Source organism: Dendrobates tinctorius, unplaced genomic scaffold (genome assembly GCF_039654945.1).
Source record: "Dendrobates tinctorius isolate UK_male_01 unplaced genomic scaffold, ASM3965494v1 ptg000128l, whole genome shotgun sequence".
Taxonomy (NCBI): domain Eukaryota; kingdom Metazoa; phylum Chordata; class Amphibia; order Anura; family Dendrobatidae; genus Dendrobates; species Dendrobates tinctorius.
Window position 1 is genome coordinate 18,042,833 of NW_027361796.1, and position 72,089 is coordinate 18,114,921.

The following is a 72,089-nucleotide window of genomic DNA, read 5'->3' on the forward strand; positions in this document are numbered from 1 at the left end:
GCTGAAAAGTACATTTTCAGAATAACATTGACAGTAGGATAAGCCCAGTATTGCCAAAGGAATACGTTCAACCAACAGAGTCGAACCAATAGTTACAACAAAAATACAACGAATTCAACAGTGATAAACACCATGCATTGGGGTAGAGAGGTAACATGTGAGAAGAGTGAATGTCATATAAGTAGAAGATCAAAGGATTCATGTGAGACATTAATGTTGTTGATAGGAGATATAAAATGTGAAGGTAAGTATTATCCACAAGCTGAAGGGTATAGCCCTGTTGTGGGGATGTCACTTATGTGAAGAGAAGGCCGGAAGGACCCTGAGGACTGAAAGACTATGTAGGGGGAATAACAAATATTTTAATAGTGCCCTCACAGAGAATGAGGCTTGCTATTGCCAGTCCAGTTAAATATTTCTCCCACAGACCATGAGGCACAGTACTCCCGCAGAATCAACTCACGAATTTCACCCACAGAGCATGAGGCACAGTACCCTTAAATTAGCAGCTTACAAATTTCACCCACAGAGAGTGGGGCAGAGTACCTTACAGAAGCATCTTACAAATTTCACCCTCAGAGCAAAACTTTTAGGCCAGGGTCACACTTGCAACTGCAATGCGAGAAAGTTGCACGAGTCTCTCGCATCAATACCCATCACTGCCGCTGGCACTTGGGACCGGAGAGTTCAGCTGCATAGAAATACATGCAGCCGCACACTCTGGTCCCGTGTGCTGGCGGCAGTGCCGGATATTGATACAAGAGACTCACGTGAGTTTCTCGTATTGCAGTTGCAAGTGTGACCCCTGCCTTTTCTTGACTAGTGTACAGTAGAGAAGCCACAGATAAAAGGTCGTAGTTTGATTCTGGGTACAGCTGGCGGTCTGCCACGAATCTTGTTACCGTCATACCCCCAGTCCCAGCCACTTTGCCTTGGGACACCTCCCCAAAACTGTTGCCTTAGAGTCCCGGGGGCCCAAAGTGTTTCCCTTGAAAAATTTAGTTTTCGAAGCAGGTAACCATGCCTGAATACTTCAGCTATGGATAATTAATTGCATTCCGTTTCTATTTTTTTGTTTGTTCGAACTTGGGCCATGATTAAAAGGGTATCCGGTGGAACACATAGTATAAGAACTAGAAGCACTCTTAATCATCTAATCTCAAACCATGCACAGGTGGGGTTGCAGAGTACACACATGTAATGAAGAATTAGAGTTTTATTCCGGAGAAGCAACCTGATAAACATGTTCAACATCCAAGGAAGGCAGAAGTCAAGCAAATTAACCTCTTTTCAACTGAGTCAGCAGTATGTAGTGAGACAGAATAGCCGTCCATGACAACTTAGAGGCTCTGTAATTGGAGTGAGTAGTTAAATCCTTTAATGAGCTTTAAGTCTGACCACAAAGGTAGAATAAAATTATTTTTTATGCACATTACTCGTACAGACATGGCTGCAGAGTACAAAGAGGCTTTTGGGCACAGTTCCTCACAGTAGCTAATAACAAATTTCAGCCACAGAGCATGTTTCCACATTTCCCTCACAGAAATTGATATAATATTTCACCCACCGAGCATGTTTTCACATTTCCCCAAGAAAGCTGATTAAAAATGTCACACCCATACAATAGGGCACAGTACCCCCACAGGCAGGGTTGCAGAGTACACACAGTGGCTAAAAGGCACAGTACTTCCACAGCTATTGATTAAGGAATGCACACAGCAGCTTTTGGCAACGCACTCCCACAGATATGGGTTAAAAAATACACACAGCAACTTTTGGCACAGTACTATCCCAGACATGGCTGCATAACAGAAGAAAAATATGTTTACACGAAGATCACTCCCAGTGACACAGTTGAAAATTATAAAAACTTTTGGTTACACATGGTACTATCACAAACACGGGTGAAGAGTACACATAAAGAGTGTTTTTTGAAAACTGCACACACGCAAATCCTAATACTGTCCCTCACTACAGCTGCATCTTGTCCCTACACTAAGAAGACCAGAAATAAAAAATAAGAATCTTGAACGTGGATGAGGAGGTGGACATAGCGGTATAGGTGGAAGAGGCAGGGCATCATGCTGGTTCAGTGGTCAGCACTGCGGCTTTCCAGCATTGGAGTCTTGGGTTTTAATCCAACAAAGGACAACATCTGTAAGGAGTTAGTATCTTCTCATTGTGTTTACGTGGGTTTCCTCCGGGCACTCCGGTTTCCTCCTACACTGCAAAGACATACTGATAGGGAAATAAGATTGTGAGCCCCAATGGGGCTCAGTGCTGATAATGTCTGTGAAGCATTGTGGAATTAATGGCGCTATATAACTGAGTAAAATAAATAAATAAATAATAGAGCACTGTTTTTTTTTCTATTTTAATACTTTTTTCTTTTTTTGTTTTTGTTATGAAACTGACTTAAAACAACCTACAATTTACAAAACTAAACTAGCTATCTAGAAGCATGAGGCATAGGTCCAAGTGGAGGAAGAGGTGGATGTTGCAGTATGAGTGGAAGAGGCAAAGAAGGAGTAATCCAACAGTATTTCTTTCTTTTTTAGGGAACTGACTTCAAAAGAACATGAAGTGAACCAAAAATAAACTAACAAGCTACAATCAGGGGCAGAGGTCCAAATGGAGGAGGTTGGACATGGCAGGTAGGTGGAAAAGGCGAAGAAGGTAGCCAGGTAGCCAACACAATTTTTGGGGTTTTTTATTTGGGGAAGAGGCAGGGGCGGACACTGACAGCTTGGGGCCCCTGTGCAAGAAATGTGTCTGGGCCCCTCTCCTTCTATAGTGACAAAGCTACATATATATATATCCACACACACGCAAATGTATATATATTACATAGTCTCCTTTATTATGTATATTGCCACCCCATATTATACAGTGCCCTCTCTTGTTATGTACAGCACTGTCCCTTACATATTGGATTATATAGAGCCCTATTGTTTTATTACATACCATCCTGTCTTGTTAGCTGTAGAATGCAATGATGGCTGATGGAGCATGGGAAAGCTTCTTTTCTAATGGAGGAGCTGATGGACTGGTAGTCTGGTCATCGGCTCCTCTATCAGCAGTCATTTTATATCTAACAAGAGAGGGGACTATGTAATAAAAGAAGGCGCTGTGAATAACAAAAACAAGAATACACTATGTGAAAGACAGCACTATACATAACAGCAGAGGAAGCTATATAATAAGAGATGGAATCATAAAAAGTGACTTCACTATATACTGAGGGATGGCGCTATACATAATAAGCGGGTACACTATATACTGAGGGACTGTGTTAGACATAATAAGCGATAATAACGTCTTCCCTCATCTCCCCCTGCTCCTAAATCCATTATAAATCCCCCTTCCTCCCATCCTAATCCCCCACACCCCTCATTGTCCTCCTCCCCCCCGCATCCCATTATTGTCCTCTCCCCCACCCCAATCATTGCCCTCTTCACCACCTCCATCATTGCTTTCTCCCTCACACCTCCATCATTGCCTTCTCCCCCACCACCCCATCATTGCCCATTCCACCACCTCCATTATTTCTTCCTCCCCCACCACCCTAATAATTGCCCTTTCCACCAACATTGTTCTTTTAACTACCACCCCATCATTGCCCTTTGCACCACCTCCATTATTGCCCTTTCCACTGCAGCGATGGCTGGGGGACCACCACAATGCAGGGAGACTACAGTACACAAGATGAGGTGCAAACAACAAAGGGTTAATTTATTTACAGGCAAGGAATGCAGTGATAGGAAAGTGTAAACAGGGGTATGCAATGACATAAAACAATTTACAAAAGTGATATTCTCTAGCTGGGCCGTACAAATGGCACAGTGCACCAACTATTACAGATCAGTGTATTCTTTCAAAAGGCAAACAATGCAATAAAGTGCAGTATGCTGCTACTCTAACTATAGCCTGACTGGCTGCTGCTACTTCGGCCGCACGGCTACCGTGCTCTGTCTATTGCAGCCTATCCTAAGCCCTAAACATGTGCGCACATGGGGTTAACATTCATGGTGAAGTTGGTGTCTCAGCTCCTTCCTGGGGGCCCCTGCAGTTCTCTGCAAGATGATGCGATGTCCTCCCTGGCAGCCTTGTGCAACGTGGTCCTGTCCTTGTGTGAAGATTCCAAGCCTGTTCCTAGAAACGGTGAACTCCCTCTTCTGAATTCCTTCCTTGTAGGTCTTCGTGGTTCCTTGCAGTATCACAGGAAAACCACCTTCATTATCCCCAGAAGGGTATACACAATCCACAAGTTCAGTCAGTTCTAAGCTGCACGTTTTTCTCCTCATGTCAGACTCCTTCAGACTCCTAGCTCCAAACACTGTCTGGGAAAACAGCCCATCCCATCTCAATAGCTGGAAGAACAAACCAAAGCAGACTTTTGAAGGGTAGAATAGAATGTACCATCGCATCAGCCAAGGGGGTGCTGTCTCTTAAAGGGGCAGCATGTCTCTGCCGTCCATAGCAATGTCAGCCCCTTACATGCCTCCCTACTTAAAGATGGTCATCCTCGGCCATCACAGCATCAAGGTTGCAGTGAAATGAAGAAACTTGCAAAGCGGGAACAGCACCTATAGAGGAGGCAACAAAATCTGTAAAACGGACAGAGAACACTGTTCTACGTATCGGACTGGTGGATCCCCTACAGTAGACCTCTGGGATCTTTGGAGCTCTTGACTATCTTCCAGAGGAACACTTGCTGCAGGAGTTGTAGTAGGTTCTTTTCGGGATTCGTCATCATATGGCGGTAGTGGTACATCCAGAAGATTACCTTCTCTGTGCGCCTTAGGACCCCCATGGTGTCAGGGCCGGTCCACCATTCATCATTGATTTCATTAGCAGGTAAGACAGGTTCAGGAAGTGGGGCAGCGCCTTCAGGCGGCAATGGTACAGAACGGGCCTCAGACCGTCATGGCCGCAGCATATTTCTGTGGAGCACTCAAGGGGCGGACTCCACATTCTCAACTCAACCTGCACCTTGTAGACCGGACTGTCAGCATATACTCGCTCGATGACTTTGTAAGGCTGTACTTCCCATCTCTCACTTAGTGTACCCTTGGGGCGTTTCTCACTGACTAATACTCGGTCCCCAGGCTGGAGCGTTATATCTTGAATCGGTTTACGGCCCATATGTTCTTTGTCCTGTAGCTGCTGACTCACCAACCGCTGAATTGTTTGCAGTCGTTTCAGATGTTCTTTCACCCATGAAGTGACACTTTGCTCCATCAGCTCCTCTGGCTGTTCCAACTTCAATTCAATGATCTCTCGTCCAGCTCTTCCAAACAGCAGCAGATAGTGGGTGTAACCCATGGTGGAATGGACCCGATTGTTGTAGGTCCAGACCAACTCTGGCAGGAAATCTGGCCAGTATGCCTTCTTGTCCTCTTCCAACATCCTCAGCATTTGAAGTAAGGTTTGGTTGAAGCGTTCACATGCTCCGTTGCCTGGAGGATGGTAAGGGGTGGTCCTGGACCGCTCGATGCTGTACAAATTATTCAGTTCTTCCATCACCTTGCCTTGGAAACATGCACCTTGGTCAGAGTGTATGCGCTTTTGGGCACCCATACACTCTGATGAAGTCTTGACAGATGGCCCGTACCGCTGACTAGGCAGTCTGATCTCTAGTGGGGTGACTACCGCGAACTTAGAGAAATGGTCGGTCATTACCAAACAGTACTGTGAACCCCGGGCTGAGTGTCCCACGTGGAGATAGTCGATCATCAAGAGTTCTAGCGGTTCCTTAGTATGTATGGTCTGGATGGGTGCCCTTTGTTCAGTACTCTTAATGAGGTTGCATACCCGACATTGCCGGCAAACCTCTTCTACCACGGACTCCAACCGGGGGCAGTACACGTGCTGCTGTAACCACTGGTAGGTCTTTGTGGACCCGAAGTGGGCTCCGAATTCATGGGCATCTTTAGCTACTTCTTTGGCCATTCCTCCTGGGATGACCACCTGCCACCTTACTTCAGTATCTTTCGGCTGTTGCCTCTTACGATATAGCACCGATTCTCGCACCTCCAGCCTATCCCACTGGTGTAAGACACTCTTCATCTCATTGTCCAGACTATCTCTCTCTTGTTTGCCTGACTTCTGCTTCTGCGCTACCCAGCATTTCATCTGTCTCAGTAATGTCTTCACCTCTTGGTACATCTTGGGTGGGATTTGCCAGTATCGTTCTCAAATTGGATGAGCATCCCCGGTCGGTATCTCGTGTGTGATCGCTTCGTTACAGCCAAAATCTTCGGCGTGACGGGCGAATGCAGCCTGATTTTCCCACAGCATAGCTTCTATCGCCCGCACACACGCAGGGCCAAGAGCCTTCACATCCACTTCCATTTGGTCAAGGATGATCCACCCATTCCACTCTGGGGATGGCTTCTCTTTGGGCCCTGCAGCGACTGCCAGGGTCCACCCCACACCTTCGATCAGCAATAAAGACATCTCCTTCTGACTCACCACTTCGCCCTTGTGTAGGTACACCCGAGCCAGATCTGTCTCCCTGGGCAAGGTGACTTCCCCGGGGCCCACGTTCAAAGCTGTTATGGGGACGTGTCCTCTCTGGACCACAGCTATTGTACGAGCTATCATGACTTCTTGGTCTGCTCCTCTGCCTACCATAGACTGAACTATCACCTCCAGCCTGTCAAGGTTGCGATGAGTCCCCACTGGAAGGTGTAATATACTTTCTCACTTGGGAGGCAGGATTACAGATTCCTTCCCAGGGGCCCTGATGACCCCTACCGTCTGATAAGACGGCACATTCTTCTGCGTCCCACAGACACGGATCAATTGCTGAAGGGCTTCTTGAGTAGGCTTGTGTGTGGCAGCCTTCTTCCAATAACTGGGTCACCGTTTGGTGAACATTATCTGATCGTGTTCTCGTAGGATATTCATTCCCAGTACTACAGGCACATCTTCCTTGATGGGCTCAGGGACTAGCAGGATCCCTTTCTTTCCTACTTCTTGCCCACAGATTCGAATATTCATCCACACGACCCCTGCGACCGGGATTGGCTGTTGATTGGCAGCAAACATCCAGATCAATGTCTCCTTCTCTGGCTTGGCCAGGGCTTGAAAATGCTGTTTGAAATATGATTCTGGCATCGTTGTCACTTGTGACCCGGTATCTGTCAAGCAATCCACTGGAACGCCCTCAAATTCAGCACACAGGATGGGACTCCCAGCAATCAGGTGTTCATTATGATAAGGAGTGGCCTCTCTTCTTGCTTCCCCCACAGAGTGCTGCGTTACTGCGCGGGTTGGTAGCTTAACGGCGGCTGTTGCTGGCTTTGAGCATAATTCCAGCAGTTCCTGGCAAGGTGCCCTTGTCTTCCACATTCCCAGCATTGCTTGCCTCCTCTTCGCCAAGGGGCACCCCGAGCCTGTCTTCATGCTTCTGATGCCTGACGGGGGGGGAGCTTGCACCCACTGACCCCTTAAAGGTCGGGCCGAAGGATGGTTATATGAGTGCGTTGAGACAGACTGTTGTTCTCCGATTCTTTGCTCCATCTGGGTTAATTTATCTTGCATACTGACAAGAGACTGCTGCAAGTCGTGCACTACCTGGACCAGCGCCTCCTGATGATTTAGGTCTCCTCTGGTATTGGCACCCTGGACACGCATCACACCAGATGCGCAACTATCTTCCTTGCTTCGGGCCTCTGCTTCTGCCAGGATTTGACGGAATGAAAGAGTCGGATCTACACGGACCCGTTCTGACAGTACTCTCCTCAAGGATGTGTTGTGCAGTCCCAGAATGAATTGTTCCCGGAGTATCCGGTCATTGGAGCCAATGCCACCGAGCCCATCCGTCTCTTTCCTTTGCACTTCTGCCAACACTTCCTGCAGTGCTGTCGCATACTGAGAGATCCCTTCTTCTTCCTGCTGCAGTCTAGAGAAAAATAGATCGCTTCCAGGAATTTCATTAGCTCCTTCAGGGTACTACGGGTGAGTTCTGGCTGTAGGCAGACGTTTTTACGGGCCTCTCCCTCCAAGGCAGTCAAAGCAATGTCCGCTTCAAGAACTGTGCTGATGTTATAAATCTTCAGGGTGCTTTGCAGCCGGGACACCCAATCAGACAGGGGCATATTATTGCCATCAAACTTTGGATGCACACTAAATATGTTGCCCATAGGGAGTGGCCTTGCAGGGGTTCCACCAATGTCCACAGCATCCCCACTAACACTAGCATTCTCGCCTTTGCTGCCTTCTGCCTGCATCTTGGTGATAGTCACCCTGCTCGCAGCACCACTTTGTAACGGGCGCCCGGGTGTCAGCTGTGGCGAGGGGCTTTAACTCTTCCACACCCGGACGCTCCATAACTACAAAGATAGGGTGTTCGTCTTGTGATGTGTTATGTATGTGCGGTGCTGCACCCACCTGCTGATCAGGGATACTCTCAGACTGCAGCACCTCAGTCCTTTGTAGGCACACATAAACATGCTCAGCGCCTGGTACTTTTCCAAATAAACTTTACTGGGTTCAGGTTTCTTCAGGATAATTACAGTCCATCCATTTTCTTTATACATCAGTATCTCATCTCCTATACTCTCCCTGGTCTGTCCCATCTGCTTCTTTTTCTGCATCCTGGTATCCAAGCCCAAAGCTTCCCGAATCCTCTGACTAACTATCTTCAAGTGCTCCCCGTTCATATTCCTCATCCTGAGCGAATATCCAGTTGCCGCTTACAACTATTGTATGGACCGTAGGTCCACCTTGCTCATCAAATATCAGCCGGTGAACAGTGAGGCAGCAGGATGAGAACAACTAATGCACACACTGCCCTCACTTTCAGCAGCAGCTCCAACATATGTGGGTAGTTTTTCAGGAAGCTCTGCGTCACCAAGTTTAGCATATGCGTCGGGTAAGGGTTACTTGTCAAACTGGCTAGTCTCAGAGCTGCTACGAGGATTCTCCTATTATCGCACACCACCAGACCAGGCTTGAGGTTCACCAGCACCAACCACTCATCTGTCTGCTGTTTGATGCTCCTGCACATTGTAGGATTTGTCCCCCAAACAGAGGAGTTTAAGAACAGTCTGTTGTCTTTTTTACACATCTATGGTCAAGATGGTGGTGCAGGTCTTCCTGTGACTGTATGAGGATCTGGTGGAGGAAGCAGAGTAGGAGGACTAGGCAACTTGGACTGATAAAGCTCCAGCAATACTAGGTGGTGGACATGAGCTAAGACACCATGCACAAATGCTTGTATTTTACAGTCCGTCTATCAATAAAATCTCCTCTTTCTCTTGAGGATTTGGGGGACGGAAAGCTGAACACTTTCATGAGATGTTGTGGAGATTCTCAGTGACACTGGTGGTGGCGGCAGTGATGCTGTTTCATTCTCTCATTGTGGGGAGGCAGGTGGCCATGTTGATCATGAGGAAGAGGCCAAGACCACAGGAGGAGGCTCAGGTCTGTCATGCTTTTTAAGGTGTGTACTCCACTGCACCTCGTGCTGGGAATTCAGATGCCTTGTCATACAGGTGGTACTCAGGTTAAGAACATTTATGCCTCACTTGAGGGTCTGACGGCACAGAGTGCAAACTGCCTGTCAGCAACACATTTCCTGAAGAAATACCACACCAGGGACCTCTTTTGAGCTGTCTTTGGTGTACTTATTTCAGCAACACTGTGGGCAGTAGCGGCCGAAGTACTGGCTAGAGGTCACCCACTGTGCCTTTGCACCCTGCTCCCTCTTTTGCTGTGCTGCTGTTGCAGCGTGGCTACATCCTCTTTCTCTGAACTGCGTACGTCACTCTCCCTTCATTAGCTACACCACCACCATGAGCAGCTACAACAGATCCACCAAGGCCACGTACATGGCCCCGATTTGATGCACTCCTCATTTTTGGAAGTGCTTTTGCACACTGCACACTGATCACAAAGAGATGATGGAAGAGAAGATTTATTCATTTGCAACAGTACTAGAAAGCACACAGCAGTCCTGAAAAAATTATCACTTTGTCGTAGAAATGGTATCTAGACAGCTGATGCCAAATATTGTTTTCCTGAACTACTAAAACACACACACCAGTGTACAAAAATTGCTCTGAGCGACACGGCTCCACCTGCACCTCCACGCCCTCCAAAGGTATCAGGGCCCAATATTTTTGGGCATAGAAATGGCAACAAGACGACTGATGTGATATATTTATTTGCTAAACTATTAGAAGACCCACTGTGGTCCTGAAAATTTATTTTTTGGCATAGAAATGGCAACTAGACAAGTATTTATTTCCCAGACTATTGAAAAACACACAGCAGTCCTGAAATATTTTCTTTGACCTAGTAATGACAGTGAGACAGCTAATGCCAATTATTTATTTCTTAGACTACTAGAAAACAGGTGGCTTAAAGGAACAGTACTCCCACAGTCAGGTGTATCAAAAAACCAACCAACCAACCAACCATAAGACCTGTTAACCAAAGAAAACCAGACAAGGTGTACTTAATTAATAATCTTTATTATGCAGGTGGTTACATAAAAAACAAATAAAAGCAAAGTGCACGTATAGGAACGATTTTACAAAAATGTAAGATAAAATTGGACCCAATTACATATAATTCATATTCTAATATGCATACCTCATATATTATAAAGTGAAAATTTTTTTTCAAAAATAGTATAATGTGCAATGAAAAAGTGCAAGTGCATGCAAAAATAAATAAAGCACAACCATTTAATAAATCACTGCCATGAGAAGTGCAGTGTGCAATGTGCAAAAAACACAAAGTGTTGTTATATCATAATCACAAAAAGAAAAAAGAGTGAAAAACCACTGGTATAAATTGCTGCTGAAAAAAGAGCAATGTGCATATACATAAAAACAACCATATATTGTATATCATAAAATTTATATAAGTGACTGAAAATAATCACTGCCATATAAAGTGCAGTGTGCATGTGCAAACTTTAACCATGCGCATTTATATAGAACAACACAGTGACTCTTTGTAAAGTGCAAGAAAATATATAGAGAGGATTGCAAAATGGATCCTATACCTTTAAGGGTCGCCACGTCCCTGTAACGCGCTCCCCGACGTGCATTCCGTAATCCTTCCTTCATCGGGGTGGCTACATGATGGATCCGGGGGGGTTATATGAGGGCTACATAATAGCGCTGATCTATGTAATGGCGCTGATCAACATAATGGCGGTGATAGCGGTGCTGCGGGTGTGGAGATGGCGCCTGCGCAGTCTGGAGGTGCCATAGTCCCAAGCGCCGGACCACTTGACCGGAACACACAGGAGCTAAGCCCAGCATTACCAAGGTCACGAGGATGCAGCAAGTCAGGACATCGGGACACGGAGCACGCATGCGCTCCACCAGGAGCACAGTATCCAAAACAATAGAGTGGAAATCATCACAATAAATCCATTATATATGTCTGATTGTCACTATAGATATTATGAATATTAGTATACAGATCATACATAAAGAAAATAATATTTCAATAAGAAATTAATTGTAAAAAGAAGAAATTATAATAATTATGGACAACAAATAATAAAAATACATAATAAATAGATTATACGTTCATTAAATTAGATAATAAATAAATAAAAAATAATAAATAAATATAAATAATAAATAAAGACAAAATAAAGTAAAAAAATAAATAAATAATAAATATAAATAAATATAAATTATTAAGAAAATTATTAAATAATAAATATGAATAATTTAATGAAACTATTAAATAATAAATTCATAACTTAAATAATAATAATAAATTATAATTAATAATATATAAATACAAAATTAAATATGTAAAAATAATAAAAATAAAAAATAATAAAAAATAATATAAATAAAAATAATAATGAAAAATAGTAATAAATAATACCAATAATAAAAAATAATAAATAAATATAATGATGAAAATAATATAAAAAATTATAATAATAAATAATCACAATTAACATAAAAAATAATAAGTAAAAATATAATGAAAATAATATAAAATGACAAAAAATAATAAATCATAATAAAAAAATATAGGTAATTATAAATGTATAATCCAATAGTCTTCATAGATGATAAGTCCAACTGTCCATCAAATGTCAGCCTCCATGACGACTTCTCAATTCCACACAATTTCATGGATCCAGGAATATAAAAATCAAATAATGCAGCCTGAATAATATATGGCCGCATACAGGATACAATATAATCTAAAAAATATATATAATATAAAATTAATAAAAACAATAATTACAGTAGCACAACGAAACAACTTAAAATTGGTTTAAAATTGGCAGTTGGTTTACAAAAAAGGAGTAAAGCTCAAATTCTCATTTAGGCCATTAGTAGACACCGTGTCTAATGTCTTGATCCATCTAGTTTCTTTCTTGGCCAAAAGGTTCCCTATTTTACCCCCTCTTTCATTTGGTTGAACCATGTCTATCCCTATCGCTTTTAGTAATGAAGCATCACAGTTATGATGGACCTTAAAATGTCTCGGGATGATTTTTAATAATATGTCATCAATTTCTTTTGCGGCTATTATCCCTGATGCGTGTTCTCTAACACGAATTTTCAATTGACGTACAGTCATTCCAACGTAGATCAAAGGGCAAGGACACGTTGCATAGTAAATAACTGCTCTCGTTGTACAGGTTATTGAATGTTTAATCCCATAAGTCACTGTGTCCTTAGAATTAGAAAATTCTTGATCCCTATTAATATTTGGACATGCCACACACTTTCGAACCCAATCGTATTTTCGCATTTGACAAAAAATTGACAGGAGAGGGGCTTGATACATAATGACTTTTTACCAAGTAGTCTCTTATGTTCTTTGATCTTTTAAATGTAATACTTGGTATATCCCCTATATAATTAGACAATATCGGATCCGTCTTTAAAATTCCCCAAGATTTAGTCAAAAGTTGTCTCATTAGATCCGTTTGGCCATGATATTGTGTAATATATCTTATCCATTGGTTTGTTTCTGCGATTTTATTGCCATAGAGTTCTTGATGTTGGGTAGTATTTTTTGCCCGATTGTAAGCCTTTTTGATGGAACGATGGCTGTACCTGCGTTTCAAGAATCTTTGCTTCAAATCTAAAGCTTGTTTTTCAAATTCCTCATCTTTTGAGCAGATTCTTCTCAGTCTTAGGAATTGCCCTATTGGGATAGATCGTATCATAGACGGTGGATGTGATGAATTTGCATGCATAAGTGAGTTAACTGATGTTGATTTCCGAAAATTATCGGTATATAAACAGTCATCCTCACCTCTCCTAATGCTAACATCCAAAAATTCCATTTTATTTTGATCAAACTGGTATGTCAAATGTATATTGTAGAAGTTATTATTCAAACATCTCATGAATTCATGAAGGGATTCCACCGATCCATCCCATATCAAAAAAATATCATCAATGAAACGTACCCACATTAGGATACGCTCCATTGATGGTACCAATCCAGAAAGAAAGAGGTCCCTCACCCACAGCCCCAGAAATAACTTTGTGTAAGCCGGCGCAAAAGAAGCGCCCATTGCAGTACCCTGGAGCTGCTGGAAGAAGGACTCCTTAAATAAGAAAAAATTGTGCGATAGGGCGAATTCCAAAAGTTCCACTATAAATTGGCGCATTGAATATTGTGTGGTTGATGAATGCAAAAAATATTCCACAGCTTGAATGCCATCATTATGGCGAATATTCGTATAAAGAGATTCCACATCACATGACACTAGTAAGGTGTCACTGCCAGTGTGGAGCCCATCCACCTTTTTAAGAAATTCATTTGTATCTTTAATGAATGAAGGCAATTCCTCCACTAATGGTTGCAGTCTAGAGTCCACAAACCTGTTCACATTCTCCAAATAATTTCCACACCCAGATATGATGGGTCTCCCGGGTGGAGTTGATTGATTTTTGTGGACTTTTGGCAGCAAATAGAGTGCTGGTATCGTTGGTTCAGATATCTGTAATGCCACAAATAACTCCCTGGAAATAGTACCCATCTCTAATGCCTCCTTCAAAATGCCCATCAATTTAGTTTGAAAATTGTCAGATGGATTATAACGTTAATTTTTTATAGCATGATTCATCCTTTAACTGTCTAAAGGCCTCTCTTTCATAGAGTTGTTTAGGCCAGACAACCAAGTTACCCCCATTGTCAGCTGGCTTATATACTACATCCGGTATTTCCTGTAATCGTTTTAGAATAATTTTTTCTTCCTTAGTAAAATTTTCAGTATGAGGAAACCTTGGATTTTTATCAAATTCTCTACTTACAACTTTCACAAATGTCTCAATCACTGGATAGGCTGACAAGGGGGGGGGAACTTCGGTGACTTAGGGTGTATCGATTCTGGAATCTTACCTCCCTCTGGTTCATTATGTTCTTGTGCCAATTCGTCCAGGGTGACTAGTGCCTCCTCTTCCGCCTCTGTTGGAGTTGATTGCAATATTTTTCATTGTGAAAATGTTTTTAAAAAATAAGTTTTCTCGCAAACAAGTGTAAATCTTTAATTGCAGAGAATTTATCAAATTGAGCTGTGGGACAAAACATAAGAACTTTATTCAAAATTTCAATTTCAGTGTCAGAGAAATTATGTGAACTTAAATTAATCACCTTCACTGTGTTGTTCTATATAAATGCGCATGGTTAAAGTTTGCACATGCACACTGCACTTTATATGGCAGTGATTATTTTGAGTCACTTAAATAATTTTTATGATATACAATATATGGTTGTTTTATGTATATGCACATTGCTCTTTTTTCAGCAGCAATTTATTAAGTTACCAGTGGTCTTTCACTCTTTTTTCTTTTTGTGAATATGATATAACAACACTTTGTGTTTTTTTGCACATTGCACACTGCACTTCTCATGGCAGTGATTTATTAAATGGTTGTGCTTTATTTATTTTTGCATGCACTTGCACTTTTTCATTGCACATTATACTATTTTTGAAATTTTTTTTTCACTTTATAATATATGAGGTATGCATATTAGAATTTGAATTATATGTAATTGGGTCCAATTTTATCTTACATTTTTGTAAAATCGTTCCTATACGTGCACTTTGTTTTTATTTCGTTTTTATGTAACCACCTGTATAATAAAGATTATTAATTAAGTACACCTTGTCTGGTTTTCTTTGGTTAACAGGTCTTATGGTTGGTTGGTTGTTTTTTTTTTATCTTAAAATTAGTGTGTAATCACTATTTTCACTGGACACTGGTGGTGGAAATTAATATATCTATCAATATTAATTGTTGCATTATTCTATATATCGAGATATATACTATATCCAGTGTCGGTGGGTGCTTTTCTTTTTTTTTTTTCCACAGTCAGGTGTGAAGAGTACAGATGTAAAGGTTTCAGCTTACTTGCTTCTCCATTCTCTGCGCCATCAGGGTTCTTCCTTTGCTCTCTAAGGTCACCTTTGGCCGTTTGTGGAATAACAGGAACACAGTCCAGTTGTAACTCAAAACGCAAAACTTTACTCTCATATCTTCACAGCACATCCAGGTTCAATACAGCATCTACAGCAGGTTCCACATTACACATCACTCCAGCATTCTCTTCACTTCTCTCCCTGTCACACAGCTCGAGGTCGGGTCGTAACATGTTGTACGTTTTCTCGGCATCCTCCCTGTCCAGACTCACTAATAAATACTAACTAACCAATAAATATATACATATATAGACATTTTGTACACTCTACACCGGGACATGCTTAGGGGTCCAGGACGGCTACCGTGACCCTTACACAGACAGAGGCTTTTAGCACAGTAGTAGCACAGTACTACCACAGATATGGGTTGCAGAGTACACACAGCATTTTTCTTTTTTTTTTCTTAAGAGTCCACAGTCAGAATCTGCCCTTCACTCCAGCTGCATCCTATTAAAAGAGCACAATGATGGCAGCACTCATGATCCGGCCTTTATACAGGTGCCAGCCAATCACAGCCATGCTTGCCATGACCAAAACCTGGCATGGCAGTATTAACTCAGGAAGTGTCCACATGCATGTTGATTGGCTGTGCTGCAGCCTTTCAAAAGCTTTATTAGACTGGCAAACCCAAACCAGAAACCGGACGTACAGTAAAAAGTTCATGTTTGGAGTTCGGAACTTGACATTTGATAAATATGGAGTGACAGATTTGAAGTGAGTGTAGTGCAAATTGCACAAGTTTTGATAAAAATACACAGCCTTGCAAGAGTCTGGGATGGGCTGATAATGGTGCAGTCAGACAACTGTATTCCGCGGACAACGATCACATTGCAATGCTCAGATTGCCCGATGGCGCTCCTGACCCGAGAGTGAAAACACGTATTTCTATGCAGCTGTCACTCTCGGGTCAGGAGAGCCAAAGGCCAGTCCGTGCACTACAATGCGATCGTAGTCCATGTTATACTGCTGTCTGACTAGGCTCAAACTGAAAGAAGTAATGTTTTCTTGTAATTGCAGTTATACTGAGTATATAACATTAAGATTAAAGCTTTGAAACTTTTATTACTGGGACAGTAGTGGAGGACAGTAAACACACCTACAGTGCCCATTTCAATGGCAACAACATCAATTCTTATTACTTAAGCTTGTCAACCTTAATTTACTATATAATAATAGTAACTCATTGAAAACTGGGGGTTATTTGGCTAAAGTTGTGGGGGGGGGTACAGCCCAGTTAGGGAGGTGGAAAAACTGGCATATGTTGAGGTGTAGGCTGGATGTTCAGCAGCTGCAAATGGAGGGATTGGAGAAGTCGGAGAAAGAGGAGGACAAAGCGAGCCATTCTGCTGGCAACCAATGTGTCATCAGGGGAAGGTGGTACAAAATCCTTTGAAACCCAGGCATGGTTCATTTTAATGAAGGTGAGATCACCTACAGTTTGGGTCGACAGCCGGGTCCTTCTTTCTGTCAGGATGGATCCAGCAGCACTGAAGCAGCAGCACTGAAGACTCTTTCTGAAAGCACACTACCAGCAGAGCAAGCGAGCTCCTGTAAGGCATATTGTGCCAATTCAGGCCAGGTGTCCAGTTTACAGGCCCAGTAGTCAAAGGGGAATGAACTGTGAGGGAGAACATCGATAGGGGAGGAGAGGTAATTTTGAACCATAGTTGACAACTGCTGTCTCCTGTCTGTTGCAATCGATTCAGTATTACAGTCGTGTGAGCGGTAGTTGAGAAATCAGTCCACAACATGGTCATGAAACCCCTGTCTCCAACGCCACTTCGGCTGTGTGCACCACGAACACCTCTTCCATGTTGCCCAGTACGGCTCGTGGTAGAACCATCACTGCTGCTGTGTGCTGGGAATGCCTCTAAAAAAAAAGGTTTACCAGAGATGCTTGTTTGTTCGCCAATATTAGCTCTAGGTTCTCCGGTGGCATGATGTTCTGTAATTCGCCTTTATAGCGTGAATCGAGGATGCTGGCCAACCATTAGTCGTCATCCTTCATAATTTTGGCAATGCGGGGGTCCCTTTTTAGGATCTGCAAGAGATAATCACACATGTGGGCCAATGTTCCAGGTGTCAATGATGCACTGCCAGTGGTGGGTGGAGGAGCACTTTCTGCCAAATCCACATCCCTCCAGTCATGCACAATCCCTGTACCTGACCTTGGCAAGCCAACATTTTCTCTTGCCCCCTGAGAAGCATCTTCTTCCCCAAAATAATCACCCCCCTCATCCTCCTCCTCTTCCTCTTCTTCCTCCACCTCGTCCAGGACAGTTCCCTGAGCAGACAATGCTTGACTGTCATCAAGGCTTCCCTCCTCCTCCTCCACTGCAGACGCCTGATCCTTAATGTGCGTCAGAGTTTGCATGAGCAGATGCATAAGTGGTATGCTCATGCTTATGATGGCGTTGTCTGCGCTTACCAGCCATGTGCATTCCTTAAAACACTGAAGGACTTTACAGAGGTCTTTCAGCTTTGACCATTGCACACCCGACAACTTGATGTCTGCCCTCAAACTGCCTGCCCGTGTATCCTCCCAAAAATGCATTACAGCCTGCCTCTGTTCACACAGCCTCTCAGCCATGTGCATGGTGGAGTTCCACCTTGTTGCAACGTCTATGATTAGGCAGTGCTTGGGGAGGTGGAGGGATCGCTGCAGCCTCTGCATACGACTGGAGTCTACGGGCAAGCGATGGATGTGCGAGCACAGTCTTTTCACCTTATGGAGCAGGGCTGGTAACGCTGGATAATTATTTATGAAGCACTGCACCACCAGGTTCAAGGTGTGAGCCAGGCAAGGTATGTGTCTTAGTTTTGCCAAGGCTATGGCCACCACAAAATTACGTACGTTATCACTGACTACCTTGCCTGGCTCAAGATGTAGACTGCCCAGTCATGACTCATTTTCTCGCTGCAAGTAGTCTGCCAGTACCTCCGCGGTGTGTCTGTTGTCGCCCAAAGACATCTTTAAAACAGCCTGCTGACGCTTACCGCTACCTGTTTGACAGTCGGACACCTCGTGTGCAAGACTGGCAGCTGCAGATGGAGTGCTCGTGCGACTGCGCTGTCGACGAGCTTTCGCTTCTGGAGGAGGAGGGTCTAACGCCTACAGCAAACTTGCCTATACCGTGGGCTAGGCAGCACTGTCCCACCGCCACTGTCCCCTGTGGACCCTGCATCCACCACATTCACCCAGTGCGCAGTGATGGACACGTAATGGCCCTGGCCATGCCTATTGGCCCATGTGTTATGAATGAGTCACCATAGGAGGCAAAAGCAGAAATACAAGCTAAGTCCAGAAAACCAGAGAAGTTGGCAACTATCAGATTGCAGACCCCTGAACCTATCAACACAACTAGCAGTAGCCGTGGGGGGTTCCTACGAAGCCCTAGACCCCTCGATCACAGCCGGAGAATTACATAGGCCTAAAGAAAGAAAGGGGAAATCTAAACTGCCCCAGAGCAGACCCCAAAGCAATAGGCAGCCCCCAACATATAATGACGGTGAAGCAAGATGAAAATACTAACACAGACAGAAAGATAGACTGAGCAAAGACGGGGCCAGCAACTATCTAGATAGGAAAGGACAGGAAGGCTGCTGTCTGCAATCTGCCAAAACCCTATCAAAGACATAAGCCAACAAGCTGATATGAAAAAGGCCCTGAAGCAGCTAGGCTTCAAAAACTAAATCAGCACTCAGGTATTTTCAGAAGACAGAGCTAAATGAATTCAGCACACCCCAGCAGGGAATGGCAGAAATCCAGAAAAACAAAGTCAAAGCACAAAAGCAAAAGGCCGAGCAGCAAACTTAGCTTTAGAGGAGCAGGAATTCAGACAGGTCTCCAAGGATCCCACAGAGAAATCACCCGCAGGGCAGAAGGGCGTCGGCAGCCTTATATCCAGTCCGTAACTCCACTCAGCCAGTCATCATCATCAGCCTCAGGTGTTTGATAATCAGGCTCACTACCTTTCTTTACCAGAAGAGGGAGTTCCTCGGGCCTCAGTAATGAAGGGGAAAATGAACTCACAACAGTACCTCCCCCTTGAGGAGGGGTCACCGAACCCTCAACTACGCCACCAGGGTGATCAGGGTGAGCCCGATGAAAGGCACGCACCAATCTTTTGGCATGAATATCAGAGGCAGAGACCCAGGAATTATCCTCCTGACCATAACCCTTCCACTTAACCAAATACTGGAGTCTCCGTCTAGCCAGACGGGAATCCAGTACTTTCTCTACCTCATATTCCATGTTACCTTCAACCAATACAGGGTCTGGAGGTGCCACCCACGGAACAACAGGTTCAACAAACCTCTTCAACAAAGATTTATGGAACACATTATGGATTTTAAATGTGACAGGAAGAGCCAAACGAAAAGAGACCGGATTAATAATCTCCACAATCTTGTAAGGTCCAATAAATCTAGGCTTAAACTTAGGAGAAGCCACCTTCATAGCAATATTTTTTGATGATAACCACACCATATCACCAACCTTAAACTGGGGACCAATGGTCCTATGTCGGTTGGATAACCGCTGGGCCTTTTCCTGGGAGAGAGATAACTTATCCACCACTTGGTCCCAGATCTGGTGCATTCTCTCCACCACAGTGTCAACACCTGGGCAGGCAGAGGGCTCCACCTGCCCTGAAGAAAATCGAGGATGAAACCCAAAGTTACAAAAAAAAGGTGACATCAAAGTGGCAGAACTAGCTCTATTATTTAAAGCAAATTCGGCCAAGGGCAAAAATGAAACCCAATCATCCTGATCAGCAGAAATAAAACATCTCAAATATGACTCCAAGGTCTGGTTTGTTCTCTCTGTCTGCCCATTGGTCTGAGGGTGAAAAGCAGAAGAGAAGGACAACTGAATTTCCAGCCTGGAACAGAAAGTTCTCCAAAATCTAGACACAAACTGGACTCCTCTGTCAGATACAATGTTCTCAGGAATCCCGTGCAAACGAACCACCTGTTGTAAAAACAGGGGCACCAACTCAGAGGAAGACGGCAACTTAGGGAGTGGTACAAGATGAACCATCTTAGAGAACCTATCACAAATCACCCAAATAACAGTCATCCTTTGAGAGACAGGCATATCAGAGATGAAATCCATTGAAATATGGGTCCATGGCCTCTTGGGGACAGGCAAAGGCATCAACAACCCACTAGAGCGAGAACACGATTTAGACCGGGAACACGTCCCACAGGACTGCACAAAATTCCTGACATCACGAGACAAGGAGGGCCACCAAAAAAACCGACTCACCAGATCTCTAGTACCAAAAATACTTGGATGACCAGCCAAAGCAGAGCAATGAACTTCAGACATCACACTCTTCTTCCACTGGTCAGGAACATACAACTTTCCACTGGGACAATGCTCAGGTTTGTCCTCCTGGAACTCTTCCAGAGCACGTCTCAAATCGGGCGAGATGGCAGAAAGAACTACCCCTTCGCCTAAGATGGTAGCAGGCTTGGTCACCACAGGAGAATCAGCAAAGAAGCTCCTAGAGAGGGCATCTGCCTTGACATTCTTTGTTCCAGGAAGAAAAGAAACCACAAAATCAAAACGTGTAAAAAAACAAGGCCCACCTAGCCTGTCTGGGGTTCAAGCGCTTAGCCGACTCTAGGTAAATCAAATTCTTGTGGTCAGTGAGGACCACGACTTGATGCTTAGCTCCCTCCAACCAATGTCTCCACTCCTCAAATGCCCATTTCATGGCCAACAGTTCCCTATTCCCCACATCATAGTTACGTTCAGATGGAGAGAACTTTCGGGAAAAGAAAGCACAGGGATTCATTTTAGATGTTACAGGATCCTTTTGGGACAAAACAGCTCCTGCACCAATCTCAGAAGCATCCACCTCTACCTGGAATGGAAGTGAGACATCAGGTTGCCGCAAAACTGGGGCGGAGGTGAATCCTTGCTTCAGCTCCTGAAAGGAAGAAACAGCCTCCGGAGACCAATTTAACACATCAGCACCCTTTTTAGTCAAATCAGTCAATGGCTTGGCAATACTAGAAAATTTTGCTATAAATTTCCGATAAAAATTAGCAAAACCCCAAAACTTCTGGAGGGCCTTCAAAGAAGTGGGCTGAACCCAATCGTGAATGGCCTGTACCTTGGCCGGGTCCATTTCAATAGTTGACGGGGACAAAATAAATCCCAAAAAAGAAATCCTCTGTACTCCAAAAAGGCATTTAGATCCTTTGACATACAGGGAATTCTCCCTCAAGATCCGGAACACAGTCCGAATATGTTCCACATGAGAATCCCAATCCTTGGAGAAAATCAAAATATCATCCAGATAGATAATCAAAAATTTATCGACAAAATCTCGGAAAATATCGTTCATGAAGCACTGGAAGACAGAAGGGGCATTAGTGAGCCCAAAAGGCATCACCAGGTACTCAAAATGTCCCTCCGGAGTATTAAACGCCATCTTCCATTCATCCCCATGCTTAATGCGAATAAGATTATACGCCCCCCCTGAGGTCAAGCTTGGTAAACCAGCAAGCACCTTTAACTCTGGAGAATAGATCAGAAATCAGGGGTAACGGATACTGATATTTAACAGTAATTTTGTTGAGGGCACGATAATCAATACAAGGTCTTAATGATCCATCCTTTTTGGCTACAAAAAAAAAACGGCACCTAAGGGTGACGAGGATGGTCTAATATGACCCTTCTCCAACGCCTCCTTAATATAGGATTGCATAGCCTCGTGCTCGGGTACAGATAAATTGAAGAGCCGACCCTTGGGAAATTTACACCCCGGGCTCAGTTCAATTGCACAGTCATAACTCCTATGAGGAGGCAGAGACGCAGACTCATTCTCACTAAATACATCATAAAAGTCCGCCAAATAAACAGGAACATCATGCAACTGAGGAGAGGTGGAAAACACCGGAGCCTCACTAAAGGCACACTGACAACCCCAACTCACCACAGACACAGATTTCCAATCCAAAACTGGATTATGAATCTGTAACCAGGGAAACCCCAGAACAATAGTATCATGCAGATTATGCAACACCAAAAATCTGCAATTTTCTTGATGGTCTGGGGCGACCCGCATTACCACCTGGGTCCAAAACTGGGGTTTATTTTTAGCCAAAGGAGTAGCATCAATCCCCCTCAAAGGGATAGGCGTCTGCAGAGGTGTCATCGGAAATCCACAACGTTTAGCAAAATCCAAGTCCATTAGGTTTAGGGCTGCTCCCGAATCCACAAAAGCCTTGGCGGAAAATGTGGACAGGGAGCAGATCAGAGTAATAGCCAGAAGAAACTTAGGTTGAACACCCCCAACAGAAAACGTGTGTGCAAAGCGTTTCTCTCGTTTATGACAGACAGAAATAATATGCGAGGCATCTCCACAGAAAAAACACAACTTATTACGCCTTCTGAACTCCTGACGCTGCTCTCTGGAAAAAACTCTATCACATTGCATAGGTTCAGACATTTGTTCAACAGGTGGCAACACCTTTCGTGCAGCTTTGCGTTTGCGCAAACGCCGATCAACCTGAATGGCTAGTGACATAGAATCGTCAAGACCAGAGGGAACAGGAAATCCCACCATAGTATCTTTTACAGCTTCTGACAACCCCTTCCGAAAGAGAGCAGCCAAGGCATTATCATTCCAGGTAGTAAGTACTGCCCACTTTCGGAATTTTTGACAGTACAATTCAGCAGAATCACGACCCTGGCTCAATGCCAGCAGGGTCTTTTCAGCCTGATCAATGGCATTAGGTTCGTCATACAACAACCCCAAAGCTTGAAAGAATGCATTCACATTAGTCAGAATAGGATCATCTGGTTTCAAAGAAAACGCCCAATCCTGGGGATCGCCACGCAGCAAAGAGATGACAATTTTAACCTGCTGCGCGGAGCTCCCTGACGAGTTAGGCTTCAAGGCAAAAAATAATTTACAATTATTTTTGAAATTCAAAAATTTAGACCGATCCCCAAAAAATACATCAGGTGTAGGAATCTTTGGTTCAGCAGCATGTGAATGAGCAAGGTAGGCGGAAATTCCCCGCACTTCCGCAGCGAGCTGCTCCACACGATCAGACAATTGCTTTATCTCCATTGAGAGAAAAAAAAATTCCCCCTACGGCCTCAGAGATATAGAGGAAAAAATACACACTTTTTTTTTTTTTTTTTTTTTACAATTCTTTCCTGCTATTGAGTACCCTAGAATCTGCGGTAGGGCGGGTGATTCTGTTATGAATGAGTCACCGTAGGAGGCAAAAGCAGAAATACAAGCTAAGTCCAGAAAACCAGAGAAGTTGGCAACTATCAGATTGCAGACCCCTGAACCTATCAACACAACTAGCCGTAGCCGTGGGGGGTTCCTACGAAGCCCTAGACCCCTCGATCACAGCCGGAGAATTACATAGGCCTAAAGAAAGAAAGGGGAAATCTAAACTGCCCCAGAGCAGACCCCAAAGCAATAGGCAGCCCCCAACATATAATGACGGTGAAGCAAGATGAAAATACTAACACAGACAGAAAGATAGACTGAGCAAAGACGGGGCCCGCAACTATCTAGATAGGAAAGGACAGGAAGGCTGCTGTCTGCAATCTGCCAAAACCCTATCAAAGACATAAGCCAACAAGCTGATATGAAAAAGGCCCTGAAGCAGCTAGGCTTCAAAAACTAAATCAGCACTCAGGTATTTTCAGAAGACAGAGCTAAATGAATTCAGCACACCCCAGCAGGGAATGGCAGAAATCCAGAAAAACAAAGTCAAAGCACAAAAGCAAAAGGCCGAGCAGCAAACTTAGCTTTAGAGGAGCAGGAATTCAGACTGGTCTCCAAGGATCCCACAGAGAAATCACCTGCAGGGCAGAAGGGCGTTGGCAGCCTTATATCCAGTCCGTAACTCCACTCAGCCAGTCATCATCATCAGCCTCAGGTGTTTGATAATCAGGCTCACTACCTTTCTTTACCAGAAGAGGGAGTTCCTCGGGCCTCAGTAATGAAGGGGAAAATGAACTCACAACACCCATGCATCTGTTGTGAGGTGCACCTTTCCACTCACTGATTGTTTGAGTTCATGGACAATGCGGTCTTTCACATGCAGGTGGAGGGCAGGGATGGATTTTCCAGAAAAGAAGTGCCAACTGGGTCGGTCATAGCATGGGACAGTGTATGCCATGAGCTCTCAGAATGCTGCGCTTTCAACCAAACGGAAGGGCATCATCTCTAATGAGATCAGTTTGGCAATGTAGGCATTCAAAGCCAGTGTACGCGGATGAGAGGATGAGTACTTTCTTCTCCTACTCAGAGTCTCTGCTAGGGTGAGCTGGACTTGAGAGCTGCATATGGTGGAACTAGCGGTGGACATGGCTGACTGAGAGGGGGTTGGTGATGGTGGTGGTGGTGATGGCCTAGATGCTGTCTTTCATTGGGAAAACATTGTGATTCCCTGACTGCTTTGGCCTTGCGACGACACCTCAACATTTCTTGCTGGTGGTGTGCTAACCGGTGGGCTTACAGTGGGGGAAGCAATGTAGCGTTGCTGGCTACCTTCAGTCGGAGCAGGTGCACGTGTGCTACCTGAGGTTTTGTAGTCCGCCCACGCTTGCAAGTGCATGGTATTTACATGTCTAAGTATGCAACTGGTATTCAAATTTCGGAGATTTTTCCCTCGGAAAAAGGTCCTTCCGCACTTCTTACAGATAACCTTTGCCTCATCAATATTATTTTGGTCAAAAAAGTGCCACACTGCACTCTTCCTACTATGGGAAAAATCTTCAGGGCTTGCACGCTGTGCTAATTTGACAATCTGGCCAAGCTGTCCTGCAACTCTTTTTGTTTTTTAACACGTTTTTGGACTGCTACGGGCCTGCCAGATAACCGCAGCTGCGATGTCGATGCCTGCTGCGGATCCTCCTCCTCTTCTGAGCTATTGCCAGCGGCACCCTCTTCCTCCAATGGATGCCAATCCAGGTCAACAACTGGGTCATCCATCACCTCCTCTTCAGTTTCATCTGCACCTTCCTCTGTGTCACCATGTAAGGTGGTATAGTATGCGGGAAGGGGCACCTGAGTTTCATTAGGGTCAGAATCTGGCTCACTAGACTGCGAGGGCAATGCAGTGCTCTGGGTGAATGTACCAGCAGAATCATAACGCACTGGCTGTGCATCAGTGCACTCCATGTCATATTCATCTTGGACTGGGGAATTCAGGATTTCACTTGATAACTTAGGCATGGTATGTGAAAAGAGCTCCAGGGAGTAATCTGAAGTGTGGCCAGCCGCATCCTTCACTTTTGGTGGGGGTGAAGGACAGAAGGAAAGGTGTTGTTCCTGACCAGGAGCCTTCACTGACAACTCAGTGCTTGCAGTTTTTGAAACTTCAGAAGAGGAAGCGATAGAGCTGGAGGCTGTTTTGGCAATATAAGCCAAAACCTGTTCCTGATGCTCCGGCTTTAAAAGCGGTTTACCTACTCCCAGAAAAGGGAGCCTTCCAGGCCTTCTGGAGCCAGATGATGACGCAGGCTCAACACCTCCTGCCTTAGGTGCTATTGTGCTTTTGGCACTATCAGCAGATGCACCTCCACCACCATCAGTACAAGCTGGACCCCCCCGCTCACGTCCGCTGCCTCTTCCACCATACTTCCTCATGTTTGGGAAAATGTACCAAAAATACCAACAGATTTATGATACTGTATGAGGAGCGTACAGCTGTATACGGTGTAGGGGAAAATTTAAATCTGCGTATTTATTTCCAGAGTCACACACAGAGTCAGCATGTATTTGTCTGTGATACCAGCCGGTACACGGTAGTGTGTGAGGAGCGTATAGCTCTAAACGGTGTGGGAAAAAAATGAACGGTTGGTAACTGTGCAGAAAAAAATAAAAGTATTAGTGCTGTGTAAAAAGCAGTCTGCACAGCAGTGTACACACAGCAATGCAGCTATTAGGCAGCCTATTAACCAGCGCTGCTGCACACAAGAATATCCTCCCCTGTCACTGCACACTAATTGTACAGCACAATTGCTATCAGCACAAGCACATAAGAACTTCTTATATCTTTACAGCCCTAACTCTCTCCCTACTGATAAACAGCAACCTCTCCCTACTGTTAAGATCACTACAAAAGAAAAACAAGGGAGGGGGCTTTCCCTGGTATAAATCAATGAAAATGAAAGAAGTACTCTGAAGTACTCACCCTTTGTGGGTTGTGTTCAGACACAACCACTCACAACATTTTTTGCAGTTGTATAGCTGCTGCAGAGCTCGTGCAGGTGGAAACATCCACTAAGAATCACCAATTGAGGATCAAGAAAAGCACTTCTGAGCAACCGCGCTGCTACACGAATTCTTCAGAAATCCATATAAATATTTCAAGTTCTTTATTAAATGTACTCAAAAACTACGCGTTTCGAGGAGACAAACCGCACCTCTTCTTCAGGTTACAGTACAGAGTTGTAATCGGTCTATAACAAGTGATAGCTTTATATGCTGTGTGGACATGGCCCCCCGTCGTAAGAAAAGGGCGTCAACCCACACATGTTGCACATAAAGATATTTGAGAAGAAAAACAAAAACAGGCAAAATAACATATATATCAAAAAACATATATTCCAGATAGTGATAGTATTGTGTATCCCATTCAGACAATCAATATGATAACATAGACTTCTATAATAAAATAAAAAGAAATATAAAAAAAAAAGCACAAAAGAGGTTTATTTATGATGGATTATTATTTATTCTTAAGAACAACTATTTTACTTTTTTAAAAAACACCTACCACCAAGAGAAGGGAATGGCAATGGGGTCAAAAGTGGCGCCAACTTTCGCAAATCTCTTTATGGGGAGATTCAAAGAGATTTTTATTTATAAATCACGCTTTTATGATTGTATAAAATTTTTTAAACGTTTTATTGATGACATCTTCATAATATGGGATAGTAGTAAAGGGAATATTGAGGATTTTGTCATAGATCTGAATAATAATGATTGGGGGATGTCATTTTTTCCATGCCACAATGAGAAAGAAATTAACTTTCTAGATCTTAATATTTATGTTGAAAATCTTCAAATTAATACTAGAACATATTTTAAGAAAGTGGATGCGAATAGTTTCTTGCATTACCACAGTGGCCATTATAACAAATGGCTGGTAAACATACCTGTGAATCAGTTTAAACGAATTAGGAGAAATTGCACTACTGAAGTTGATTTTTTAAATCAAGCTAGAATATTAGAAGAAATATTTGAGGAACAAAAATATCCTAAGAAACTAATAAAGGAATCCCTGGGTCATGTGCAAAATAATTATGATCAAAAATCACTTTTAGCTAAAAATATTATGACTAACACTGATGGTTTTAATCTTAATTTTATCACCACTTTTAATAAATACCATAAGGAAATGCGTGAAATTTTAAAGGATAATTGGCACATTCTTTTAAATGACCCCATCTTAAAAACCATTTTACCAAAAACCCCAGGTGTTACTTTTAGGAGACCACCAAATATTAGAAACCTTGTGGCTCCGAGTAGATTGAGAGGACAAAAAATATCTGGGATAACTAAAAAGAAAACTACAGCACTACCAGGAATTTATAGATGTGGGAAAAAGAAATGTTTGTGTTGTAGGGGCATTGGTCATAAAAAAACCCTCTTTAACTCAACATCAACGGTGAAATTTTTACAGTTAAAGCCAATCTCACTTGTGAATCAAGTTTTATTATATATTTAATACAATGTATTTGTGGAAAACAATATGTGGGACGAACTACTCAGTGTTTTCGAAAAAGGATGAACTCCCACAGGCACAATGTGAGGATTGGCTATATGAAGCATGGACTTTCTAGACATTGTGCCCTACATCATAAAAATGACTTTTCTCTCCTAACATTTTTTCCCATTGACCATATACCGGAAAATGCTCCGAATAGATTGCTACAACTTAGTAGAAAAGAAATATATTGGATTTATCGACTTGATACTATTAATCCAAAAGGTTTAAATGAAATATGTGATATTTTTATATAAGTCTTATTTTGAGGAATGTTTTTCATTTTTTATATATTTTTATTTAACACTTTGGTTTTATATTCTTTATCTGCATATTTGCACACTGGGAATTGTGGCAATATGCGCTTAGTTCTTTCATAGATCTGCTATGAGAATGGCAACATATACAAAAAAATTGGTCTTTTTTTCTGAAGAAGGCTCCCTGCCTTCATTCCTCTCCATTCTTATTTAGTAGCCGCTCTGCCCGTTTTTTATTGGGACAAAGCGGTATACACACTTGAACCCATTAGATATGGGTTCAGTGTGTTGCATACTTCTAACTTACCAATTAGATTGTGTTAATGTAGGAGACTAGCTTTCCTTTTTTGGCGACTATTGCTCTCCACATTTATGTAGGGAATATACAGTGGTTACTGTCACCATGATAGTCCATCTTTTTGACTGAAAGGAGGGACTAATTATTATTCACTCCCTAAATATATTATAAAGTATGGCTGCTTATATATAAAAAGGAAAGAAATTATCACTATTATTGGTGAAAGGATACTTTTTGCACTCTGTATTTATACTAGTTATATCAAATGAGTAATTACTCTTTATTACTTTTCACCACTGGTAACTGATCACTTATGATGGCTCAGTGGTGAAATCGTCAGACATTTGTCTTAAACTTACCACGTTGAAATTGGTTCTTATCCTCTTTTGGTTTTTTTTTTTATATTTCTTTTTATTTTATTATAGAAGTCTATGTTATCATATTGATTGTCTGAATGGGATACACAATACTATCACTATCTGGAATATATGTTTTTTGATATATATGTTATTTTGCCTGTTTTTGTTTTTCTTCTCAAATATCTTTATGTGCAACATGTGTGGGTTGACGCCCTTTTCTTACGACGGGGGGCCATGTCCACACAGCATATAAAGCTATCACTTGTATAGACCGATTACAACTCTGTACTGTAACCTGAAGAAGAGGTACGGTTTGTCTCCTCGAAACGCGTAGTTTTTGAGTACATTTAATAAAGAACTTGAAATATTTATATGGATTTCTGAAGAATTCGTGTCACTGTAGCAGCGCGGTTGCTCAGAAGTACTGTTAAGATCGGCTGAAGTAAAATGAAGGTCGGCAGTCAGGGCTTTTATAGACACTATGACGCCCCCCAAAGGAAGTAAATCACTGCAATGCCCTTCTCTACGATGGTGGTGGACGCTGCACATGTCATCTCGTTGCCCACAGTGTACGTCCTTGCTCATTGGCTGAAAAAAAGGCACCTGCAAGCATTCTAGGAAATCTGACTTTGGCGCTCATTTTGCCGACCGCATGGCCGATTTCACGCTATGGTCGGGTTTTGGTCGGCGAAACCCGACTTGGCATAAGTCGGCGACTTATGAATCTGGCCGACCTGTTTCGCTCAACTCTACTTAGGGTCTGTTGCAGTTTAATTGAGTTTTTCTGTGCAGATTTGTCACAAAACATTTAGGATTTCCTAGTACCAGCAAACAGAATGAGAATCTTGAAGTCTCATGCACACATTTATTTTTTCCTCACAGATTTTTTTTCCTTACAGATTTGAAGCAGATGCCAGAATGTCATTTCTTTCAGTGTATTTGCAGATTTCACCCATACCAATGAGTGGGGAAAATGTGTGTTTTTTATGCTGTGTTTTTCCTGCCAAGACACCAACATTTTCTGCTGCAATCACTCAACATGTGAAAATACTCCTAATGGTTTTTCCTTTTTTTTAATTTTTGAGTAAATTTCCTTACCATTTTACATTGTAAAATTTATCTAATACTGCTTATGTTTTTTAAGTTTATATTTTCTTTAACACACATTAAACAGGCCTGTGTTTTACAGCAGGCAAAATGTACACACATGATGTCATGTGTTGTGGTGTAAGGAGCATGTTGATGTACCCCTTACACCAGTCTAAGAGAGTGTGCCGCAAAGGATAACCATCCCCAGCGCTATGAAAAAAAGTCTCACGGTACAGCGCTGAGCTCAGTGAGTTCACCAAAGTTTACTGTGAGAATATGGTGAACTCACTGAGCTCAGTGCAGCACCGTGAGACTTTTTCTCACGGTGTTAGCGGTGATCTCACTAAGGTCACCACTTGAGTTGAGCAAAACGGGTCGGTCAAATTCAAAAGTCGCCGACTTTCGCTAAAGTCGGGTTTCGCCGATCAAAACCCGACCATAGCGTGAGGTCGGCCATGCGGTCGCCGACTTGAGCGTCAAAGTCGCGCTTCCCATAATGCTTTCAGGCGTCTCTTCTCTGCCAATAAGCAAGGACGCACACTGTGGGCAACGCGATGACAAGGTCAGCAGCCACCACCATCTTATAGAAGGGCATTGCAGTGATTTGCTTGCGTTGTGTGGCGTCACAGTGGTTATAAAAGCCCTGAACGCCGACCGCCATCTTACTTCTGCCGTTCTTAGTGGGTCACCCACCAGGGCCGTGGGGTACTCTGTACCGGGCCGGTATCTCAGAGGGAAGTGTCATGGTAGCGGTGACCCAGTCCGTGGCCCTGGGTGTCCATGTGAAAGGTGATGGTGTTAAGCGTGGCTGATTAAAGTTTATAAGTGGATGATTCGTGACGCCAGCTGTGTTGTTCGGCAATGAAGATGTTAAGCCGACGCTGCAGACAGATCCTCTGGGACAGATGGTGTTGTGCAGCAATGATGTTGTGGCCCTCCACAGGTAGGGCTGTAGTCCCAGGGCAGTGTAGATGGAGAGGTAGTGAGGAGAGGAGAACGGTGTAGTGTTAAGCACAGAGATGTAGCAGTGCTGAGTGGGTTGACGCAGGAATAAGTGGAGGTCACCAGGGCATGTAGTTCCAAAGCTTTACTCACAGTCTGTTGTGCATACAGGTGCCCGCCTCGGTGCTGTGTCCTCCAGGTCAGGGGCTCAGCCAACCTCCAGGCAAGATGAAGTACTCCGTTCCAACACTCCGCCAACATGTGCCTTCTCTGAATGCCTCGTCACTAGCGCTTGTTTGAGGTACTCACAGTACTGAGTTACACTGAAGTTCCTCCTCTCAGATGATCCTTTAGAACTCTACTTGTATGGCAGACAGCTGTAGCCTGCTTCGGGGACTCCTTGCTACCAAGTCCCGGCTCACTCACGTTGCTGTTGTGCCCCCAAGTCTTGTGTGGGAATAAAGTGGTGACAACTTCTATTCCTCCGGTGTCTGCTGCAGGACCATTAGTATCCATACAACCTCGGGGACCGGACCCCGCCCATGCGCTTAGAACTTGAGGAAGGGTTTCACTCCGACCCTAGTCCTTAGTTCTCTTCTTCTCCTTATGTTCCATACAAATCTTTCTTCCTTATGGAGAATCAGGCTTTCTATATCTCTTTCCAGTGCCAGCAGCTCCAGGTCACAGGAGACTGCTGCAGCACCTACCTCCATCCATCCATCCCACTCAGGGGATCTTCTCTCACAGACTGACCTCTTCCTAATAGTCTCCCGCTCACTTGTGCAACTACGCTCCACCCAACTCCCAGCACTCTTCATGTTCCAAGCAGGGAGCCACCAAAGGTGCTTTGCTACACTACTATATTGTGTGGGATGTAGGTGTTAGATTGTGGTCAGGTGTCTCCACCTTACCTGGATGATGGGGCACCACACCTCAGGAGGAGGTGCAGCACCTTTGTGGCGACTGAACCCTCAGGGGCACCACATACCCCCCCGTTAAACACAGCACGTCCGCGGGCTGCAAGTGAAACAAAGATGTTACAAATAAGGAACACACAAAATTTTTGAAATGCTTGATAAACTGTTCTCAAACTAAACTTCCCAAAGTGGGGGCATTGACTCTTGAACGTTACAGAACGATTTAACAGACTATCTATAGCTTAACATATTACCTAATTTAAAGTGCTATTGGATAATAATAATTACTTAGAAGTTTACTGCTAATTCAAGTACCATCATCAACGCATTTTTCTTCTTTTTGTCTTTCACATTTTCCACATTTTACTCCTTCCTCTAGACCCTGAGTGAAACCGCTGATGCCTGGTTCGTCACCTGCATTCAAATCTTTATTCAAATTTCACATCTTTATTCAAGCATTACTACAAGACTAAATTCTATATCTCTGTTGCTTTCAATATCTTTATCAAAGACTATCATGACAACCTATTCTTATCCTTCACTATAAAATGCTAACCATAAGACATTAGTGATAAAGTAGACACTGGTTCAGCCCAAAATGTCTTGAAATGTCCTTATGATAGGAGCAGAGCTCCCAGTCCGAGGTAGTTCTTATTTAAAGAAGGCCTATGTAAAACCAAGAGAGGGCACCTTAAGAGGCGCAACTATTTACAAGACAGTTTGTGATTCATTTCCAGTTCATGATCACGGCAGTTCTGTATAAAAAGGGGAAAAACTGATGCCAAAAACTAATGAAAACTGGCAACATGATAAACAATGATGCACAACGGTGCCAATACCCTCCTGGGTAACAATATAGTTAGTTAGTTGTAGGCATGTTCTTTAGTGGTGGTCTCCTCCTAGGGTAGTAGAAGCTGATTTCTTTTGCTGCTTCCAAGGAAGACTGTCTACTTTTCCACCTCCTGGTGGGATAACAAATTTCTGGTATTCCTTCTGTTGGGCTTTGGGGAAGGCTGCCTGTGCAGATGAGATGGCAGCTGGTGGAACTGCTGCCTGTGGTACAGCAGGAGTAGCAACTTGTACCTGGGGGTGTTCTACCTCAGCTTCAGGTGGTATCTCTGCTGCCTTGGCTTTTGGTCTGACCGCGGGTGAAACTTTTGCCTGTGGCCGCTTGTAGGGTGAAATGCGGGGATCATGAATCTCTGGAAGGGGGAACCCATGATGCATAGTAACACCCATCAGCTGCTCAGATTCCTCTGCTGAGATCAGAAGATGTCGAATGGGACGCGCCTGCTCCAGCCTTGCTCTTTTTAGCAGAGCCTTCTTCCACTTCCCCATCGCAGTCAGCTTAGTGCCTTGGAATTGAGAACACAGCTCTTCCATATGTTCCATGCGGGGTACCGGCCCGCTGCACGCGGTGTGCAGGAACTCAGGGGGCAACCCGGTTGCAGGGGCGGCGGTCATACCTGGTTCTTCCCGATGGTGTCTTGGCTCCGGTGCCAGTACTGGACAGCAGTCAGTGGCAGCGGTGGTTGCTGGAGCTGCCTGGTCAGAGGCCGGAGATGGTGGTTGAGCGGATGGTGTCTCCGGGTCCGCAGGGGCCTCCAGCGGGACCTACGTGGCCACGCTCAGTCCAGGCAGGAGCACAGCTTCTTCCTCCTCAGCTCCTAGGCCCTCAGGTAACTCCTTCTGGCAGGCAGTGCTCATCAATGGTTGCAGCGTGGAGGTGGTACTAGGCACTGCCGATGGTATTACAGCAGCCGCAGGTGCTGCCTGAGGGAGAACCGGTGCAGCGGCGGAGGGTACCGGTGGTGAAGGTACAGTTGGTGTAGGCCCCTCCTGGGTGCGCTGCAAGTTCAGAGTCCACAAAGCCTCCTGCTTCAGCCGCAGATGGTGGGTCAGCTGGGCAATTTCGTCCTCCAGCTGCTGGAGGTCCATTGTGGAAGCGGGGTTGGAGCCTTCAATCAGTGCGCCGAGGAAGATCAGCTCAGCCTCCTTGCGCTCTTCAGGCCTCCGTGATTCCTCCAAGATGGCATCCAGGCGTTCTCTCTCCTTCCTGGACTCCTTTCCCGCCACAGGGCCTCGCTCCTCCTTCTGGGGGCGGCGTCTCCTTCCTCTGCCTCCATACCAAGCCAGTATACGAACCCCTCTGGGGTTGGGCCATGTTGCTGTCGCATAGAAGTTCAGGCCGGGGAGGCCCAGGACAGTTCGCGCTCTTTTCTTAGGGCCACCCATGTTGTCACGCCCTTCTTCACCACGCCGGCGGCCATTTTGAGAGTCCATTTTACAGTTTATCAACTTGGTTATTTTGCACATTCTCAGCAATTTTATGTCCAATGTAATAAATCTTCAGCACACAGGACCCGGTGGTACCGGGCTTCGTCATCCTGTTCGTGATGCCAAAATGGGTTGCCCGCCAGGGCCGTGGGGTACTCGGTACCGGGCCGGTATCTCAGGGGGAAGTGTCATGGTAGCGATGACCCGGTCCATGACCCTGGGCGTCCATGTGAAAGGGGATGGTGTTAAGCGTGGCTGATTAAAGTTTATAAGTGGATGATTCGTGACGCCAGCTATGGTGTTCGGCAATGAAGTTGTTAAGCCGACGCTGCATTGCTGTGTGCACACTGCTGAGCAGACTGCTTTTTTCAAAGCAAAAATACTTTCATTCCTTTTTTCTGCACAGTTACCGAGCGTTCATTTTTTCACACACCGTATAGAGGTGTACGCTCCTCACACACTACCGTGTACCGGCTGGTATCACGGACAAAAACATGCTATATGTATGTGACTAAGTAAAAAAATAGACGGAGATATACATTTTTCCATACATACACCATATAGAGGTGTCCGCTTCTCAAACAGTATCGTATATCTGCTGTTTGGATTACGGTCACACCTATACAGAGACAGCATGTGTGTGTGACTCCGGAAAAAAATAGACGGAGATTTTAAATTTTCCATACATACACCGTATAGAGCTGTCCGCTTCTCAAACAGTATTGTATATCTGCTGTTTGGATTATGGTCACATCTATAAAGAGACAGCGTGTGTGTGTGACTCCGGAAAAAAATAGACGGAGATTTAAAATTTCCCATACATACACTGTATAGAGCTGTCTGCTTCTCAAACAGTATCGTATATCTGCTGTTTGGATTGGTGTCACATCTATACAGAGACAGCGTGTGTGTGAGACTCCGGAAATACATATACAGACATTTCCATTTTTCCATACACCGTATAGAGCTGTCCGCTTCTCAAACAGTATTGTATATCTGCTGTTGGGATTACTGTCAAATTTATACAGAGACAGCGTGTGTGTGAGACTCTGTAAATACATAGACGGACATTTCCATTTTTCCATACATCGTATAGAGCTGTCCGCTTCTCAAACAGTATCGTATATCTGCTGTTCGGATTACTGTCACATCTATACAGAGACAGCGTGTGTGTGTGAGACTCTGGAAAGACATATACAGACATTTCCATTTTTCCATACACCATATAGAGCTCTCCGCTTCTCAAACAGTATCGTATATCTGCTGTTCGCATTAAAGTCACATCTATACAGAGACAGCATGTGTGTGAGACTCTTGAAAGACATATGCAAACATTTCCATTTTTCGATACACAGTATAGAGCTGTCCGCTTCTCAAACGGTATCGTATATCTGCTGTTTGAATTACTGTCACATCTATACAGAGACAGCGTGTGTGTGTGACTCCGGAAAAAAATAGACGGAGATTTTAAATTTTCCATACATACACCGTATAGAGCTGTCCATTTCTCAAACAGTATCATATATCTGCTGTTTGGATTGGTGTAATATCTATACAGAGACAGCGTGTGTGTGTGAGACTCTTGAAATACATATACAAACATTTCCATTTTTCGATACACCGTATAGAGCTGTCCGCTTCTCAAACAGTATTGTATATCTGCTGTTCGGATTACTGTCACATCTATACAGAGACAGCGTGTGTGTGCAAGACTCCGTAAATACATATACGAACATTTCCATTTTTCTATACACCGTATAGAGCTGTCCGCTTCTCAAACAATATCGTATATCTGCTGTTTGGATTACTGTCACATCTATACAGAGACAGCGTGTGTGAGACTCCGGAAATACATATACGGACATTTCCATTTTTCCATACACCGTATAGAGCTGTCCGCTTCTCAAACAGTATTGTATATCTGCTGTTGGGATTACTGTCAAATCTACACAGAGACAGTGTGTGTGAGACTCCGTAAATACATAGACGGACATTTCCATTTTTCCATACACCGTATAGAGCTGTCCGCTTCTCAAACAGTATTGTATATTTGCTGTTTGCATTATGGTCACATCTATACAGAGACAGTGGGTGTGTGTGAGACTCAGGAAATACATATACGGACATTTCCATTTTTCCATACACCGTATAGAGCTGTCCGCTTCTCAAACAGTATTGTATATCTGCTGTTCGCATTACGGTCACATCTATACAGAGACAGCGTGTGTGTGTGACTCCGGAAAAAAATAGATGGAGATTTAAAATTTTCCATACATACACTGTATAGAGCTGTCCGTTTCTCAAACAGTATCGTATATCTGCTGTTTGGATTGGTGTCACATCTATACAGAGACAGCGTGTGTGTGTGAGACTCCTGAAATACATATACGAACATTTCAATTTTTCCATACACCATATAGAGCTGTCTGCTTTTCAAACAGTATCTTATATCTGCTGTTTGGATTAATGTCACATCTATACAGAGACAGCGTGTGTGTGAGACTCCGGAAATACATATAAGGACATTTCCATTTTTCCATACACCGTATAGAGCTGTCCGCTTCTCAAACAGTATTGTATATCTGCTGTTTCTATTACTGTCACATCTATACAGAGACAGCGTGTGTGTGTGAGACTCCGGAATACATATACGGACATTTCCATTTTTCCATACACTGTATAGAGCTGTCTGCTTCTCAAACAGTATCGTATATCTGCTGTTTGGATTACTGTCACATCTATACAGAGACAGCGTGTGTGTGTGAGACTCTGTAAATACATATATGGACATTTCCATTTTTCTATACACCGTATAAAGATGTCTGCTTCTCAAACAGTATCGTATATCTGCTGTTCGGATTACTGTCACATCTATACAGAGACAGCGTGTGTGTGCGAGACTCCGTAAATACATATACGGACATTTCCATTTTTCCATACACCGTATAGAGCTGTCTGCTTCTCAAACAGTATCATATATCTGCTGTTCGCATTATGGTTACATCTATACAGAGACAGCATGTGTGTGTGAGACTCCGGAAATACATATACGGACATTTCCATTTTTCCATACACCGTATAGAGCTGTCCACTTCTCAAACAGTATTGTATATTTGCTGTTTGCATTACGGTCACATCTATACAGAGACAGCGTGTGTGAGACTCAGGAAATACATATACGGACATTTCCATTTTTCCATACACTGTATAGAGCTGTCTACTTCTCAAACAGTATTGTATATCTGCTGTTCGCATTACGGTCAAATCTATATACAGAGATAGCATGTGTGTGTGAGACTCCGGAAATACATATACGGACATTTCCATTTTTCCATACACCGTATATAGCTGTCCGCTTCTCAAACAGTATCGTTTATCTGCTGTTCGCATTACGGTCACATCTATACAGAGACAGCGTGTGTGTGAGACTTCGGAAATACATATACGGACATTTCCATTTTTCCATACACCATATAGAGCTGTCTGCTTCACAAACAGTATCGTATATCTGCTGTTCACATTGCGGTCACATCTATACAGAGACAGCGTGTGTGTGAGACTCCGGAAATACATATACGAACATTTCCATTTCTCCATACACCGTATAGAGCTGTCCACTTCTCAAACAGTATTGTATATTTGCTGTTTGCATTACGGTCACATCTATACAGAGACAACGTGTGTGTGAGACTTCGGAAATACACATACGGACATTTCCATTTTTCCATAAACCGTATAGAGCTGTCTGCTTCACAAACAGTATCGTATATCTACTGTTTGCATTACGGTCACATCTATACAGAGACAGCGTGTGTGTGTGAAACTCCGGAAATACATATACGGACATTTCCATTTTTCCATACACCGTATAGAGCTGTCCGCTTCTCAAACAGTATCGTATATCTGCTGTTTGGATTACTGTCACATCTATACAGAGACAGCGTGTGTGTGTGAGACTCCGTAAATACATGTATGGACATTTCCATTTTTCCATGCACCGTATAAAGCTGTCTGCTTCTCAAACAGTATCGTATATCTGCTGTTCGGATTACTGTCACATCTATACAGAGACAGCATGTGTGTGTGAGACTCCGGAAATACATATACGGACATTTCCATTTTTCCATACACCGTATAGAGCTGTCTGCTTTTCAAACAGTATAGCATATCTGCTGTTTGGATTACTGTCACATCTATACAGAGACAGCGTGTGTGTGAGACTCCGGAAATACATATACAGACATTTCCATTTTTCCATACACCATATAGAGCTGTCCGCTTTTCATACAGTACAATATATCTGCTGGTTGTATAACGGTCAAATACATACTGGCAGAGCGTCTGTGTGTGACTCCGGAAACAAATATACGGAGATTAACATTTTCCCCAAAAACGTATACAGCTGTACACTTCTGATACAGTACCGTATATCTGCTGGTTGGATTACGGTAAAATAAATACTGGGAGAGCGTCTGTGACTAAGGAAATATATACGGAGATTTACATTTTTCCTTACACCTTATACAGCTGTATTTTCCTCATACAGTACCATATCTCTGCTTGTATTTTTGGTACATTTTCCCAAACATGAGGACGTATGGTGGAAGAAGCCATGGACGTGGGCGGGGGGGCGCAGCTGGTACTGATGGTGGTGGTGCATCTGCTGGTTATGGCAAAAGCACAATAGCAGCTAAGGCAGGAGGTGTTGAGCCTGCATCATCGTCTGGCACAAGAAGGCCTTTAAGGTTCCCTTTTCTGGGAGTAGGTAAACCGCTTTTAAAGCCGGAGCATCCGGAACAGGTTTTGGCTTACATTGCAGAAACAGCCTCCAGCTCTATTGCCTCCTCTTCTGAAGTTTCAAAAACTGCAAGCACTGAGTCGTCAGTGCAGGCTTCTGGTCATTAACAACACCTTTCCTTGTGTTCGTCACCCACACCAAAAGTGAAGGCAGTGGCAGGCCACACTTCAGATTACTCCATGGAGCTCTTTTCACATACCATGCCTGGGTTATCAAGTCAAATCCTGAATTCCCCAGTCCAAGATGAATCTGACATGGAGTGTACTGATGCACAGCCACTGCTAGGTAATTCTGCTGGTACATTGACCCAGAGCAATAAATTTCCCTTGCAGTCAAGTGAGCCAGAATCAGACCCTGATGAAACTCAGGTTCCCCTTCCCGCATACTATACCACCTTACACGGTGACACAGAGGAAGGTGGTATAGTATGGTAGTCTTTATTCCAACTCTAACACACCTCTTCAACCTTTCACTTACAAATGGTGTCTTTCCCTCATCCTTCAAACATGCCTCAATCACACCCATCCACAAAAAGCCCTCCCTCGACCCATCCTCGGTGTCTAACCATCGCCCGATATCTCTTCTCACTTACGCCTCAAAACTACTGGAGCAGCATGTATATCTTGAACTGTCCTCCCACCTCTCCTCCTGTTCCCTCTTTGACTGGTTACAATCTGGCTTCCGACAGCATCACTCAGCTGAAACTGCCCTAACTAAAGACACTAGCGACCTACTAACCGCCAAGAGCAAGCGACACTACTCTGTCCTCCTTCTCCTGGACCTGTCTTCTGCCTTTGACACCATGGACAATTCCCTCCTGCTGCAGATTCTCTCATCTCTTGGCATCACAGACTTGGCCCTATCCTTGATCTCATCATACCTAACAGACCGAACATACAGTGTCTCCCTCTCACAAGCCACCTCCTCACCTCGCCCCCTGTCTGTCGGTGTTCCTCAAGGCTCAGTCCTCGGACCCCTACTCATCTCCATCTACACCTTCGGCCTGGGACAGCTCATAGAATCCCACGGCTTACAGTACCACCTCTACTCTTATGACAGGCAGATCTACCTATCTGGACCTGACCTCCTTACTGACCAATATCCCACAATGTCTGTCTGCTATTTCAGCCTTCTTTTCTGCTCGCTTTCTCAAACTGAACTTGGACAAAACAGAATTCATCATCTTTCCCCATCTCACTCTACCCCTCCACCAGACCTATCCATCAATGTCAATGGCTGCTCTCTTTCCCCAGTCCCGCACGCTCGGTGCCTTGGGGTTATCTTCAACTCTGCCCGCTCTTTCAAACCACATATCCAAGCCCTTGCCTCCTCCTGCCGCCTCAAACTCAAAAATATTTCCCGGATCCACGCGTTCCTCAACCATGAGACCACAAAAACACTAGTACATGCCCTTATCTCCCGCCTTGACTACTGCAACCTCCTACTCTCTGGCCTCCCCTCCAGCACTCTGGCACCACTCCAGTCTATCCTACACTCTGCTGCCTGAATAATCCACCTGTCCCCCCGCTATTCCCCAGCCTCCCCCCTATGCGAGGCTCTTCACTGGCTTCCTATTATCCAGAGGCTCCAGTTTAAAACCCTAACCATGACATACAAAGCCATCCACAACCTGTCTCCTCCATACATCTGTAACATGGTCTCCCGATACCTACCCGCACGCAACCTTCGATCCTCTCAAAATCTCCTTCTCTACTCCCCCCATCTCTTCTTCCCACAACCGCATACAAGACTTCTCCCGTGCTTCCCCCATACTCTGGAACTCTCTGCCGCAACACATCAGACTCTCACCAACAACGGAAACCTTCAAGAAGAACCTGAAGACCCACCTGTTCCAACAAACCTACAGCTTGCATTGATCCTCTGTCTACTGAACCACCGCACAACCAGCTCTCCCCTCTCCTAGTGTATCCTCACCCATCCCTGTAGACTGTGAGCCTTCATGGGCAGGGTCCTCTCTCCTTCTGTACTTGTGTGTCCCTTGTCTTGCACATGTTTATTGTACTTGTCTATATTTTCCCTTTTCAAATGTAAAGCGCCATGGAATAAATGGCGCTATATAAATGTATAATAATAATAATAATAATAAGGTACAGATGAAATTGAAAAGAAGATGATGGATGACCCAGTTGTTGACCCGGATTGGCATCCATTGGGGGAAGAGGGTGCCACTGGCAACAGCTCAGAAGAGGAGAAGGATCCGCAGCAGGCATCGACATCGCAGCAGCAGTTATCTGGCCGGTCCATAGCTGTACCAAAACTTGGTAAAAAAAACAAAAGAGTTGCAGGACAGCTTGGCCAGACGGTCAAATTAGCAGAGCGTGCAAGCCCTGAAAATTTATGCCATAGTAGGAAAAGTGCAGTGTGGCACTTTTTTTTACCAAAATCCTATTGATGAGGCAAAGGTTATCTGTAAGAAGTGCGGAAGGACCTTTAGCCGAGGTTAAATCTCCGAAATTTGAACATCAGTTGCATGCTTAGACATTTAACCACCATGCACTTGCGTGGACGGACTACAAAACCTCAGGTAGCACATGTGCACCTGCTCCAACTGATGGTAGCCAGCAACGCTCCATCACTTCCCCCACTGAAAGCCCACCGGTAAGCACACCACCAGCAAGAAATGTTGAGGTGTCGTCGCAAGACCAAAGCAGTCAGGGAATCACAATGTTTTGCAATGAAAGACTGAATCTAGGCCATAACCACCACCACCATCACCAACCCCCTCTCAGTCCATCAGGTCCACCGCTAGTTCCCCCATATGCAGCTCTCAAGTCCAGCTAACCCTACCAGACACTCTGAGTAGGACAAGAAAGTACTCATCCTCTCATCCGTGTACACTGGCTTTGAACGCCTACATTGCCAAACTGATCTCATTAGAGATGATGCCCTTCCGTTTGGTTGAAAGCGAAGCGTTCCGAGAGCTCATGGCCTACGCTGTCCCACGCTATGACCTACCCAGCCGGCACTTCTTTTATGGAAAAGCCATCCCTGCCCTCCACCTGCATGTGAAAGACCGCATTGTCCATGCACTCAAACAATCAGTGAGTGGAAAGGTGCACCTCACAATAGATGCATGGGCCAGTAGGCATGGCCAGGGCCGTTACATGTCCATCACTGCACACTGGGTTAATGTGGTGAATGCAGGCTCCACAGGGGACAGCAGCGGTGGAACAGTGCTGCCTAGCCCACGGTATAGGAAACAGTTGGCTGTAGGCGTTCAACCCTCCTCCTCCTCCTTCTCCTCCAGAGGCAAAAGCTTGTCGACAGAGCGCAGTCGCACGAGCACTCCATCCGCAGCTGCCAGTGTTGCACACGAGGGCTCCCACTATTGAACAGCTAGTGGTAAGCGGCAGCAGGCTGTTTTAAAGATGATGTCTTTGGGCAGCAACAGACACACCGCAGAGGTACTGGCCGACTACTTGCAGCGACAAACTGAGTCATGGCTGGGCAGTCTACATCTTGAGCCAGGCAAGGTAGTCAGTGATAATGGCTGGAATTTTGTGGCAGCCATAGCCCTCGCAAAACTCAGACACATACCTTGCCTGGCTCACACCTTGAACCTGGTGGTGGAGTGCTTTCTAAATAATTATCCGGAGTTAACAGCCCTGCTCCATAAAGTGTGAAGACTGTGCTCGCACATCCGTCGCTCGCCCTTACACTCCAGTCGTATGCAGAAGCTGCAGCGGTTGCTCCACCTCCCCAAGCACCGCCTAATCATAGACGTTGCAACAAGGTGGAACGCCACCATGCACATGGTTGAGAGGCTGTGCGAACAGAGGCAGGCTGTAATGCATTTTTGGGAGGATACATGGGCAGGCAGTTTGAGGGCAGACATGGAGTTGTCGGGTGTGCAGTAGTCAAAGCTGAAAGACCTCTGTAAAGTCTTTCAGTGTTTTGAGGAATGCACACGGCTGGTAAGCGCAGACGACGCCATCATTAGCATGAGCATACCACTTATACGTCTGCTCATGCAAACGTTGACGCACATTATGGATCAGGCGTCTGCAGCAGAGGAGGAGGAAGAGGAGGGAAGCCTTGATGACAGTAAGCCATTGTCAGCGAGGGAAACTGACCTGGATGAGGTGGAGGAAGAAGAGGAAGAGGAGGAGGAGGAGTATGAGGGGGATGATTATTTTGGGGAGGAGGATGCTTCTCAGGGGGCAAGAGAAAATGTTGGCGTGCCAAGGTCAGGTACAGGGTTTGTGCGTGACTGGAGGGATGTGGATTTGGCAGAAGATGCTCCTCCACCCACCACTGGCAGTGCATCATTGACACCTGGAACATTGGCCCACATGTGTTATTATGCCTTGCAGATCCTAAAATGGGACACCCGCATAGCCAAAATGATGAGGGATGACGACTACTGGTTGGCCAGCATCCTTGATCCATGCTTTAAAGGCAAATTACACAACATCATGCCACAGGAGAACCTAGAGATAATATTGGCTACCAAAAAAGCAACTCTGGTAAACCGTTTGTTGGAGGCATTCCCAGCACACAGCAGCGGTGCTGGTTCTCCCACAAGCCGTAGAGGGCAAAATGGAAGAGGTGTTCGTGGTGCACACAGCCGAAATGGCGTTGGAGACAGGGGTTTCATGACCATGTTGTGGACTGATTTCTCGAGTACCACTCACACGACTGGTAATACTGAATCGATTGCAAGTGACAGGAGACAGCAGTTGTCAACTATGGTTACAAACTACTTCTCCCATATCGATGTTCTCCCTCACAGGTCATTCCCCTTTGACTATTGGGCCTGTAAACTGGACACCTGGCCTGAATTGGCACAATATGCCTTACAGGAGCTCGTTTGCCCTGCTGGTAGTGTGCTATCAGAAAGTCTTCAGTGCGGCTGCTTCAGTGCTGGTGGATCAATCCTGACAGAAAGAAGGACCTGACTGTCGACCCAAACTGTAGGTGATCTAACTTTCATTAAAATGAACCATGCCTGGGTTTCAAAGGATTTTTGTACCACCTTCCCCTGATGACACATAGGTTGCCAGCAGAATGGCTCGCTTTTGTCCTCTTCTTCCTCGGACTTCTCCACTTCCTCCATTTCCAGCTGTTGAATGTCCAGCCTACACATCAACATATGACATTTTTTCAACCTCCCTAACTAGGCTGCCCCCCAGGGCCGGGGTCACCACCTGGCGCACCCGGGCAAGTGCCGTTGCCCTAAACAGGTGGATGAGCCCACTCTTGGGTGACGGCACTGGCACAGGGTCCCTCATAGTACAATAAAGTGTCTCTGATGTTGTGGGGGCCCACTCACCGTCAGACACACCGGCGTACTATGAGGGGCCCTGTGCCAGTGCCGCTGCCCATGAGTGGGCCCCCCCTGCTTGCTCAGGACCCCAGCACTTGCAATACTTACCTCTCCCTGCTCCACCGCTGTGTAGTCTGGGCAGTTAAATCCTTCACAGGGACAGGCACTACAAATTTGGTGAACTGATCGATGATGGTTAAGATGTAGCTATGGCCTGTCCTGCTGGGCTCTACCTTCAGATGAACAATGGCTACCATTTGTAATGGTTGTCGACTCACAATCGGATGCAGTGGTGCTTTATGATCAGCTTTCACAGTTTTCCTAGTCGCAGACGTGTGACATTCCTGCCACCATTTTTCAATGTCTCCTCTCATGCCAGTCCAATAGAATTGCCTGCGGCCTGTGACTTCTGTCTTTTGCACTCCAAAGTAAACAGACAGATCATGATAGGCAGTGAGGACCATGTCTACATCACTCTCTGTGATCATAATTTGATGGAGACGAGTAAAGGTGATGGGATCCACGCTACTGCGATACAGCAACCCTTTCTTCACAAAGAACCGTTTTCACAGTCTCCACATACAAAGTAATTGAGGGTTAGCATCACCTATGCGAATTCTCCTGGGAGGTTTTCCCGTGATTAGTAATTTCAAAAATTTCTGCAATCACTCCACTTTCCATCTGTACTTGTATCCATCTAGTTTCCAGTAGCGGAGAATCTGGACTGTCTTATTGACACTGAAATATATACGAAGATTTAAAAGTACCCCAACACTGTATACTGATGTACGCTTCGAATACATTTCCCTTTTTCTAATTTTTATATTCTGTTGTAATCCATACTGAGCCTGTGAGAGTTTGTGTCTGACTCTGGTAAACTATAAGGAGATTTAAAATGACACCAACACTGAATGCAGCTGTACGCTTGTAATATATTACCCTTTTTGGACTTTTTATATTCTTGTCTAATCCATAGTGAGCCTGTGAGTGTATTTGTCTGACTCCAGAAATACAGACGTATATTTCCAATTACCCCTGGACTGGATACACCTTGTATCTGCTGATACAGTATCTTTTTTCAACATGTTTGAGTACGGTTAAATCCATACTGACTGAATGAGCGTGTGAGGTTGACTCCTGAAATCTGGTGGTTGGAAAAAATAATGGAAACACCTGGAAACATCAACAAAAGTTAGGTTAATATGGTGTAGGTCCACCTTTTGCGGCAATTACAGCCTCGATTATCCAAGGTATGGATTCATACAAGGTGTGAATTGTTTCCAAAGGAATTGTAGCCCATTCTTCAGTTAAAGCGCCCTCCAGTTCTTTGAGCGACGATGGCGGCGGAAATCGACGTCTAACTTGAATCTCTAAAATCGGCCATAAATGCTCAATAATGTTGAGGTCTGAGGATTGTGAGGGAGAGATGAGATGCTCAACTTCATTACAAGGTTTCTCGTGCCATGCTTTAATGATTTTAGCTGTATGAATTGGTTCCCTCCGGGAACAGTGCTTGATCCATAGGATGCACTTGGTTGCCCAATATGCCTAAATAATCGCGGCTGTTAATTCTTCCATGAAGGGATATCATTGGCCCGGCGGATCTCCACGAAATAGCACCCCAGATCATCACAGAACATCCGCCATGTTTTACGGTTGGGAGAAGGCAGTCTGGATGGAATTCTTCTTTCGGCTGTCTCCAAACGTTCACTCGGCCGGAGGTCAGAAATAGGGTAAACGATGATTCGTCTGAGAATATCACATGTTTTCACTGCTCGAGGGACCTATTCTCGAGGTTTCTACATCACTCTAAACGCTTGGAAACATTTGTCATTGAGAGCAGCGTTTTTAAAATTGCAGCTCTTCCGTGGAATCCAGATTTGTGCAGCTCGCGACGAACATTTTTCGTGGAAACTGTGTTCTGTAGGTGTTCATTGAGCTCTGCATTGATTTTCCGAGCAGTGGTCTTGTGATCCTCTCTCACAATTTGCTTTACAGTCCGACAGTCTCTCTGTCAACTTCGACTTTCGGCCGGACCTGTGCTTTGCTGTGGATGTTTTTCCTTCTCTTTCAAATGCAGTCATTACTTTGGAGACAGTACCTCTTGACACGCCAAGCATACGGGCACTTTCTGTTACAATAGCGCCTGCCATACCAGTATCAACAATTTGGCCTCTTGAAAATCAGAGAGGTCTGCCATTGGTATCAGGTTTTCCTCAATGTTCTTAGAATTATGCAAAACAAACAGTTAATTTACATACACATATCACATGACACAAATAATCAACTACAAAACATTAACATATGTTATGGTTTGCATGTTTATAACATGTTTGAAGATTATGATGCAAAAACGTTAGCTGTTTGCATTATTTTGTCCAACCCCTGTACATATGGAGTGTGTATAAAAGCCTTCACCGCCAACCGCCATTTTTCTTCTGCCCATCTTTATAGTAGGGAGAGGCTGCTGACGCTGTTTATCATTTGGGAGACACTTAGGCCTGTAAACAGAAGTTCTTATGTGCTTGTGCTGAATGCAATTGTTGTGTTCTGTTAGTGTGCAGTGACAGGGGAGGATTTTCTTGTGTGCAGCAGCGCTAGTTATTAGGCTGCCTGCCAGTGACAGGGACGATTTTCTTGTGTGCAACAGCGCAGATTATTAGCCTGCCTTATAGCAGTATTGCTGTGTGGACACTGCTGTGCAGACTGTTCGTTACACAGCACTCCTACTTTTATTCTGTTTTTCTGCAGTGAACGAACGTTCATTATTTCACACACCATATAGAGCTGTACGCTCCTCACACACTACCGTGTATCGGCTATTATCACGGAGAAATACATGCTGACTATCTGTATGAGACTCTGAAAATGTAAATCTCCCTATATATTTCCGATTATACTATATACACCTGGTATCTGCTGATACAGTACCTTAGTTCTAAATTTTTTAGTATGGTATAATCCATACTGAGTGAGCGTGTGTGGTTTACTCATTCAATATATACGGAGATAAAAATTTTACCCTATACTCTATACACCTCCTATCTTGTGATACAGGACATTTGTTAGACATTTTGTATTACGGTCAAATCCATACTGGGTGAGCGTCTGAGGGTGACTACGGAAATATATACGGAGATTTAAATTGTACCCTACAATATATATACTTGCTATCTTGTTATCCAGTACCTTTTTTAAACATTTTGTATTATGGTCAAATCCAGACTGAGTGAGCGTCTGAGGGTGACTCCGGAAATATATACCGAGATTTAAATTTAGCCCAACACTGTATACAGCTGTACACTTCTGATACAGTACCCTTTTTTGCTATTTAGATTCTGGTGTAATCCAGACTCAGCCTGTGAACGTCTGTCTGTCCAAATATATTTGGAGATTTACGATTACCACAACACTCTATAGAGCTGTACGCTTGTGATACATTACCCATTTACTGCTTTTTATGTTCTGGTTTAATGCATACAGAGCCAGTGAGAGTCTGTTTTTGACTATGAAAATATATACGTAGATTTACAATGACCCCTACACTGTATCCAGCTGTACGCTTCTGATCCATTACCCTTTTACTGCTTTTTATATTGTGGCGTAATCCATACTGAGCCTGAGAGCGTCTGTGTCTGCCTCCTGAAATATATACGGAGATTTAGAATGTTTCAACTATACTATATATACCTGGTATCTGGTGTTACTGTACCGTTTCTCAACTTTCTATATTCTTGTCAAATCCATACTGAGCCTGAGAGCATCTGAGTCTGCCTCCTGAAATATATACGGAGATTTAGAATGTTTCAACTACACTATATATACCTGGTATCTGGTGTTACTGTACCCTTTCTCAGCTTTCTATATTCTTGTCGAATCCATACTGAGCCTGAGAGCATCTGAGTCTGCCTCCTGAAATATATACAGAGATTTAGAATGTTTAAACTATAGTATATATACCTGGTATTTGTTGATACTGTACCCTTTTTCAACTTTTTAGATTATTGTCTAATCCATACTGAGTCTGTGTCTGCCTCCTGAAATACATACGGATATTTTACATATTTTTACTATACTATATATACCTGGTATCTGTTGATACAGTACCCTTTGTGCCAGAAAGTCCTCCTCCACCCACCACTATAAGTGCATCATTGACACCTTGAAAATTGGCCCACATGTGTGATTATTTCTTGCGGATCTTCTTTTTATATTATGGTGTTATCCATACTGAGCCTGTGAGAGTCTGTGTGTTACTCCTGAAATATATATGTAGATTTAAAAATTACCCCATCACTGTATAAAGCTGTACGCTTGTGATACATTACCCATTTACTGCTTTTTATATTCCGGTCTAATGCATACAGAGCCAGTGAGAGTCTGTTTCTGATTATGGAAAATATACAGAGATTTACAATTACCCCTACACTGTATACAGCTGTATGCTTCTGATCCATTACCCTTTTACTGCTTTTTATATTGTGGTGTAATCCATACTGAGCCTGAGAGCATCTGTGTCTGCTTATTGAAATATATGGAGATTTAGAATGTTTAAACTATACTATATATACCTGATATCTGGTGTTACTGTACCCATTTTTCAACTTTTTATATTATTGTCTAATCCATACTGAGCCTGTGAGCGTCTGTGTCTGACTCATGAAATATATACGGAGATTTGCAATTATCCCTAGACTTTATACAGCTGAATGCTTCTGATACAGTACCATATATCTGCTGGTATTTTGTTTTGTTTTTTTCACAAAAATTAGGAACTGTGGTGGAAGAGGCCACGGACGTGGGAACGGGGGGCCAGCTGGTACTGATGGTGGTGGTGGTACATCTGCTGGTAGTGCCAAAAGCACAATAGCAGCTAAGGCAGGAGGTGTTGAGACTGCAGCATGGTCTGGCTCCGGAAGGCCTGGAAGGCTACCTTTTCTGGGAGTAGGTAAACCGCTTTTATTTCCAATAATTTTTATTAAATTATAAAATTTAAGAGGATAGGAAAGGAAGGGAAGGTTTAGGATTAGGAATGAAAATCCCCTGTGAAGACAGGGAGACCCCCAGATGGGGGATAGACAAGTAGACATACAAAGGAATGACATAATTGCATAAGCGATAATGTTACACTTTTTAACTTCAGTATATAAAGTTCCCTAAGCATGTAATTTTCTACTGCTTATTACCATCTTCTATAAATAAACAAACTGTCTCATGAGCTTGTTTGACATCAGAATACAAAGATCTCTAAGCATAAAATTTCCGCTGCCTAATACCATCAGCTATAAATAAACAAACTGTCCCATAAGCTTTACATTGTATATAGGACCTTAGAAAGCTTTGTAATATAAAAAATTCTTACATAATGCATGAAGTTAATATCTATCCCTAAACTAAAAAACAAAATAGTCGCTATAAATGTATGATTACCCGTCCCGTCCGTGACCACAGTAGGTGGTTATAGGACCGATTTGGAGGCAAAAGAAAAAATGGTTCATTCAAACACTACAAAAGTGAAATAATCTTCTTTAACGCTACATAAATATAATACTAATCAAGTGTATTATATAGTTTAGACACAAATAGTTTACTCCTGAATAAAGAAAAAGAAATAAAGCCGCCATTAATGTCCGAATCCTTACAATCTTCAAGTGCATTCAATTAGGGTGAAGATCCGATTTAGATAGTCTAGAGAGTCCAGGAGAAGCCATAGAAGATAATATTAGAGTGCTTTCCAACAACTCAGCACCCTCCTCTGGTGACGATATAACAGTCATTTTTGATGCAAATTTGACCTGAAGAATAGAGTGTTGAGTCCAATTGCATGGAATGCCAGCACGACGGAGTTCCTTTGTTGTAGTGTGAAATGATTTCCTTTTTATCCAAGTGTTTTTAGAAAGGTATTTGTAAAAGGATAAGTGGCTATATGGAGATGAAAGAAATGTTGGCTCCTTCGAGATATTTAGTGTCATGATCCAGGACGGGGTTTCGCTTTGGCCCGTCCTGATCAGACTGGGGGTTAATTGTTCCGCCTCTCTTTGGCAGAGGGTGGCTATTTAATGCTCACTGGACCTAGGTCCAGTGTCAGTTATACTCCTGCCCTCGGCTGAGTTAGTTGACCTTGTGTGTACGTGTGCCTTGTGCCTGATATCTTGCTTTCTTGTTTGGTTTTGATCCGGTTCTCTCCCTGTTACGAGTTCTGCCTGCCCCTCTTGTACTGCGCTACCTCTCGTGTATGACTCTCTGCTTGTGACCCAACTTCTCTCTGCTCATCCCCTTGGTACCACGTCGCCCTTTTGTGCATGACCTTTGGCTTTGTCTGACTACCCGTCTGTTTGTCCCTCCTGTGCCTCGTTTGCCCGTACTGTTGTGACCTCCGTTTTGCCTGATTCTGAGTTGTTGTATGGTGTCTTTTCATATCTGAAAGCAGGACGCTAAGCCCCGCCCCCTTGCAGTCACCTGACCATAGGTCCTGTGCCAGCTTGCTAATTTCATTGTCCGCAGGTCCTGTGCCTCTTTACTTTCCGGCGCTGACTGGACCCTGACACTAATAGTTTGAAGCACGCATTTTCACCTCTACTGCCCTGCTCCACATGTATCTTTTAGCACTGTTTCTGTACTCTGGACACGCGCACTGGCTCTTGGTGCGGTGTCTCTGACATTATAACTGACCCATACCATTTTTTTCTCTGCTCCCATTCTCCTGTGTATGTGATTGATCCTATGCACGCTCTTTCTGAGCAGGTGAGGCACCTGACTCAGATGTCTCAGAAACTCCTTGGAGAACAATGAGTCCTGGCTCAGTCTCAGCAGCTGATCGCTGACACTGTGCAGGGGGTATTTTCATCGGCGGCTCGGGATGTTACATTAGTTTCCCCTGAGTCTCCGGTTAAGTTATCAGATACCCTTTCTGGAGATAAAAGGAAATCCAGAGTTTTCAAGGAGGGCTGTAAGCTTTTTTTTTCATTGAGACCACACTCTTCTGGGGATGAAGGTCAGAGAGTGGGGGTCATTATGTCTCTGTTAAGGGGAGCCCCCCAAGCTTGGGCTTTCTCCCTCCGACCATGGCCCCTGAGCGTATGAATATGGATGCATTTTTTGAAGCCCTGGGGCATATTTATGATGAGCCTGATCGAATGCGTATGACTGAGGACATGGTGATGAGTGTGTGCCAGGGAAAGCACTCAGCCGAGTGGTTTTGCTCAGAGTTCAGATGCTGGGCTGCTGAGGTCTGCTGGAATGACGCCGCCCTCTGGGGTTTGTTCCGTAGAGGCCTGTCTGAAGATCTGAAAGATGCCTTGGCTCTCCACCCTCCGCCTGATTCCCTGGAAGAGGCTATGACACAGGCCGTCCAAATGGATCACAGGCTACGGGCGAGGGGAGTGGTGCAAATTGAGAGACCGTTATTCTCCCAAGGAAGGGGAGCCAGTCATACATTAGAAGTCACGGAGATGGGAACCATCGACCTCAAAGAAAATGAAAGGAGACAATGGCGCATGGGAAAATGCTGTTTTCACTGTGGCGATTCTGGACATTGGAAAAAGGATTTCCCCTCCGGTCCACTGACCAACAAGCGACTGAGCCCGGGTGATTGTCATGGAGGTCACCCAGGCTCTCAGGTACCCTTTTCTGCCTTCTTTAAAATGTTGTTACAAGTGGAACTTTGTTGTGGGAGTGTCTCTACATCCACTTCTGCCTTCGTGGATTGCGGTTCATCATTGAACTTTATTGACTCGGAACTTGGTGGCCAGGTGTAAGTTAGGGACAGATAGGTTGGAGACTCCTATTCACATTGTTGCCATTGACAAAACACCACTGGTTAAGAATAACGTTATGTTTCGCACTGAAGAGATTCTCCTTAAAGTGAGTTCCTTACACCAGGAACATATTTCATGTTTTGTTATGGACAACCTGCCTGCGGGACTGGTGTTAGGGTTCCCCTGGTTACAATTGCATAATCCTGTAATTAATTGGGAATATCAGGACATTGTTAAATGGGGTCCCTATTGTTCTGAAAAATGTCTTGTTACGGTGTCTGTGTCGTCCGTGGGTCTGGAAGGTATTCCGGAGTGCCTAAAAGACTATACGGACATTTTCTCCAGAAAAGAGGCTGAGGTTTTACCACCACACCACCCATTTGATTGTGCCGTTGACCTGGTTCCAGGTGCTAAATTGCCCAAAGCCCTCTTGTATGACCTTTCGGGTCCAGAACGGGCCGCGATGAAAGAATATATTTCCGAGAGTCTCCGTAAGGGACACATTCGTCCTTCTGTTTCTCCCGTAGCGGCGGGGTTTTTTTTTTGTAAAGAAAAAAGACGGTGGTTTGCGCCCATGCCTCGATTTTCGTGAGTTAAATAAGATAACTGTGAGGAATACGTATCCCCTTCCACTTATTCCTGATTTATACAATCAGTTGTCGGGAGCTAAGTGGTTTTCAAAGTTAGATCTACGGGGAGCGTATAACCTTATCCGAGTCCGGGACGAAGATGAGTGGAAAACCGCTTTTCTCACTACTGAAGGGTTGTTTGAAAACTTGGTCATGCCTTTTGGTCTGACCAATGCTCCAGCGGTTTTCCAAAATTTCATTAATCATGTGTTCTCTGATTTCATTGTACGTTTTATGGTGGTATATTTGGATGACATATTGATCTACTCTCCTGATAAACAGGCTCACATTGGTCATGTTCGGGCAGTTCTCCAAAGGCTCCGGTAGAACTGTCTCTTTGCTAAATTAGAAAAATGCTTATTTTTTGTGCAGGAACTGTCTTTTCTGGGGTTCATTGTGTCTGCTGAGGGGTATCGCATGGATCCTAATAAGGTGCAGGCCATTGGCGAGTGGGTTCAGCCTTGTGATTTGAAGGCAATGCAGCGTTTCCTAGGATTCGCCAATTATTACCGTAAATTTATAAGGGGGTTCTCACAGGTGGTTAAACCCCTCACAGACATGACTCAAAAGGGGGCCGATATCAAGAATTGGTCAACCGCAGCAGTAGCGGCGTTTCAGTTTTTAAAAAAATGTTTCATGTCTGCCCCGGTTCTTATTCAACCGGACCCGTCGGAACCATTTCTTGTTGAGGTAGACGCCTCAGAGGTGGGGGTGGGGGGGCGGTATTGTCCCAGGGCCCTGCCACTTTGACCAATTTGAGACCTTGCACCTTTTTCTCAAAGAAGTTCTCCCCTGCGGAGAGAAACTATGATGTGGGGAATCGAGAACTTCTGGCCGTAAAGTTGGCCTTTGAAGAATAGAGGCATTTTTTGGAGGGGGCTGTCCATTCTATAGCAGTAATTACGGACCACAAAAACCTAGCTTACATTGAGTCAGCTAAAAGGTTGACTCCCAGACAGGCTAGATGGTCACTTTTTTTTCCCGGTTCAATTTCTCGATCACTTTTCGGCCAGGTTCTAAAAATGTGAGAGCGGATGCCTTGTCAAGCAGTCTAGATCCGGTGTCCCCCCCGGAACCTCCGTCCTCCATTCTTCAGCCTGGGGTGGTGGTGGCAGATATTTCTAATATGTTGGAACGGGAGATTCGGGAGGCTCAGTCTCTGGCACCTCCGATTAAGCTGGAGGATAAGCTTTTCGTACCAGCTCAGTTTCGCCTCAAGGTCCTCCGGGAGTTCCATGACTCAGTTCTGGGTGGACATCCAGGGATCTCAGCTATCCGGAAGGCCATTGCTAGAGTATTCTGGTGGTCTGCTTTAGCCTCTGATGTTAGGGAATATGTGTCTGCTTGTGATGTTTGTGCCCGTGCAAAAACCCCCCATAACTGGCCGGCCGGGGAATTGGTACCACTGCCAATTCCTGAGAGACCATGGACTCATTTGTCCATGGATTTCATCACCAACCTTCCCCCCTCCAAGGGTAATACCGTCGTTTGGGTTGTGGTGGACAGGTTTAGTAAGCAGGCACATTTTGTACCTTTGGCAGCTCTACCTAATGCGGAAACATTGTCCAGATTGTTCGTTGAGCATGCGGTGCGGTTGCATGGGGTACCCTTGAATGTGGTGTCTGATAGAGGAGTGCAATTTGTTTCCAGATTGTGGAGGGCTTTTTGCAAGAGGTTGGGTATTGGTCTGTCCTTTTCATCCGCTTATCATCCTGAGACTAATGGGCAGACCGAGCGGACCAATCAATCTCTGGAGCAAATTTTGCGTTGCTTGACCTCAGCCCGACAGGATGATTGGTGTTCTGTGTTACTGTTAGCCGAGTTTACATTTAACAACCGCATTAACCAGTCTACGGGTACATCTCCCTTTTTCTGTAATTATGGGTTTTATCCTCATTTTGGAGAATTTTCCCGTTTGAATTCTGGGTGTCCTGGGGCGGATGAGACGATCCAGCGGTTGGGGGAGGTATGGCGGGAGGTCCAGAGTAACATTACGAAGGCCCAGGACAAATTTAAGTTTTTTGTGGACAAAAAACGATCCGCGGGACCGGTGTTTCAGATTGGGGATAAGGTATGGTTGTCCACCAAGAATATAAGGCTCAAGGTCCCCTCTGCGAAGCTTGGACCCAAGTTTATAGGTCCCTATGTAATTACCGAAGCAGTTAACCCGGTGGCTTTTCGGTTGTGGCTCCCGCCATCTCTGCGGATCCCAAATGTTTTCCATAAGGCCCTTTTGAAACCTGTGAGGTCCAGTGGGGAGGGATCATCAGCTTCCCCACAACCGGTTTTGGTAGACGGGCAGTCGAAGTACGAGGTGGAACGAATCGTCGACTCTAGGTTGGTCCGTCGTGCCCTTCAGTATCTGATACATTGGAAAGGCTATGGTCCTGAAGAACGGTCGCGGGTTCCTGCTTGATCGGTCCATGTGGATCGGTTGGTCCGGGCCTTTCACGCCAAGTACCCTGAGAGACCTGGGGGTCCGGTGGCCCCCCCATTGAAAGGAGGGTACTGTCCCGATCCAGGACGGGGTTTCACTTTGGCCCTTCCTGATCAGACTGGGGGTTAATTGTTCCGCCTCTCTCTGGCAGAGGGCGGCTATTTAATGCTCACTGGACCTAGGTCCGGTGTCAGTTGTACTCCTGCCCTCGGCTGAGTTAGTTGACCTTGTGCGTACGTGTGCCTTGTGCCTGATATCTTGCTTGCTTGTTTGGTTTTGATCCGGTTCTGTCCCTGTTACGAGTTCTGCCTGCCCCTCTTGTACTGTGCTACCTCTCGTGTATGACTCTCTGCTTGTGACCCGACTTCTCTCTGCTCGTCCCCTTGGTACCACGTCGCCCTTTTGTGTATGACCTTTGGCTTTGTCTGACTACCCGTCTGTTTGTCCCTCCTGTGCCTCGTTTGCCCGTACTGTTGTGACCTCCATTTTTCCTGACTCTGAGTTGTTGTATGGTGTCCTGTCATATCTGAAAGCAGGACGCTAAGCCCCGCCCCCTTGCAGTCACCTGACCATAGGTCCTGTGCCAGCTTGCTAATTTCATTGTCCGCAGGTCCTGTGCCTCTTTACTTTCCGGCGCTGACTGGACCTTGACACTAATAGTTTGAAGCACGCATTTTCACCTCTGCTGCCCTGCTCCACAGGTATCTTTTAGCACTGTTTCTGTACTCAGGACACGCGCAATGGCTCTGTGAGCGAGTGTAGTGCGGTGTCTCTGACATTTAGAAGCGTGTTCCTGACCCAGTTGTGGTAGAATGAGACTATAACATCCCTGGCTACATCAGATGGAAGAGAAGGGGGTCTACGAATTCTAAAAGATTTCTCGATTAAATTTCTCTCTTCAATGTTTGGAATAATGTGGTGAATCATTGAAGAAATGTAGCTTTTTAATTGGAAGGACGGGACTTTTTCGGGGATCCCCCTAATCTTGATACTGTTTCTTCTTTTGAAATCTTCATGTGCGGCCAAACTGTTTACAAAAGGAATCTATGTCCTTTTGAATTTTCTCCACGGAATCTGTAACTGTAGCTAAACTCTTAATTACCCCAGCACATAGAGACGCATATTTTGAATAAGATTTAACCCTATTGGAGTCAGGAGAAGGACTGTCTGAAATTTCGATAGAATTAAAATGAGAATCTTCTACATATAGTAATAGTGTCTTTTGGAATAGCTTTTTTATGAAAGCTTCGGAGGCCTTAGCTTGCTTAGAGCCTGTTGTTTTGGCTTTTAAATCAATCAGTGTTTCTGAAACATTATCTCTAACTGATTTTTTCCTCAATAAATCCATGGATTTTAACAAAGCTTTGAGTATTCTAGCCCTAAACCCCTCTGTAGGGTATTCATCTGAAGCAGGTATTTCATCAATTAATGATGTCTTAGAAGTATTATGCCTTCCATTGTTGTATGGCTTCTCATGATCCCAATTATCTATATCGATTTGGGTGGTATAATTTTCTCCAGACTCAGAATCAGAATAAGGCCGGGGTCACACTAACCGACGCAAAATACGGTCCGTAGTTTACAGGCGTAATACAGATGAATGACCCCTAAATAGTGATCCGTATGCCATCCGTAAGCAAGGTGTGGTCGCGTATTTTGCGCATGTAAGCAGCCGTATGTAATCCGTATGCCATCCGTATGCTGAGATTTTCTCGCCGGCTTGCAAAATGTACATATAATGGAGCCCTATGACAGGTTTTATAACACAAAGGAAAAAATAGATATAGACACATAGAATACATATATATATATATATATATATATATATATATATATACTGCACAGAGTCTGCACTGTGTGCACAGGGCCTTAAATCTTATGGTCAGGTTATTGGACATTCCTAATGTACTTTTCTCCAATATGTTGAATTCTTTCCTTATAATCTTTATGCATGTTGTATACTGATCAATATGTGGATAGTTTATATGTTTGATCTGCTTATATAGCACATGTTTTTAAGTCTCTCACATATGTTTATAATTACCCTGATGGGAGTGGGATGTATATAAGGTTCCATGTTTGGAAAGCAGATTAGATTCTGGACCGTGAAGAAGGCGGGTTCTACCGCTGAAACGCGTAGTCCTATCTGCACGACTTTCCTGCGTTATTGCTGTTTTGAACTGCTTGGACCATTGCATTTTAATGGATTTATGAATAAAAAGAAAAATTTTTTTAACAGCATCCTGGATTGCTCACGTTATTGCTGGACTTTGCTTTGTCGTTGTTCATATATATATATATATATATATATATATATATACACACGTCATTGAGACACATATATATATTTATATATATATATTTATATTTCACAGAGTTCTTCATAGCAGAAGAGCGGCTAATTCAATTGCCGGTTTTTGTCAAATCATTCCCCAACCCGACATGAAATGACACATTGTTTACATACAGTAAACCATTTCATTTCATGCTTTTTTTGTATGTCTTTCATTAGTAATTAGATGAGGGTTGATGTGTAAAATTTGGGAGGTGTAGGTGTTAATTTAAGGTGTTAATTCGTTGTTAAAAAATGTGTGGGCTCCCGCATTGACAAATTACCACGGGAGCCCACACACTTTTTTACAACGAATTAACCCCTTAAATTAACACCTTCACCTCCCTAATTTTAAACATCAACCCTCATCTAATTACTAATGAAAGACATACAAAAAAAAACATGAAATGAAATGGTTTACTGTATGTAAACCATGTGTCATTTCATGTCGGGTTGGGGAATGATTTGACAAAAGCCGAAAATTGAATTAGCGGCTATTCTGCTATGAAGAACTCTGTGAAATATAAATATATATATATGTCTCAATGACATGTATGTGTGTATATATATATATATATATATATATATATATACATATATATATGTATTCTATGAGTCTATATCTATTCTTTCGTTTGTGTTATAAAACCTGTCAGTGTGATTTTACTGTATCGCGCACTGAATTGCCGGCTTTTCTAAAGGACACAGGGTGCGTATTTCTCGCAAGTCACACATCTGGTCCATGTGTAATGCGTATTTTTAGCGCACCCATAGACTTGCATTGGCGTACTACGGGCATAGTACGCTGACAATCGCAGCATGCTGCGATTGGCACGGACCGTAGAATACAGACGAGAAATATACGGCTGATGGGACCTGCCCCATAGAGAATAATTTGTCCGTGTGTAATGCGTGCTTTTAACGCCTCTCACTCGTCCGTATTCCTCTCTAGTGTGACCCTGGCCTTAGAGTTGTCATCTTTGACAATATCGTCTGCGATTGAGCCTGAGGAATTAGATTCCTCATAATCCGTGTCAGCAGATATGTCACTTCCCCCAGATTCAGGTGACCCCATACCCTTCATAAATTCCTCCGAATGTACACTATGCAAATCTTCAAATGAATTGTAGGAGTTATATGAGTGGTCTGATAAATTATCTGTGTTATTACGGGCTTTTAGAAGTTCAAGATTACAGCCTTCTTCTTTCTCCCCTTCCTATCCTATTATCATTCTCCCCATTCCTTCCCGGGACAAACACCGGCGCATTGTACCTGAGCCTGCCATCAGCAATCAATTTGCGTGAAAGGGATCTGCCTGGGTATTGCCATTCAGAAATTGCGTTACGATCATACTGATTTTCCTCTTTAAGCACTGCTAAGTCCAATATGTGAGAATTCTCCCCTAAGCCACCAAATCTTGCCCAGTATGGAGTATGCAGTTTCTCCCTCCTCTGATCCACAGTGTCTCCCCCACCTTGTCTCCTCTGCTGCGAAGCGCTGCCTTCATTCCCTATCTCCACCCCAAACCTCCAGCCTCTCCCTGCAGCTGGTCACCGATGATGCATGCACCCCTGATGAATTTACCGCCGCTTCTCCTGGATTTCTAGCCGCTCCTGCAGCCACTGATGAGTCCACCGCCGCCTCTCCTGGGCTCCTGGCTGCTCCTGCAGCCTCTGAAGAGTTCACCGCTGCGTCTACCGGGTTCCCGCCTGCACCGGCTGTCATTGGCTTGGGCTTTGAAGTAGATACCGCCGTCTTCCCCAGGCTCCCGCCTGCTTCCTTCCCCGCCGCTGCAGATACCACCACTCCCCCGACCTCCAGCTCCCTGTGTCCTGCCCAGCAGCAGGCTTACCGCCGCTCTGGACCAGCGCCGACACCAAGGACGTCACTGCTTTAACCGGTGTTCTTCCTCAGTTGAGCCTTCCCATGGTCTCCCGACGCTGCTGCCAGCATGTCTCCTCTGGCACAGGGGCTGTGGCCTGCAGACTCCTCTTCGTGCCCGCAGCCCAGGTATTTCCCAGAGCCTCCTGAGCCATCGACTTCCCTCTCTCTTGGTCAGACGCTGCAGCTCTAGATGGCTGGTTAAGTTGTTTTGCTCTGGGGGAGAGGAGGCCTACCTCGGATCTTCTCAGTGAGCTTCTTTGCCCATAAATAAAGTTTTTCTTCATCGGATCCGGAATTTCTTCCTTCTTTCTTACTCCAGGTGTTATGCTCTCAGCCGCAGGCCCGGTCTCTGCTGCGCAGGGAGACCAGCGCCTATCTCACAGCTCAACTGGTACTACTCACTCTGTCCGTGGCTCCAGACAATCAGCGGCTCCTTTCTCTGCTAAGAACCTGCGTCCTCTTGGCAGGTCTCCTGGTAATGCTCTTAGGAGACGCGCCCCGCTTCCTGCACATACTTAAAACAGCAGGGCACCTGTTTGCTATTAGGGCTGTCTGCACTGGGATGTTCTGTGCATAAAAGGCATCCTCCCTTTGAGGGAGGCACCTGAATAACGTGTTCCTTCTGTGGGATCGCTGGCTTCCCCTCAGGCCACACTTTGCTTTGCTCTGCATACTGAAGGCTGTTGCTATATTCTAATATATCTCTGTCTCCTCAGAATCCTCTGCTGGAAGTTCCCTCTCCTGGATCCTTCGGGACACTCCGGTTTCTACCCCAGACTGACCAAGGCTGTTCTCTGGGAATCATCCAGTTACCATTGCTGGCTATACCCGCCTTTCTAAGTTTACATCGATCTTCTGGGATTCTCGCCACCTCCTCTATATGGTCTGTATGAGTCGTCCCTCTGGTCTGGGTATCGCGGCATTAAGGTCACCTGGTGCTGCGACGGGGAGCCCCTGTATAGGGGTACACCATGCCCGATGCTCCACTACGTGGTTCTGTGTCGTAGTCCAGAGGGTTCTTCCCTCAGGCACCTTTTGCATTTGTTCGCTTCCTTGAATAAACATTGTTGTTTTTTTGTAGCTCATTCTCCTGTCTCTTGTGTATTGGGTATACAGCTACCACTGCACCATCAGTGGTCTAGTGAGTCCACTATACATCTTCACGCCCTGTGGGTGTAACACCAGGCATGTTCCAACAAGATTTTAAGTCCAAAATTCCACATTTAGTACGCTTTTGCAGGCTTAAATAGGGGAATAGCAGGAGCTCCTGATAAACAGGTCTGCTCCCTTCCCCTGCAAACCACTCCCCGTAAACCGCTTTTAAAGCCGGAGAATCAGGAACTGGTTTTGGCTTACATTGCCGAAACTGCCTCCAGCTCTATCGCCTCCTCTTCTGAAGTTGCAAAAAATGCAAGCACTGAGTCGTCAGTGAAGGCTTCTGGTCAGGTACAACCCCTTTCCTTGTGTCCTTCACCCCCACCAAAAGTGAAGGATGCGGCAGCCCACACTTCAGATTACTCCATGGAGCTCTTTTCACATACTATGCCTGGGTTTTCAAGTCAAATCCTGAATTCCCCAGATGGAGTTCACTGATGCACAGCCACTGCTAGATAATTCTGCTGGTACATTCACCCACAGCACTACATTCCCCTCGCACTCTACAGAGCCTGAATCTGAGCCTTATGAAACTCAGGTGCCCCTTCCCGCATACTATACCACCTTACACAGTGACACAGAGGAAGGTGCAGATGAAAGTGCCAGATCCCTGAGCAGGTGGGGGGCATACTCATGGGCAACGGCACTGGCACAGGGCCCCTTATCATAGTACGCAAAAGTGTCTCTGCCGGTGGGAGGGCCCACTCGCCGTCAGACACACCGGCGTACTATGAGGGGCCCTGTGCCAGTGCCATCGCCCACGAGTGGGCCCCCTGCTTGCTCAGGGCCACAGCACTTGCAATACTTACCTCTCCCTGCTCCACCGCTGTGACGTCTTCTGTGTTTCCTGACAGTGACATTCAGGTCAGAGAGCGCGATGACATCAGGTCTGTATGCCCTCTGCCTAAACAGTCCAAGTGCAGAGAGCTGGGAGATGGTGACGCTGAGAAGTCCAGAGTAGAGCAGTGCCCAGCGAGGAGAGGTATTTATTTTTTTTAAAGGTTGGGAGCAATTTTTGGGGAGCACTATACACTGGAGAATGAGATATGGGGCCCATCATACACTGGAGCATCATCCATGGGGCGCATCATATACTGGAGCATTCTAAATGGGGAAGATTATATATGGAGCATTATTTGGGCCCATCATACACTGGAGCATCATCCATGAGGCCCATCATATACTGGAGCATTCCAAATGGGGGACATCAGACACTGGAGCAGTATTTACGGGGCCCATTATACACTGGAGGATTAGAAATGGGGCCCAATATATATGGAACATTATTAGGGCCCATAAGACACTGGAGCATCATCCATGGGGCCCATCATATACTGGAGCATTCCAAATAGGCCAGATTATATATGGAGCATTATTTGGGCCCATCATACACTGGAGCATCATCCATGAGGCCCATAATATACTGGAGCATTCCAAATGGGGGACATCAGACACTGGAGCAGCATTTACGGGGGCCCATTATACACTGGAGCATTAGAAATGGGGCCCATTATATATGGAGCATTATTTGGGCCCATCATACACTGAAGCATAATTCATGAGGCCCATCATATACTGGAGCATTCCAAATGGGGGACATCAGACACTGGAGCAGCATTTACGGGGGCCCATTATACACTGGAGGATTAGAAATGGGGCCCATTATATATGGAGCATTATTTGGGCACATAAGACACTGGGGCATCATCCATGGGGACCAACATACAGTGGGGAAAAAAGTATTTAGTCAGTCAGCAATAGTGCAAGTTCCACCACTTAAAAAGATAAGAGGCGTCTGTAATTTACATCATAGGTAGACCTCAACTATGGGAGACAAACTGAGAAAAAAAAATCCAGAAAATCACATTGTCTGTTTTTTTTTTATTTTATTTGCATATTATGGTGGAAAATAAGTATTTGGTCAGAAACAAGCTATCAAGATTTCTGGCTCTCACAGACCTGTAACTTCTTCTTTAAGAGTCTCCTCTTTCCTCCACTCATTACCTGTAGTAATGGCACCTGTTTAAACTTGTTATCAGTATAAAAAGACACCTGTGCACACCCTCAAACAGTCTGACTCCAAACTCCACTATGGTGAAGACCAAAGAGCTGTCAAAGGACACCAGAAACAAAATTGTAGCCCTGCACCAGGCTGGGAAGACTGAATCTGCAATAGCCAACCAGCTTGGAGTGAAGAAATCAACTGTGGGAGCAATAATTAGAAAATTGAAGACATACAAGACCACTGATAATCTCCCTCGATCTGGTGCTCCACGCAAAATCCCACCCCGTGGGGTCAGAATGATCACAAGAACGGTGAGCAAAAATCCCAGAACCACGCGGGGGGACCTAGTGAATGAACTGCAGAGAGCTGGGACCAATGTAACAAGGCCTACCATAAGTAACACACTACGCCACCATGGACTCAGATCCTGCAGTGCCAGACGTGTCCCACTGCTTAAGCCTGTACATGTCCGGGCCCATCTGAAGTTTGCTAGAGAGCATTTGGATGATCCAGAGGAGTTTTGGGAGAATGTCCTATGGTCTGATGAAACCAAACTGGAACTGTTTGGTAGAAACACAACTTGTCGTGTTTGGAGGAAAAAGAATACTGAGTTGCATCCATCAAACACCATACCTACTGTAAAGCATGGTGGTGGAAACATCATGCTTTGGGGCTGTTTCTCTGCAAAGGGGCCAGGACGACTGATCCGGGTACATGAAAGAATGAATGGGGCCATGTATCGTGAGATTTTGAGTGCAAACCTCCTTCCATCAGCAAGGGCATTGAAGATGAAACGTGGCTGGGTCTTTCAACATGACAATGATCCAAAGCACACCGCCAGGGCAACGAAGGAGTGGCTTCGTAAGAAGCATTTCAAGGTCCTGGAGTGGCCTAGCCAGTCTCCAGATCTCAACCCTATAGAAAACCTTTGGAGGGAGTTGAAAGTCCGTGTTGCCAAGCGAAAAGCCAAAAACATCACTGCTCTAGAGGAGATCTGCATGGAGGAATGGGCCAACATACCAACAACAGTGTGTGGCAACCTTGTGAAGACTTACAGAAAACGTTTGACCTCTGTCATTGCCAACAAAGGATATATCACAAAGTATTGAGATGAAATTTTGTTTCTGACCAAATACTTATTTTCCACCATAATATGCAAATAAAATGAAAAAAAAACAGACAATGTGATTTTCTGGATTTTTTTTCTCAGTTTGTCTCCCATAGTTGAGGTCTACTATGATGTAAATTACAGACACCTCTCATCTTTTTAAGTGGTGGAACTTGCACTATTGCTGACTGACTAAATACTTTTTTTCCCCACTGTATACTGTAGCATTATGTGGAGCTCATCATATACTGTATGGAACATTATATGGAATCAATTATTCTGTATGGAGAAATATATGGGGCTCATTATTCTGTATGGCGCACTATGTGGTGGCCATAATACAGTATGGAATAATATACTGTCCGTTTTTTGAGCTATTGTAGAATTTAAAATAGATATCAGTCATGTCATGTAAGAAGTGAAGTATTTTTCATTCTACTATACCAATATTTCTCTGCCATATCAGAGCATCATGAATTGTGGTATGTGTTAAAGGGGCCCACTGACACTCTTTTGCCCGGGGCACACGAAAACCTGGAGCCAGCCCTACCCCCCCACAACTTTAGCCAAATATCCCCCAGTTTTCAATGCGTAACTATTATTATAAAGTAAATTAAGGTTGACAAGCTTAAGTAATAAGTAATTAAGTAATATTGATGTTGTTGGCATTGAAATGGGCACTGTAGGTGTATTTACTGTCCTCCACTCCCTGTCGACTTTGCTTCCCCATTGACTTGCATTGGGTTTCGTGTTTCAGTCGGACCCCCGACTTTTCCCTATAGTTGGCCGATTTCGTTCAACTCGACTTTTGAGAAATTCAGGTTTCATGAAACCCGACTCGACCCTAAAAAAGGCAAAGTCGCTCATCTCTAGTCACCACAGATCATTGATTAAAAGCACTTCACCTTCATATTAAAGGTGCAGGTTTCTTTTACATGTGCAGGGGTTAATGTGCTCAGTTGAGAGCTCTTGGAAGCTTTCCTGTATTAAGGCTCTCAGCTGTTCACTGTTAGCAACTCCCATCTCCTATATAATATGGGCTCTGGCTAGCACTCATTGGCAATACTAGCTTATGCTGCATGGTTAGGAGATGGTGGTGTGTGGCTGTTGTTTGAGAAGGCATTTGGTGGATTTATCTGAGACTGTTGATAGGTTTTGGGTGTGTGCTAATTCCCTTCCTTGTCCTATGTTGGTTTAGCCCTATCCTCTACTTCCTGGTGTTTACCTTTGTTGTTTGTGTGAGTATATTTGTATGATCAGTGTTTTCCTTTATCCCTGTTTGTATTACCTTTTTAGTCAGTTTGTTGTATAATGGTCCTCTACTTTTCCCCTCTTTCCTGAGTGGTGGAAGGGTACAGACTGAGGGTGGAATCAGGAGCTAAAGCAAGGTATGTGGCCAAGGCATCTTCACCATCAGAACTTATCTGTGGAATAGGGTGAGCTAGGGTGCCCCTAGGATTAGGGACAGGGAAGGTGTCTCTGGTCCCTTGACACCTGACAACCGAGTTGTGACAACCAACCCCAAGCTGTCTGCTTTAGCTTGACTGGTTGTCAAAAATGAGAGGGACCCATCGCCTTTTTTTAAAATTATTTATTTAAATAATTAAGAAAATGGCATGGGGACACCTCTATTCTTCATAGTCAACCTTGCTAAAACTCACAGGTGACGGTTGCAGCCCACAGCTGTCAGTTTTGCCTGGACGGTTATCAAAATTACAGGGGAATCTGCCATTTTTAAAATATAATTATTAATTGAAAGTCTGATGGTGCAGCGCTGAGCTAAGTGAGTTCACCGTGAGAAACTTCTCACGGTGAACTTTGGTGAACTCTCTGAGCTCAGCGCTGCTCCCTGAGAAAAAGTCTAGTATTGATCTTACTGAGGTCACCACAGTTCATTAGCCCAGCTAGGAGCACAGCCTCAGTGACCTGTGGTAACCTCGATGACATCACTGCTAGTCACTGACATTGATAATATAAATTCACCGCACACTCAGAGGAATATAATGCCAACAAGTGTTCATTTTATTATGTACAAAACATGTGGGAGCCAAAAAAGAATATAGAGCACTAGATGGAAGCGATATACATATAACGACGTTTCGGCTCAGCCCGAGCCTTTATCAGTTTATCGCTGAATCCGGTTTCAGATCTTTGAATAAATAGGAAGAGAACTCCCAAGAGAATAGCCCAAGAAAAACGGCTGTAGCTGTAATGCTGTAGAGCGGCGCTCCCGTGGATTCAGCGATAAACTGATAAAGGCTCGGGCTGAGCCGAAATGTCGTTATATGTATATCGCTTCCATCTAGTGCTCTATATTCTTTTTTGGCTCCCACATGTTTTGTACATAATAAAATGAACACTTGTTGGCATTATATTCCTCTGAGTGTGCGGTGAATTTATATTATTATTGGTAATAGGACCTATTGGTCCATTACACCTGCACCTCATTACTAAGACTTGAGTGCACGCTATCTTTCTAGTCACTGACATTGGACAGTTGAGGGATATGTTTGTTTTTTATTTTTAGTTTTTTGCAGGAGATGATGGCTTCAATGGAATGGGTGCTAGGTGAGTGTTTTTGTTCCTTATTATTTTCTGTTTTCTTTAAAGGAGATGATAGCTTCATTGAAATTGGTATTGGGTGAGCATTTTTGTTTATTATTTTCTGTTTTTTTACAGGAAACGATGGCTTCAATGGAATGGACATCAGGTGAGTATAACTGTGTTTGCTATTTTTAAATAAAAAGGGAAAAGTTTTTTAAATTTCAAATAATGGACTATATTTTCACTGTGTGCTTTTTTACAATATGACTACGGGATTAGTAATGGATAGGCATCTTATAGATGCTTTTCTACTACTAAGCTATGGGCTTGATATCCTCTGACAATAAAAAGGTAACATCAATCCCACAAATATTAACCCCACTTGCCACCGCCACAGAGTAAGTGGGCAGAGTCGGGCAAAGCACCAGAATTGGCACATCTAATAGATTTGCCTTTTCTGGGGCAGCTGTGGGTTTCTATTTTTAGGCTGAGGGGGAAGCCCACATCATTTTTTAAAATTATTTATAGCACAGGTGCCGGCTGCTCTCGCATTATTCGCCGGCTGCTCTCGCTGTTATCTGTGACAGCAGGCATAGGTTGATGGGAGAAGTAGTCCCAAAAGCCTATGCCTGTGACCGTCGATCAGAGGAAGTGTTTGCTGCGCTGTCATGCTCATGACAGCATGGCACACACTGGATGTTTTGACCCACTATTCATGTGAATGGGGTCCGGGTCCGGGTACTGTTCTGATACCCGAACTCAACTTTTTTTTAATTGTTCGGTTGGACCCACTGGACCCGAACATCCAGGGTTTGTCCATCACTAGTCCTGGGTTCAAATCCCACCAAAGACAACATCTGTAAAGAGTTTGTATGTTCTCCCCGTGTTTGCGTGGATTTCTTCCCATACTACAAGGACATACTGAGACAATTTAGTTTGTGAGCCCCAATGGGGACAGTGATGATAATGTATGTAAAGTAATGTGGAATATGATGGTATTATATAATTAAACAAATTAATAATAATTATAAAGTCAGACAACTATAGGAAATAATTGATTGTTGTATGTTTAACCCCTTAACAACGAACGAAGGACATAGCATTTCATGAACGGGTGTCAGTTTCCGCACCTTGACGTGCTAAGTCTGTCATGCATTTAAACTGTCACTGAATGTAAACACACAGTGACAGCTCAGTGCCAACAGCTGTATCATCTGTCACTGACAGCTGAGTGGCACAGGAAGAAGTGTGGGGACCCATGCCATTGGTCGCCACACTCAGAGGACTGTGATCGGTCAGTCCTTTTGGCTGACCGATCACTGCATGATTGTGCAGTAGGTGCTGAAATATCTGCACCTTACGCACAATCACAGCAGGAGCTTGGCACTGCTAGTGGGACGAGATCTTCCTGTGACAGCCATGGATGGTACCAGCACTCCCCATGGCCTTTTAACCCCCTAAATGTTGCAATTGAAACCGATCGCAACATTTAGGAGGGAGCTCCCTCTCCCTTCATTGTGACCTGGCGACCTGACAATTACTTGAAAAATGTTGTTATCCTAATACTTCAAGATTGTTTTTCTAGTGCGACTATAACTATTGATTTTTAGCTATTGTGCAATGTAATAATGGAGACACTCTTTACTAGTAATGTCCACAAAACACAGAAAGACACACAAGTTCACTTAGTTTGCCTATTATTTTAGTACGGGCCCAAACCTATAACAATAGCCATGTTATTAAAAATAGAGCAAATGGTTTTGCCTGAATTGTTTTATAAGACTTGAGAAAGTCTGACTGTGAACGATTATGTGAAAATTCATACATGTGATCTCTGCATCACAAGCATGAAAAGCTGAGATTATAAAATGCCAGTAAGCATTCAGATACATAGCTGAATGATATCTAGTGTGTCTGAGATCACACGAAGGAATGTCCCAGTTCATGTTGCCGTGTCATTATTAGAGCTACTCCACAGGCACCTCAATCCTTCTCTAAATCTCAGGATTAAGCATCGTATTTTATGGGAAAGCTACATTGTCGCCAAATACAGGCACTGACAAGTCATATGAAATATTAACAAGCAAGTATTTCACAGGGCCAAGTATTGCGCATGGATAACAATTATTTCAACATGTGTAAGAGTGGTGGACTGTACTGTTGTGTTCCTACCCCTGAAGACACCAATAGCGCTGTGCTGTATGTTATAATGTTAATAGTGTCATGCGGTTTTAGATATATTCTGTAATGTATAGTGTGTGATGGGAAATCCCTGGGGGTGACAGATCTAGTAAACGTGGGGATAGTCCAGGAGCACTGGATAGTAATGCTGGAAACATACTGAGGAATTAGGGAGTAAGTACATTGCACTAGTGAGTACAAGAAAGTTTTTCAACATAATAAGCCATAACTTATGATTGCATTGTTACCAATTAGTTTTCATACATGTATTAATTGTTTAGTAAGATATTTTTGTACATCATTTATTTATTTTACTTGTATAGTGCCATGCTATTTCACAGCACTTTACAGACATTATGTGGGAGAAATCTCAAGCAAACACAGAGACCATATGTGTGATGATTCCCAAGGGTGAACCCACAGAACCGTGGCAGCGAACCTCCCCTGGGCGAGCGAGCCAGGAGGACCACCCCCTATACAGGGAGCATTAGGGACAGGCCCAGGGGAAACTATTACTGCAGCAGCCGGTACCCAAGGAGGACAGAGGAGACACAGCAGGAGACTAGAGTGGCAGACGGACGGACGTTCAAGGCAGGAACCACGGCAGACGGAGGGGATGGAGACACAGGCTGGCATGGCTGGAACACAGAGACACCGGCTGGAAGACACAGGCAGGCATGGCTGGAACAAAGAGACACGGGCTGGATGGAGACACAGGCTGGAGGGTAGGTGAGCCACAGGAACTCAGGCTGGAAGTGGACCCGAGAAGGCGAGCACTGGGAGAGACACAAAGGAGCAAGTTAGTCAGGACGGACGTGATAGGAAGCAGGGTAGCACGGCAGGAAGGACGGAGAAGGCAGGCAGGCGGGGGCCAGGATCACTCGCTAAACACAAGTGATGAACAGGCAACGCCAGGAGGAAGAGGCGGCCTGATAAGGGCAAGTGCGGTGGTGTTTCCGGGTCAGAGCCTATAGTGAGCCGGGAGGGCGGTCGGCCTCACAGAGTGCGGTGTGTGCGTGCGCGGTAGGACCGGCCGTGCACGCACGCCTGACAGAAAGCAGATGCGGCTGCAGGAGGAGGAGAGAGGACGGGGACGCGCCGGACCCGGTGAGTAAGATGGGGCGCAGGCAGCGGTGACGCGCGCGGCAGCGGGGCAGGCAGCGGCGTAATAATATGTAACACTCCTTATGAATGTCTTGGAGGGATTTGAACCCAGGTCTCCAGCACTGTATGGCTACAGTGGTAACCACCGAGCCAGCATGCTAACTATGTAAAAATGATAAGGTTTAAAGAACAACAGAGAACACAAAAGTATGGATTTCCAAATTAAAAGTACCCCAAAGCTGCAAAGCAACAGTGCTAAACATTGAGCCACGGTGTTAAATGTATAAATATAACATGTTTTGATGGACAACAAAGATCTTAAAGTATGGATTAGCAAAATAACAGTTGTCTACTGAACTCAGCTGGTTATCAAATATATGTAAAGAATTCTTAGCGTTATTTTAGGCCTTCCAAAAATTAAATTTACAGGGTACTGTTCTCATCAGTGTTTCCTTTGGCAAGAAATGTTTCATAATAGTTGTGTTGTGAGTAGAGTTGAGCGACTTTGGTCGGATCGGGTTTCATGAAACAAAATTTGTTTCAGATGAAACTGGTCCGACTAGGGCAAAAAAAGTTGGAGTTTCGTCCGAAACCCGACCCCAATGCAAGTCAATGGGGAATAAAAGTCGGTAGGAGTGGATGAATGTCATCCGCTCAATGCCGACTTTTATTCCCCATTGACTTGCATTGGGGTCGGGTTTCGGATGAAACTACGACTTTTTTTGCCCTAGTCGGACCAGTTTCATCTGAAACAAATTTTGTTTCATGTAACCCGATCCGAGCAAAGTCACTCAACTCTAGTTGTGAGTATTTTGCGGTGTTGGAACCAGGAATTGTGGACATGTGACTGCAAGTATGTGATATGTATACTTCCAGCGTCATTCCAACTAGACTGCTTCCGACCTACAGTCATATTGAGCGAGGCCATGCACATCTAGTCAAAATGTGGCCGGGAATATGCATGTCACATACTTGTGGACACATGACCGCCGTTCCCTCCACCGACACTAAAGAATCTTCACATCGTAATGGGAGGGTACATAAGTTTGCAATTACATACAATGACTGAAGACTTGTAGCTTAAGGCTGGACAACCCATTTACTTTTCACAAAACAAATCATAACTTGTTGAAAAATAAGAGTAACACAAACAAGACTGTCCATATTTAAAAGTTGGGTACCAATATAGTATACACTCCATAACTTCTGATAAGGGGCATATAAGTTTGTAGGGTACACTTATTTTTAGAGTCAAATTTGCACAATGTTCATGGAAAGAGAAGTGCTGAAGCACACATGCGCAATTCAGCATCAAGTAAAAATACAAAATCTCTTTACTACCTGTAGATAAAAGGGTACATAACACATCCTCTTTAAGGTCTGAAAGGCAAGGGATGGGGGAAAGCTCTCTAATCTCCTAAGCGTTTTGAACATTATAAGTTATATTTAGTCATGGCATTGAAAAGTGTAGACGATTAAGGGACTTTTCCCCCCTTCCCTTTATGTGAGCTAGTCTTGGCAGTTATAATCTTCTAGTGATAAAAGATTTATTGTATGGAAACAACAGCACCAGGAGATTATCACTGCCCAGACTAGCTTCCTCATACCACGCCTCCTCCTCTGATAAGCAGCTCTCTGTAAATAGACAATGTGCACAGAAAGGTGTGGTGTGGTCAGGGTTAGCTTTCTGATCTCTGCTACATCTAAAAACTCTAAGGGCCCCCTTACACGCTTCAATGTCCCAGCGATCCCACCACTGATCCGACGTAGATGGGATCGCTGGGACATAGTTAGCTGATGGCTGGTGAGACTCACCAGCGATCAGAACCAGCGAGAATGCTGGTATCCAGGGTAAACAGCGGGTAGCTAAGCGCCCTGCGGCGCTTAGTTACCCGCTGTTTACCCTGGATACCAGCTCCCAGCGTCTGCTGTATGGCGCTGGGAACTTGCTCATCGTTGGTCTGTCGCTGTCACACGCAGTGATGTGTGCTGCCCAGCGGGAGACAAACGATAGATTTATGGCCCAGACTATTAGGCAACGATTAACGATCAGCCAACTGATCGTTGATCGTTGCTACGTGTCACACGTAACGATGTTGTTTCGACATCGCTGCAACGTCACCAAACTGATGATGTTGCAACAATATCGCTCACACTATCGTTGTGTGTAACGGGGCCTTAATTGTGTCACAACTACTGCACCCAGTAAACTAAGTGATACGTCTTTGGAATCAGGGTCTATTTTCCTACATCATGCTGCTCTCAGATGAAGTAGCAAAAACCTGCTGACAGTTTCCCTTTAACCCCTTCACGACCCATGACGCCTACGTAGGCGTCATGAAAAGTCGTGCCCAAACGACCTATGACGCCTACGTAGGCGTCATGCTATAAATAGCCCCCCTGCGGGTCGGGTGACCGGGGTCACTGAAAGGTCACCCGACCCGCACACAAAGGACACTCTACAGTTAATCCCTGGGGGCGTGGCTTAGCCCCCACGTGCCTACGATCGCTCTGATTGGCTGTTAAAA